We start from the raw sequence: 72,089 nt of genomic DNA, 5'->3' as shown, positions 1-72,089 counted from the left end.
TCAAAACCAGCTGGTCAAAATGGAGAGAGATAACACAGCTGCCATTTTTAGCTACACTTACAACAAAGCTATTTGTGTGGACAGCTGCTTAAAAAGATAATCTAGTAATTAAGCTCTGTTACTACAAACAATTAAATGGAGTTTTTTGAATTGGCATCTGGAAGTGGCATTTGGGAGGGATCTGAAGGGGAGATGTTACAAACAGGGACAATCCTCATTAGCAGGTCGCAAGGGATACACACAGCATCGAGTGTGCAGCTTACTGCAGCAACGCCAGTAACAGGGAGACAGAAAGGCCTGTCTATATTTATTTAACACACGTAGCCCTGCCGGGGCTTTTCAGGTCTCCGAGTCTATAATTCAGGTTCTATTTTGCACAGCAGTTCCGCAAGAGCTCAGTTTGTTTGTACTCTGTCTGCTACCTGATGGGACAACCCTGAAAGTAAACAAGTAGTAAATATTGGACCAGCCCTCAGCCACAATGAGTCACTTTTTCATAGCAAGTCACAGAGCCACCGCTGGCGAATCTCAACCGGCAGAACACTGCGTGTTGGTATGTATCTTGATAAGAAAATATGCATCCTTTGAGTAGGGAGGGAATGAAATTCAGGCAATCAAACACATGGGCTACATTGCCCCTGATACAGGCACAAGTCTGCCACACGTGGTCAATCACTGGAAGACGGACCCAGAATACAGGATCTGGAAAAACTGCAGGGACAGGCAGCATCTAGCAGGCTGCTTTGAATCCATGCTGAGTGCTGGTAGGTGGCTTCACCACTAGGCAAGAAAGTGTTATGGGAGGTATAATTGAAAACAACTGAAAATTGCATTAGTTTCTATCATTTTCCCAACAGCAAACGTACACAGTTTGAATTTTGTCACACATCTGAAGGGCTCAGCATTTTATTTTTTTCTCTTTCCACTCTTCTTTCCTCTTTCATTTTGAGTTTTTTGATTACCAAATCACTTGGGGATGTAACATGTTTCTGTTACCATATACCTTATATTAGCTTCTTTTTGCTTTGAAAATTATTAAAAGTTAAGGAGGAAGTCTTCATGGGAGGCAAGAGTTTAAGACCCTTATGATGATTCTCTCTTCTCTCTTAAGTGCCTACCTGAGCTAGTTAAAGCTAGAGTAGAAACATGAAGTAATAAGTGACTAGATGCTAATCCAACCAGAGTGGTGTTGAGGTAGGTCAAGGAAATAATTCACTATGCTGTATCCTCTTAGCTAGCAATTACATTTAAGCCAGAGTCAAGCCTCTCAGCTTCACTGTCACACATTTTGTCTCTGATTTCTCTCAAGCATGTTTTGCTTTCAGAGTCTCCTTCTCTGTGTATACCCAGAAGTGCAAAGGACATACAGCATCTTTAAAGGTGCCACAAATGGCCAAAGGAAACTTCTCTTGGGAGTGTTTTTGAACTGAGGAAAATAATGTCTCATCTCTCCTCTAAGGTCCACAGGAAGGGTAAGCTTCAAGTATAATACACAGGACTAATATTTATTACAAACGGTTTGATAAATTTTGCCTCAGCTTCTGTTTCTGAATCAATCCCTAAAAGACTGATTTTTTTCCCACCTAATTTATTTGTCATGTAGAATTCTAGGTAATTTGCTGGGTAATTTCCTCCAGCAATTATATGAGCAGTTCATTATCAGTGATATTATTATTAATATCACTGATAATTATTATTAATATAAATATTTCAAAAAGTGGATCATTTGCAGTTGGGCTCAGAAGTTGTATGGTAGATTTCATTTCCCCCCAGCAAATGCTTGGACCAAGATTCCAGTGACTCACTCACAGCAGCTCTGATGCCACAAGCCATCAGGATGCTTGAATTCAATGAGCAAATAGAAAATGTATTTTCTTTAGTCAGATCAATATGCAAGGCACTAATATTCACCATGCTTACTGCCATGATCCTGCAAACTTAGTCATACTTCTATCTGCTTTTGGGTGCCCCATACTGATTAAATGAAAAAAATTCTTACATGTTTAAGTCAGTCATGAAGGCTCAGATTCACAAAGGAGAGGTCTACAAATACAGGTGCCTATTGGGCTCAGTGAAGCCATTTGCACACCTTATAATCATTAGGTGTACAGGAAATGCCATTCAAAGTGTACCTGAAACTCAGGAGCTGGATGTACTGAGCTGTTGCTTAGTCACTCAGGGCCGAAGTACCTGTCTCAGGACCTCTTCACTTAGTGTGTCTCACAGCTCAGTAGTGCCAGCCCACTGCAGAGCTGGTTCATACGAAAGGTTCCTAAGGGAGCAGTGTGCTCCAGTTTTGGCATTAGTTTTGGATCTGGGGTTTGTTTGGTTGGCTTTCATTCATTCATTTATTCATTTTTTGCTCCACCCTGTGATCTGGAAAGGGCTGGTGCACAGCATGCAAACTTGCACTGTTTCCTGCATCTCTAGCTAGCACTAGTAATTAACATTTACACAGTGCTTTACATCTTCAAAGACCTTCAGAAATATTGATGAATTGAGGGTCTTCTGTGAAAGAGAAATGTGGGAAACACAACAAACAGAGGATCTCAGGACCTAAACATGGCTGGCTGACTTCATACAGTCACCAAGCAAATTAGCTCCTGCACTGTATTATGCCAGAAGCACAGAACTGTCTTTAAGGTGCTGTTAACGAGAAGTTCTTCACAGCTTGGTTTCCTCAGTTCAGGTCAGGGACTGTGGAGTTAAGGGGAGGTTAATCAGCTTTGCTCCAGGTTGTCTGAGGCAGTGTGAGCCAAGTTAGTGCTGATGACCTAAAAATTTGCATGTGCTCAGGTCTGAAAAGCAGGGCAGTATTTGGCCTTTCACAAAAGTACGATCACTTCTGCAAGAGATAATCAAGTGACCTAATGCCTTCTCTTACTCCCCTTCCCTTTTATCCCCAGAGCATGAGCAGCGGATATGGAAAAGACTTTCTATGAGCCACCACTGCTATAATATACTTTGACCAAGTAGGTCCAGTTCAGCAGGAACTGCTAAGTACACTGGGCAGAGCAACCTCCTTCCAGCCTCCTCCCAAGCATACCTCTGACAGTAGCCCCGTTTTGCTTCCTCTTTGGAGCACCTTTACCTAAGTAAGTTTCTCACCTATTATCAAGGGCGGGATGTGTATTGCAGGCGTATCTTTTCTCCTGGGCTTTTTCTGCTCCAGTTCGGTGATCTGAGAGCCTGGACTCACTCTCTCCCTCTGTGCCTTCTCTGTGATGCCATACCTTTTCAGCAGGTTATCAGAAAAGTCTGAGAGTATGCCTGAAGGCAAGAAAAAAAGAAAATGCCGCTTCAGCCTTGTTCACATTGAAGAAATTTGTACCTGTGTAACTTTCCCAATGACTACTCTGAAGTAAGGCTGCACGAGTGCATGATCTGCTCTGCATGTTGTACCTACTTTTCAGGTTTTGCAACGGTATACATTTCCTTCTAGTCAATTATATCCCATGGACTACAGACACTGATGCTATCAGGCCAGATGGCTTCTGGTTATACTCAGTGGACTAAACTGCAGCCCATCAGAAATGATGGTAAAGATGAGTGCAATCTTTTGTTCCAGAAGCTTAGACATCTTATCAAAGTAGCTTAATCATATGGATACTCAAGCCTCTGCTTGGGAGCAATGTGACCACACAGAAATGGCCTGTTTTAACTAGTGAAACAATATTTTCTTTATGATATGGCTACTGTGGGCACAAAATGCAGCTCTCCAGCCTCTGAGCCACTCTTCCTTAAGAGAGAATCATTGAGGGGAAGACACATGCAAAAGCTGAACAGAGTCAAGTTCGGTATCTGGATTACAAAGACTGGAAAATCCCAGCTGCTTGTTTTTGACTTGGTGAATTGTTGTGGGTACGCAGGGGACCACGCAAGTAGTTACTGGCTAACTCCTCTGTGTATGTGCAGCATGGGAAGAAATCAGTGCAGCTGATACAAGAGCACAACTCTCTCCACAGAGAGCACAACAAGGAGTGCTTGTTAGCAGAGAGAAGCAACAAACATTTATTCCCACTGCTGATCTTGGAAGATCATCAGGTTTCGGTAGCAGTCTCCTGATCATTCTTCCCTTGCCCAGGTTGGTGGCATTTGGCTCTCAAACTTCAGATGTCTGTAGATTCACAGTAGCATGAAGCCTCCTAAAAGGAGCCCCTTTGTTGCTGTGATGGTTTCTGGCTTCCTGAAACACCCGCCCTTTGCCAGAGTCCCCATAAGCACAAGAGCCCTGTGATTTCCAGGAAGAGCAACCTGCAGCCGGCTTGTGTGCTTCTCCGGTCTCCTCCCAGCCTTATCCCAGTTCAGCCTCCCCCTGAGCACATTGGGTACGAGTTTTGCAACAAAGTGCAGGGGCTGAACTGGATCCTTTTTGATTTTGGACCAGATCAAATTGGGACATCTGGCATAACTCAGCAGCTAGAGATAAATACACATCATTTATCACGTAAAGGCAAGACTGTGAGCTCCAAGGGAGTAGGTTTTCCAGAGCACACACCCACTCACCTTGGTATTCCTAGACCCTGTGAGAAAACCCCTCGTCTAACAGGGAATTCCTTTGAGAAAGTCAGCCTGTCTGCTTGCCTACCTTCCCAGGTGCACATGGCATGGAGCTGTGTTCCTGCCCACATCCGAGGGGACATAAGTGAATGAGGTGTCTCCACACCTTTGCCCAGATTCAGTTCCCTCAGCTGAATTGGGATTTCGGAGTCAAGAGATGTATTGCTCACCTGTTAGAGGTGGTGGGGTATGTAAAGCCGGTGTATCCTTTCTCCTTGGCTTTTTTTGCTCCTGTTCAGTGCTTTGGGAAGCTGGGATGGTTTTACTTTTTCTTGGTTTCTTTTTGAGGTCACAGCTCTTAATCAGCTGCTCTGAAAGATCTTCTGCTGGGAAAAAAAAAAAAGATTAATAGAAATTGAAACTGAGGGGAAATAATAAACCAGATGGTGAAAAGAAGAACTTTAATAATACTGCTTTCATCCAAATAAATTAAAATGCCTGTGGAGAAACTTCTCTTAAATAGAAAGTCAGCACAAAGGGCCTCTGTGCCGTACTATGTGGGAGTCAAGGGATTTAGGTGGTCCTTCTGCCTTGTAGGTGGTAGACATAAAGCAGAGGGAGAGAGTTGTGGGCAGCTGTGTGTTACATGGCAGAGGGAAGGCTGCACCATCATGTGCAGAGGTCCCATGGCCATCCCTGTTTCGTTCAGCACTAACTGTGCGGGCTGTGTCTTCAAGAGTTACAAGGGCACTTTGTGAAGGAAAGATTTATGTGTGTGGGATCAGCCTGAGGTATTGGTAAACCGAGCTATATATTGTTCCCTTCAAGAGTTGGCTTTATTTCCAGAGCCACTGAGCAGTTGGTATTCGCTTTTGATTTACATAACATTACACTGGATTTTTGGTTTTCCCTTAAAACAAGCCTTGACTCAGATGTCTCAAATGGTCAGCATGGCTTTTCTGCAAGGATCTGCATTTCTGAGTGCTTACGCGAGCTGAAAATATCGAATTTAGCCTGTTATTAGTATCACCACACAAACCAATGCTTTGATTGCTTAAAAATTGCTTGTTTGGCTTCAGCAGGGCCCTCTACCCCCACCCAACCCCTCACTGCAGACTTGGGTGCAACAGGACTTCATTCCAGGCTCTCTCACACTATTTGAAGTAGCCGTATGTCTGCGAGCCTGCAGGTAGACGTGGGCAGGATGACCTCCGGGTGAAGTCCCTGAAAGATGTGGGATCTTTTTCTGGCCCTCACAGGCTTCCTGCATGGTCCTAATGAGCTCATTTAAACCTCCTGCTGCCTCAGTTTCCTGACTGTACAATAAGACTCGGTCTGTACTTATTTAAATAATTTTATGGAACAATTATGTTTGGTATACCAGCAGTTGTAAAAGTGGTGCCTGTGGCTAGAAATGCCATGTGGCAGAGGCAGAACCAGGATACCTTCCTTGCAGGCCAGATAAACAAAGTTTATAAAATTGTGTTTGCCTGCAGTAAGACACTTTTTTTGACAAGCAAGTGAAATTGCATTTTTGTTTCATTATTCTCATCACAAGGGTAACAACGAGCAAATAGATTTTGTTTCTGGGTTGCTAAATCTTCATGACAATTTTGCAAGACGGGAGTGAAGTAATAGCATCTGAAGCAGAGGCAAAGACCATGAATATGCAAAAAGCACATCTATCAAGTATGAAGTCTGGTATTTAGGAGTGTGGCGGAGCAAAGATGCCTCTGGTACTCTCAGTGCAAAAGTTATGCATGAAATAGGTTCAAGAGAGGAAACAGATTGATGATGAAGGAGAAAAAGTATTTAGAAAGCCACACCAGTGGAGGCAAAGGGGGTATTTGAAATCTTTTACTGAAATTGCTTATGGAAAATGTGTTGAGGGAAGGCTCAGCTATATCCTAGCTTTCAGTTTATTGTGGTATAAATGAAGAAACTGCTTTACTTTTTATACCGGGGAAAAGAATAATGACTCTTTTTCCTTTCTCCTCTTTAATTAACTTTGCTCTAGAGCTTCAGCTAATATTTATATGCAGGCAAAATTCTCTTTGCCTTTCCATCTGGCATCAGAAGTCTCAGCAGAAGGTGTAATCTATCAGGTTTCATGAGGGCTCAGTTGTGTTGCTGGAGGGGGAAAAAGGACACTGGACAGGACCTAATGATGTGAAGACAACACCTCTCTAATTACTGCAATGACATCATCTAATAACACTTACCTAAATGGTTACAGTGTGAATCTCGCTTGTCCAGTCTGTCTTCTGGGATATCAAGTGGCTGAACACATTCTGTTGACATCATTGAAATGGGCTTTTCTCTCCCTTTGAAGCTACTACACAAAAAAAAAAAAAAAAAAAAAAAAAAAAAGGGCAGCATGACATAAAACAGATGTATTGGTGCTATGCCTCCACTTGCTAGCCAGATCATGAGAAGTTCTCTTCCAGCTGCTCTCTGTCATGCAGTCTGCTGGCCTGATTTTGCTCACACATGCTAAAGAGATGCATGTATTCACTGCCTTGGTTACACACACAATATCCCTTTTTTCCACCTACCTTGCTGTAAGCAACCCACACTAGCATGGGAAATACATTGGCTCTACAGAAGAATACTGGATTTGATCATACAGAAAGTGCTATCACAGACACAAAGTAAATGCTAGGAAATAGGATGTTTTGTCCCAGTTTTCTTCTCCATTTTTTCCCAACTGTAAACTAAGAATCGTATTTGGTGTTTCTCTTACAATCTAACTGCAATTGTGAATGCTGCTGAGTTAGTCTTAGAAGTCCAGTTCCTCTGAGAGAGGTTGAATACCCCTGAAGACCCAGCTGTGAGTGCTGCCTCTGAAAGCTGGCCAGTGCCCACAGACCCCAAAGCCAGCATGAAGTAGACTCATTCATCACCTTGGTAAGAGCATAGGAACCCATTTCACAGTGCTGTTTAAGTGCCCATGCTCTGTAGGTCTCACTGGATTGCTGGTTTGGCTGTTTTATCCCCCTTTACTCACAACTGCAGGGGGTCCTGGAGCCCAGCCGCCCACCTGAGCTCCCCCAGCATCCCCCAAGCTATTTGACCCTGGACTCGCTCACTCTGGGGCCGTCCCAGATGCCATCCCAGAAAGGAGGAAATTCGACCGTTTTTTACTGCTGATCATTTCTATGGTTTCTTAGCAGAAACACGTCAGAATAACAGAGCAACATTAACGTAAAAAACCTTCAATCTGAAGGTGCAGTCTGAGTGGTCTGGGTATCTCCCTTTAGCCAGCAACAGCTGTGGTAGTTTCTTACAACCTCTGTTCTGCATTTTCGGGGAGTAAAAGCAGACTGTGACTTCCTTTTAGGGAGGAGGAAGGCAATGAGGAGGACTAAAAAACTGGAGACAACATGAATAGTAGAAAAAAGACAGAAGGAATTGGGAAAAAACAGAGGAAAGGGTGGAGAAGGAAAGGTTAAAGAAAAGACGGTTGGAGAAAAACAGTGAAAAGAAGGATGGGAAAATAGGAGACTGTACTGTGGGAGTTTGTTTTTATCTTGCTGGAGGTAAAGAAACTGCCTATATTATTTCTCTGTAAATTGCCGTGGCTGTTTGTCAACAAGAAACAGAACAGTAGGGGGGTTAACCTCATTTCTATGACTAAACTTGTGTCTATATAAAGAACAATTAATCCTCAAGCAAAATCCAGTCACATAAATATTTGCCAAACAAAATATGAAAGGTCGCACTCATAATCATGCACCGAGCTAATTCTTCAGGGGATGGAAAAACATGTCCTAAACTCCAGTGACTTCAAAGTAAATGGAGCAACACTGGCTGACAGTAATAAAGGTCAGGAACATTGACTCATAATGTATGTATGGGATTAACTCCCATACCCTTCAGTACTCAAAATTCACAAAAGTTTGTAAAATTCTATAAATTCTTAAATGCCTTACTGATTTAGGCCTGGATATGGGGTTTGACCTCCAGCTGTTCACTGCAGAACTGTCCCAGTCCAACCTGAAATCTGTAATAAGGGATTACACTGCCTGGAGACTTCATTTGCATTTACAGAAAAAATAATCTTCCACTTGGAAAGATCTTGCATAAAGAAATCCTTGAATGCAGCTTGCGGTGGTATGGCTGTGCTGTTTATCCACTGTATAAATAAGCTATAGCTATGGCTTAAAAGGAAGCAGTCATAATTTTATTTAAAACAAAAAATTATTATCTGGCCATATGAAGGCTCACACTGCATTTTGTAATTTGAGGGAGACTTTTTTCTTCAGCACCATTTGATTTTATCAGATTTGATTAGGGCATGCTGATTAAATATTATGATATATTTTCTGAAGGGTACTCTGTTTAGAAAGTTTTCAGTAAAATCAGGGATACCATTTCAGACACTATGGACTTTTCTGAACAGGTCTTGAGGCAAAAAAGCTGAGGATAGATAGTAAAATTTAAATGTAAAATTAATGGTAAATTATACTAACTGGAAGTGCCTTAAAAATATGATTAACTTTGGTTTGATTTTACCAAGTTGTTTCATTGACTTATCTCACCTAACAAAAATTAAGCATTGTAAAGAGGCTTAATGTAGGATTGGTATATGCAGATTATGAGAGACAGCAGTTTGAAAAATAGTATTCTAAAATAAATCTCTTAGATCTGTCTTCACATTTTCATAGTCACAGATGCCAAGCCCTTGAGAGCCTAACATGACACCCCACTTCTTTTTTTTAAAAAAAGTTGACCCTGCAGCCAGCATTGCCTTGCTTACAAAAGTGTTTCCACACTGCACATTGTGACACTCTGTGTGACAAAAGACTAAAAAGAGAAAGATTGCCAAAATGTATCATGAGTTTTGGTATCTTGGGTGTATATATATTGCATACAATGTGTGAACCTGTGAGTGTTGTTACATCCTGTCGCTGTGCATTACACACAGAGCTCTTGTTCAAAGGAGAGGTGATATATGGGAGCACTGTAATGGTGCTTTCCCAAACCACTAAAATCAATTCCCACCACTAAAGAAACAGATTCCCCAGTAACGTTTCACATGGGGAGGAAGACTGCTATGGGGACTGTATGAAGTCATTAATACGCTTTTACAAATGGAATTTGTCCTTGGATTTTTGTGTGTTAACTGTAGGTGATGCTTGCTATTTAGTGATGGACTAAGGTGGTTTTTCTCTTGCACTCTGTTATATCTCTTGACATAATGATCCACATTCATCCTTTGTGCAACTGTAATGGTTACAGTGGAGCTCTAAATCACACTCGGCAGGAGACACTTCCTGAAATGCATATAGATTTTCCCATATGAATTAGGATTCAATAGTCATTTAGCCTGAGACTTTGGTAGGATGCAGTTAGGCTGTACACTACTTCCTACCACCCTGCCCCACCTCACCCATAGAGATATTTGCTTAAATGAGTCACCTCCAGACTGTGACTTCTAGGAAAAGACAGACCTGATAGAGACACTTCAAATGCTTCCCTAAAGACTGAGACAAGTTCTAGCTTTGACTACAGAGTTTTGCATTTGCTCCTTGTAAAAGCATTCAGCATTCAATAGGATTGGCTCTACTTACAGAGAAGAGCAAGAAATGATAAGGCAGACTGAAAAGTACTGGTATGAGTAAAAGCCACTTCAGCCTCAGGTGGACCAGCTCTCCTGCCGAGTCATTGTCATATAACAGCAGGAGTCCTTTGGGCAAACATACTTGTAAGAGATGGTGATTCAGATAACAAACAGCTGAATTTATCAGCTTTGGATTTCTAGGTAGCTTAAAGTACACTCTAATTTTTTTTTTTCCTAATTCTCCGTTGCTGTATATGCTTGATTAAAGGGCCCAAATAAAGCTATCCAGAGAAAGGAGATGTACAGCTCCTACCACTCACTAACAGTCTTAAAACACACAAATGCATGCAAATAATAGGATTCCTTTCTTTGCTTAAGTTGTAGGTCTCCATCAAAAAGTCCACCAATGCAACCAGTTCCAGGCCTCAATTAGGTAAAAATATTTTACCTGGAGATGGACAAAGAAAGCAGTTTTGGTTTACTATTTTAATGCGTTTTTGGTTTAACGCAGATATTTGTCACAAGTAATCACGCTAGAGGTTAGGGAATACTCAGCAAAGCTACTCTCACATGTTTCTACCAAAATGATGTAAATCTTCTGAGGCCATCTGATCATGTGGCATTTAAACCAACTTGAAATGAAATCTCATGAGAAAAGCTTACTGTGTAAGATAGAAAACTAAAGCTTTGAGAACAAAACTAAAGAGCTGGACTTTTTTTTTTCATTTGATCCCGAACTAGGCACAGAAATAACATTGGATAGGGGAAAGTTAAATCTCCATTTCTTGTCTTCTCATAGGACATGAATGGTTGCAGGTGCTATGCAGCTACAGGGAAATTAGGTATCTATGGCTATTTGTATCCTGTCTCAAGGGACAACGCTGTGCTCAAATGAGTCATCAGCAGGCGATCCTTCTTAACTATAAGCTGGAGAAATGGATTTCTCATATGCAATTCTTATCAGTTTACAGAGGCTAAGTGGGCACTGATGTCAATAGTCCTCACCATTGTACATTAAGGGCAAGACTTGTTACACCTACATGTCATTTCCTTGTATGTTGAATACTTAGAATTTGTGAACTGACCCTTTGTAAGGTCTCCACAAACTGTGCTTCTGAGGACTTCAGTAGACTATGTGGTATTGTCCCCAAGTATGTGGATTTTTCTTTTCTTTTTTTTCATTTTTTTTTGTTCAGAGGAGTGGGTTTTTTTTCCACAGTTGACAAAATCACCAAGAAAAAACATGCACTAGTTTGCAGGACATTCATAATCATTAAAGAAACTATTGGCATGTTGACAAGGATACTACATAAATAAAAGTACTCTTGAGAGCATCCTTGCTGGGTGGCAGCAGGCAATCTGAATTTAATAAGTATTTATTTTGGTAGATTGATAATCATGTTGCCACAGAAGCCTGTATGACACTATGTACCTATCTTCTCCTGGACCCAGAGCACTTTGTAAGAACATATTTTTGCCATGTCCTGGCAAAACATGCCAGAGAGAGAAGGAGAGTTCAAGAGCAGAAACGGAGGCAACTGGGGCCCTGGGGTGGGAGAGCACACACGCGTGTTTGTCCATATTCCCGTAATCAGGGCCTAGCCTTGCTGCCACTGATGCACTTGACAGTTGGAAATGGCCACAAGTGGGGATATCTTACAGTATGCTGCCCCATGCAGACAGGAGGCAGCGGTCGGACTGCAACAGCTACAGTCCAGCCTGCACCGAGGGCAGCGCTTCGCTACCCAGTCCAAAGAGCAGCTCAGGCACCAGGGTTTGCCCCTTAAGACTGGTGCGTCTCCTCCCACCACGCACACACTTAGGGTCTCCTGACAGGTTTGGATTACTAAATTATTTTATTTGCTTTGCCCCTCTCTGTCTGGCTGCAATGAACATGTGAGCAAGGAGGGCAAGGCAGGCTCCCAGAATCCCTACCAGCTCTTCTCTTCCCTCCCTGAACCTACGGGGAGGCAATGACAGGCCTGTCACATGTCCTCTGCAGGGTCCTATAGTGTGAGTAGGCCCCTTATTTGCATTAAGTCATTTACAAGTGTGTAAAGAAGAAATGAGGTACTATCATCTGGATGGAGTCATCTTGCACCCACCTTTCCCAACACAGAGGTCACCTGAAACAGCTCAGGAGCCAAGGGGGATGGTACCTGGCTGCATTTGGCTCTTTCCACCTGCACTCAGCAGGCAGCCTCGGCGAATTTACTAGCAAATACGCATCTTCACCCACACCCCGGTCCTATCCTTGCCCTGTTACAACTGCTTCCTGGGCAAATCTTGTGAGTAAAGCAACCCACCCGTCTATTGCAGTCCGAGTAGAAAATAGATGCCCTAGAAGTCGAAAGTCTGGGTGTTCCTGCTTGGCATTCCAGACTTTTCATTACAAGTTTTACTATATGTTTAACACTACTCCGTTGGGAGTGATGTCTTTGCGGACACAAAGACAGCCTCATGCTACTGCACAGAGTTTCTTCTTTGGTTACTTAGGCACTAGGCTCCTCTCTCCAGGCGTTCTTGTCAGATTAGCCTGATTTTTATTTTTCTAAAGCATATTTGAAACTTCTTAGGAAACACTTAGGTATTTGAAAGCCTGATCCAGGTGCCTCCCTCCACCTAAAACTTGCTCCTAATAATTGCACGGATGCAGAAATCCCACAGAATGGCCTGGGAGAGGTTTCCTCTCAGGGTCAGCGCGCTGCTGGGGGGGTCTAGTTCAAAACCCTGGGTGGGCTGTGGACTGACTCCCACTACCTCCCATGAACTTGTAAAAGAAAGAAAAAGTGCCAACAGTTAAACTTTGATTGATAGGGGGAAAAAAAAGCAAGATGCATTTGCGCAGGTTGTGGTCACAAAGTTTTTGTCTTTGGCGATAATAAAAAATACAAAGCCTTCCTTAATTCTTCCTGAGGCACAGAGTTAACCCTTGCATGTGCCAGGTTTATCCCCCTTTGGAGCAGGGTAAGGAGCCCGGAGGGCAGTTCCCACGCTGCTGGCTGCCCCCCCTGCTCGTGAGCCGGCCCAGCAGCTCCAGGGCGGTGAAGGGGTTGTGGCTAAAGCCCCCTCCTCCCCAGGGCCCCATCCCTGCATGCCAGCCTCGCCGGGTCGCACCCCAACTCTCCCCCCACCCCGCTGAGTGGGGACCCCGCGCTTTTCCTGCCGGCCCCCGCGGGTGACACGGGCGATGTGGCTGCTAAAGGGAGAAAAATTTAAAAAAAACCAAAAACGAACAGAAAAGAGCGAAGCAAGAAGCCCTCCAGGAGGCGGGAGGGACGCGTGCGGCTGCGGTACTTACGGAGCGGTGCGAGGGTTGGCGGCGGAGCGGCGCGGGCCGGGCCGCGGCGGGGCCTTATCTAGGGAGCGGGGCCGTCGCTATGGCAACGCGGCGCTCAGGCGGCCTGCGGGGGGCTGCGGGCCAGCATCGGCGCTCGCCGGCCCCTTCCTCCCCCGCCAGCTGCCGAGGCCGAAGGAGAGAGGCGGCAGGATTGGGGGGGGGGCAGCGCCTCAAGGCGAGAGCATCTTTCCCGCCGGCGGACGAGCGAGAGCGCCAAAAGGCGAGCGGCAGCCGCCTTGTCCAGGGGAGCACAGAAAATGGCGAGGGGAGGGAGCGAGGCTGATGCCGTCTGGGACCCAGGGGAGAGCTGAGGATAAAAGTGGAGCAAGGAGGCAGGGCACGTGTCTGGGAGCAGCACCAGAAGCACTAAAAGTGATGGACACCGTCTGCGGCGCTGAGGTTCAGCGTGACTGCGGTGTTTGTGTGTGGATCTGGCCACAACTACTTACACAAACGTGGTCTTTCTGGGGCCAGGCAGGGAGTCTTCTGTGGCGGCCAGTTGTTTGCCAGTAGAGACCAGTCTCTCCTATTTTAGCCCGTGCCTTTGGATGGAGCTGTTATTTCAACTGAGGGAAAAATATACAAACATGCCTGACATTGGAAAAGCGCTGGGAGAAGCACTACTCAGGGTGGAACTGCGAACTGCCCCTCTCTCAGTATCCATTTGGAACAAAAATGCCTCTGTCTATGCTCTTTTATTAAAACATCTTTAAAAACTGTGGCTGCTCACAGTGGCAGTTATCTCCTCCTTCTCTTTTCCCCCACTCAGCAATTCAACAGCACCAGCCTGCACTGCATCCTGTAAATCAGTCAAGGTTTCCTTCATAAATAATATATTGCAGAGAAGGCCCAAAGGGGCAAAGTGCTAATTGCCAGCCCTGCAAACTGGGCAGCACCCTCGGATCCTGTATGTCTCTGGTGCGGTTCTGCAAAGTGCCAAGCACCTTAAATGCTCTAAAGGCCCCACCTGGAAGAACCGTGACGAGCACATTCACTACCTGGCAGAGGGGTAAGTCGTGTGTGTTTAGGTGTCTCAAAGACCCATTTTTAAAAGCAAGCCCATAAATGCTTAAATCACTCCTGAAAAAATGGACCATAGGCTCCAAAGTAAAGTACACTAAGAATTTTTTGGCAAGATTAAGATTTCTAACTGAAAAGAAAAAAAAAGAACCCAAACTCCTCCAAACCACACAAGCCCCAAACTGCTCATAAAAAATTCTTTTTTGAGTTGCCCATTTCCATATAACTTTGATTTTATTTTCAACATTGTCAAGACCTCTCTGTTGCAGTGAATTTTAAATAAAAACCCCTCTATTTTTACACTGAAATGCCTTTTACTTAGAGACACAAGTTATTTCATATTTTCCTATGCACAGATCACTGAAAATTAGGCTCATGAAACAAAACGCTCAAACCAGAAATATATTTTGAAACTCAGCTCAAGATTGCCTTTTTACATTCTCATTGTCCTGATTGAAAAAGTCAAGTCAGTAATTTATAGCACTGGAAAAATTCCCTGAGGATGAGAAAATCATTTCCTGTTCTAGCCACCAGATCCCAAGGATGCTTTGGGAATATTACAGGATAGCTTTACTCACGAGGAAAATGGCCTATCAGACCCAGCAAGATCACACATCCAGTCCTAGTCACTTCTTACATTTGCAGATCTGCACGATGCCGTGAAGCATTTCACTGCAGCAGGAGATTTATCCCAGTCTTTCCAGAGGGGCTGTCACATTACCAGTGTGATGGAGGGTTTACTCCCAAATCTGATCTTTTAAATGTTTACAGTTGTTGTCCTGCTTGTAAGAGGGTTGGGACTCCTTCCAGCTTTCTAATCCTTCTTGCTCAGTTATTTCACAAACACAGCCTGGAAGTAGCCTGTAATAAATCTGCACTTTAACCCTCCTGCCTCAAACGCGAGTATTCCCATCAGCACTTGGGGAACTACTCCTGTAATTAACAATAAGCACATGTCTAAAACTTTCCAGGCTAGTGCTTGAGAAGACAGGCAATGCAGCTTTGACAGATGGGAAAGGAGGAGACGATCTAATAGAAACCAGATAAATACACATATATATACACACACATACATATATACATACATATATGTCTATATAACTATTGCCTACCTATGCATTTGTTATTTTTATATTTGTTTCTGCGTTGGTTTGTAATTCATGGGTCAAATTTTCAAATGTCCGAAGGGCAGTGAGAATTTGGCCTTCCTTGGATACTTTTTCCTCTTAGAAATTTCCTTTTCTATCTATATAAATTTGGCTTACTGAAGCTTTTCAGCACAGCATAAGAGAGTGATTTCTTAAAAGATGCATGGTGCCCCTTGATGTTATGCTTGCTGGTCAACAGTAGGTCTACAGTTGGTTTTGCTATGCAAGCACAGCTGGCTTTTCAACACTGTGGTAACTGGTAAAGATTATTTTCCAGCTGCAATCTTGCTCGCAGTAAACTCACTTTGAATCTGGCCAAATTGAAGACCAAATTCAGATCTCACTCATGGCAGTGCCAGTCCAGTATGAACCAGTTAAAACACTGGATTTATAGAAGGGGAAGCCAGATAAGCTCTGTTCCTCAGATTACTGATGCCATGCTCATTCTGGCATGAATGAGCCTACAGTTTGGGCCAGATCATATGTGATAAATGAAACAGGATTGGTGTGATGGCTTTGGAGGGTTGGGTTTTGAGGAAAACCCAGCAGAACAAGACTATTATTATGCCTTGATTCATAACACATGATGCGCACGCGTGTGTGTGTGGTGTTATTTTTTTGTTTAAAAGTCTTATATTAAATAAAAATCCCACTTTTGGGATGGGAGGGGAATTACTCAAAGTAGATTGCTCAGCTTGGCCAAGTGCTGAGGCTAGCAAACCTCAGGCTCCATGGGGCATTTAAAATGCCTGTGCTTTCTCCTTTTCTGCTCTCCTCTGTACCATCATTAAAATAGTTCTACTGTGATGGATTTCTATGCTGGTCCTCTTTAAAAACCACTGTCTTTTTACTAAACGTTATGGTCTGGAAAAAATGTCAAATACGCAAAGGAGGCTGCCTACAGGACACGGATGTGGAGCAGAGCAGCTGATGCTGCCCGAAGAGGCAAGGATGAGTCTGCTGGGACGGAGGGGAGACTGAACTGCATGGGAGGGAAACAAGACACTGCAGACCATCAGGTGAGTCATGTCACAGTATGTTCCCATGCAAAACCCTCTCTCTAAAGATGTAGGAGTGAGCATGGAGTACCAGGAGGCCCGTTGTCCTAAAGACAGTGTAGTTGTCACCTCTGCATATTCCATATTTACTGCAGAAGACTATGAAAGGCATTAAAAACTACTATACAATCAAAGGTATACATGGAGATGTTTCACTGTGGTTCTGTGGGGTTTACATTACGGTTTGTTCACATTTGACTTTCAACCCCTGGCACTATTTTCAGATGAAATAAGAAGTGCTGGTAAGGTGGAAGGGAAGTATGATTTCATTTTAACAGCTCTTAGGCATCTGAAAACTGTTAATGATCCAGCCTCAAGCAGCTTGTCTATGTAGTAACATGTGGCTATATCCAAGGTAATATTCCCTCCAGATAAACTAACTCAGGGCTCACACTATCCTGATGTGCTTAAGTCCAGCTTCAGCCTGTGCTGCTTACTTCTGTGAGAAAGTGTACTGCATGGTACAGAAAGTTTGATCCAGGTTTATGCTCACTCCTCAGCTGCTCCATGCATGTGCACGCCCAAAGTAAATTTATACGTAGAGAATTAAGGAACTGTATCTTGTAAGGACCAATATATTCAGTCACTTTATAAATGTTGCCATAGGTATAAAACAGACTATGGTTTATTATATAAGTTACTTTGCAGCCAGGGCAGTTTGGTCAATAAATCAATGTGCAGTGTTGTTTTTTTATCAAACAGATTGCTTGATGTACAGTTAACACTTGTCTTTGGTGGTTTCCTTTTAAGTTGTGGAGGTTAAAAGTGCGATAGATTGAAACCTGCACTCCATGCGCCTCACTTTTCAGACGAAGTATTATAAACATTTACATTTTTCCTTATATATAAAAGAATATAGGGACATATGTTGCATTTATCACAGACCCAAATATATAGATAGCTCACCTTTTTTAAACAGAAGGCTTACTTGAGGAAAATCATTGCCACATCCTGAAAGGCAGCACGTTTGTCCCGGGTCCAAGAGGGAAACCATCTGTGCTTGTTGTACTGCTGAGTGAAGCCTTCAAGGCTGGAGCAGTCTCTAAGGCCCAGAGGAACCTGGGATTTGTATCTACCCTGGCAGATGGCTCTCATGCAAACGTCCTTTCTGCTGCCCCTGCAAAGGTTAGAGGGACTACGAAGGAGACCTAAAAGGCTGGAAGAGAATCACCCCATTTAGAGTGGCAAAGGGAGTTTCTATGTCAAGAGTCAGAGCGTCATGCCAAGGCTCCTTGTGCAAAGCCAAGGGAAAAAAGTATCACACTAAGTTGACATGAAAATGATTGCAGATTAACCTGTGCTTTTGCATTTAGATAGATAATTTAACATTTTCTGATGTATCTAGACTATAACCAAATCTTCCTGCTTACTTCAGGAGGAGTAAGCCAGGAGAAAACAAGGAAAGAAAGACGTGGCTTTTGAATGAGGGAGAAAAGTTTTCAAATTTGGTGCTCCTAAAGACTCCAGTCTACAGTTTTCATCGACCCTTATGTCAAAGGGCTTTGGGGGGGGGGTACTTTTAGGGAAAGACAGATGTAAAAATTCAGCAAATGACAGATGGTAGTGGAAAACTATATTCCAGGGAGACCTGGGACAAAGCAGTAGCAGATGACCTCTGGCCCACATAACTTGTGCTTCTCCTTAAATGCATTGCTCTTACACAGCATGGAGCAAGGTGGGAGCTGGGCTGGGATGAAAGCTGCTCTTTGGAGAAGTCTCTCTCCTTCCCTTTCCAGGGCATTAGATCCGTCATGCTGCTCCTTTTCCTGGAGCACCCGCTGCCGTTCCTCACCCTACCCTCTAACTTATCGCTCTAGTTAATTAGGTGCTGAGCCCATGTCTTCCCATGCATTGGCACACAGGGCCTTTCTGCTAAAACACGACGGACTTGACAAGATTACAGCATTTCTAACTATGCATCTGAGCATTGTACGTTCAAATATCATCACAGCCCTCCTGCATTTATAGCTTAAAATATTAAACAGCTTCTGAAACACCGCTGTGTTTGCTCTAACATCCTCCATGCTGGCTGCTTTGTTTTACTAGATTGCAAACCCGGGAAGAAAACAACTCCTCTGACTGAAAATTACAAGCATGGGTGTGAGAAATGCCACTGCCTACAACATGCGCTTATCTCTCAGACTAGAGACAGAGACTCATTAGCAAGCTCTAGCTGTCCCTGGCCTGTCTGTGCCTCGCAGCAGGATGGCAAAGAGATGTAGACATCTGAGACGATGTCTGTGAACTTTCCTGACAGAGGACATCTCAGCATGTGTTATCCAGTAAACATTTTATTAGAAGAGGAATAAACTAGGCTTGATTGAAACCAGACCAAAAGTCTTTCAACCCAGGGCGTGAAACAAAGAAGCAAGGAGCAGAGCAATTTGCATGGGAGGGTTTTCAGAGAAATTCAGGGAAGGTGAATACTGCCTCCTCTCAACTTCTCCGGGAATTTCCAGTTTGTTACAAGCATCTTGAAAAATCCTACTCACCCTTTATTCTTCACATTATAGTAGCACCACAGCTTTTTGCTAGTCACTGCCCTACAGTGCAATGAGAGTGCTGTGCTGACAAACTTCTCGTTTGTGGCTGGCTCAGGTCACGAGGGGGGACCTGGGCAGAGCTGCTGACTTGTCCAGCATTGCTCAGTCAGTGGCAAGCTATGAGCTGCATCTCTGGCATTTCTCAGCACCTCCCCTCTGTAGGAAGAGGTAAGAACATATCTTTCCATACCCTGAGGTTGGTTTTTTTCTTTTGACTTTACAAAGGAAAATAAACCTAATTTTTAGTACTTACAGTCCTGAAAAAATCAGTAGATGAGAAACTGTAATAGATTAACTGATGCTGGCTAGAGAACACAGAGGGTGAGAGTTCAAGGAAGCAGACTTCTACATGCCACATCTTTGCTACTTTATTCTGGGTGTCACTGACTGATTTCTAATGTAAGTCCTTACCTGGTCAACTGTCTGTCCCAGTTAGAGCCCTGATGGCCATCATATGATGATGGCAGGCTGAGGACTGCAGTTTTCTTATCAGGATATGCCTTTGAGGAAAGCAGTTGTTTTTGTGGTTATGTTTATATATACTCTGTATATATATACATGCTGTGAATATTATAATGTGTAATTCTGGGGATTTTGAGAAGACGTTTTTACTTACACAAGGCACTATAATAAAGATACTAAAGAGCCCCATATTGTGTTGGCCAATGAAGTAAATCAAAACATCTCCCAGTCCACTTATAGGCAGCTTACCTGAATGCCTCTGTCCTTAACACCTTGCTCAAAAAATCCCTACAAAGCATTTCTGTGCTGTGTTGCTGAGAAGGTGTCAGAGCAAGAGCACTCCAGCTTCCTGCAGTGTACAAGGAATTTTTGCAGCCCGCTGACAGCTGCCTGGTTTGTAGCCCTGTCTCCTGAGGTGTGTAGCTGTGCTAAGGGCTAAGGGGGAAACAAGGCGATGTTGCATCCCGTGGTGAATCCTGAGAAATCCCAGATTCCCCAGAGGATAGCAGTGATGCTGCACCAGTGTCAGCAGTCAGGTTGCAGGGCTTTCACCATTATCTTCATCCCACATCCCTCAATTTTCAGATTACCAATCCAGCCCATACAGCAAAATGAAGGGAAGGAGGGAGGAAGTCTGCTAATGGTCCTTGTTTAGTTCCTATTGCTAAACAGATTACTACCTGCTATTCAGAGCAGGATGGTGTCCTCTGTCTGGGACAATCTCTTCTGTTGGAGGTGATGGTACAAAGGCGATAGCACAAAATATTTCAAAGGGAGAAGAGAAACACCCCACCTGCCAGTGCTGGATGGAATTTGTAGAAGCAGCTCAGCTCCTATTGAAACGAAGTCTTAAATTCCCCTTAATTTCAGTGCCTGAATTTCAACCTTGCAATTCTAATATCAAAAAGGTGTGTTAGTCATTAGCATTTTATCCATTCTTCCCGTAACGTCAACAGAGCTGAGCCCAGCTGAAGGTTTGGCAGCAAGCTGCTGAACACTGAGCCCAGCATGGGTACATTACATTTCATTCATTAGAGACATATAAGCTTTGCTGCGTGTGGGATTTGTGTAAACACTTGCACAGATTCCTTATCTGCAGAAGCTTGCTCCTAGCAAGTTGTTAAGCTCATTAATAGGGCAGAAGGAAGATTGTGCTTCTATAATTTCCAGTTCAATTATTATAGAGTGCACAACATCCTAATTCTACTGCAGTCTGAGGCAAAACTCCCACTGGTTTAATGGGGCCAAGATGGCACAAAGTTAATTTCCCAACACAACATAAAAACTGGAAACTCTCCCAGAAGAGTGACTTCAATGGAGTCTGGACCTCAGGAGATGAAACTCTCCACTGTCTCAGAAAGGCAGATTTTGTACCTTACCAGAAAGATGTTTCTAATGAGGCAGCCATTAGAATGAGGAGCATTGCCACGACACACAAAAAATGTGCTTGATTCATCAGCTAATGCAATACAGCTTCTGTTGTGCACATAGAGTTTTGACATCACCAGAATGAACTGGGCAACTTTTCTTCTCCTGAGGGTAATCACGCACATATTTACTTTCAGCACTGCTATTTTGGTCCACAAAGCATTGGGGAAATGTCTTTTCTGAAGTAGTATCATAGAGAAAAGAGACCATTTAGGTTATGTGAAGAGAACAATGCCAGGGTAACGTCATAGAGAGGAACGTTTGTGAAGCTGCTCTGCAGTGGTCAGTATCTATTTCAGTCACATTAATAAAGACTGCTTCAATTTGTGTCCAACTATCAAGTGCCTCTTTGCCTGTAGTTCAATTAAATACCCATTCTTTGGTAGGTTTCCTACTTATCAGTGATGAAACATCAGAACAATAATTGTTAATATCAAGAAATTTTGCAGAGGCAGGTGAAAGCTGCCTCTCTTTTTTAATGGTCCAATGAGACCACAGAGGATTTATTTTTGTTCCACAGGGCAAGGAAATTATTAACATAAAACATGACAGAAAAGGTGGACAGATCTTCCAGCAAGTAGGTTTTGAAAACAAGTTGAACTGAACCCTCTTTTCATTACGTAAACTCATCCACCAAAGGTATGACACACGTTTAAACCAAACACTATGAGTTTCCAGCCGCAAGCAAACCTCCATGAGGATCTGATGGAAGACTAATAGCGGGGTGCCCACTTTCTACAGCCACTGTCACAAATGCTCCTGTTCATGCAGAAGGAGGACCAAACAGAGACCTTGTGAAAGCAGCAGTGTGGGTCCCTGCTGAAGGTGCTCTGGTGATAGTAAATCCAGCCTTCCGCTTAAACCGCTGGATGGGCTTACAACCCAAAATAAAAGCTGCAGATGCATACCTGTAAAGCCAGCAGAGAGGAGAAGACCTTCCTCTCCTTCCTGCTCCTTCTGCTGCCCCTCCGCATCACCATCCTCAGGAACAGTGTTTTTATGGCTTCCCTGTTAGAGCAGCAGGGAGAGGAGATGATGGCAGTAGGAAGATGCAGGGAGGGAAGGGTGGGCACAGTCCAGTCTGTGTTCCAATTAATTCCTAGTTATTTATGTCAAGTGGAACAGCTCCATCCATCCAGACAGCTTGCATCCATCCAGACCCTGTGACATACCACACTCCTGTCCATAAAATCTAGCCAGACTTGGTTCAGTATTAGCTGGAGATGGTGTGCATGGGATGGAGATTGAACCCGTTTCACTCATCTTTCCTGGGGCCCCCAGGGAAAAAAAGAGATGACTGCAACTCTCACTTCTCCACACACATACTTTTTTTTTTTAATTATTATTTTTAATGATCTACCACAGACCTCAGGGCCAGGCTTTGTGAATGCAAATGCTAAGCAGGCAGGCAGGGCTGGCCACCTGTTTCTGAGCAGCAGGACCTGTTCCCCCTCCTCAGGCAGCACAAGCATTGCTCCACTGGGTACAGGGAAACCCCTTCCTTAACCAGCATGGGGAGACCTGAGAAATCATCACCATGAGGCAAGTTGTCTGCTGTGGATCCTCTGTGCCTTCAGCATTGGCCTGTTGTTGCCTGTTGTGGGCCGGCACTCAGGTAGCTGCTAGGAGCTGTGTACATAGCAGGATTGCACAAAGCAGGCTGGAAAGTAGCTTCTTACTCTAATTTAGCTGTGTTGACTTCTGCTAGCAGTAGTAGAAAAAGCCATTAAACTGATTTTAGTTGCAAAAGCCAAGAGCCTTTCTATTGACTAAGAAGGTCAATGCTAACGGGGACTCTCTAAGAGCAGAAATGAATACTGAGGCCTGTGGAGAATTTTGCAAATCCATTTCTCTCCTAAGTCTTTTTTATTCATATATACACAAAATTTACAGTAGTCTTGCATGGTAATTCAGCACTGGAAAGATACTAGCCATCCCTTATTTTATATAAAAGGACTTAATTTTAGCCAGAAGGGGAATGGAGGATTATTTTTGATAATTAGTTCTGAAAATGATTCACTTTAGACAAGTCACTCTCTCTTTTGGGAATCAATAGCGAGAAAGTCGTGCTACATCATGCTTCTTGGGCCTCTACAGGATTCGGAAGGGCCCAGATAAGAAGATTCGTCTGACTGCATCCTTGTCATGGCGAGCTTGGTTATGGGCACCTCTTATTTATACCTCAGTAAGGTATAAATAACAATATCATGATTGAAAACATCAGGGCTTCTTCCATCTCATAAAATTGGGAAGAGGGAATAGTTTTGTGTAGTTATTGATTTCCAGCTGCTTAATTAATGTTTACAATATCTCTCCTCGAAAATAGCCATGTTTGTTTTCATTCCCTACTTGCTTGTTTAATTTAATTTAATCAATTGTTACACACCTGTTTCCACTTACTTAAAACAAGCATTTATCTGCAGCATAACAAATATGAAGCAACATTAAAAGTAATTAATCTTTATCCTTGAAATGTTTCTCTTGGAGTGGTATAATTAAGAACCTAAGCTATAAAAATAATCAGATATCGAGTTTATAACTTAAAACACCAATAGACATATAACCTTCTTTTGAACAGTACAAGCAGATTTTAACATGGGTGCACAGAAAGAAGGAGTAAGAAAGCTCCTAGAATATTTCATAGGAGACTGCAAAAACCCGTTTTATTTCGCTGAAAGGTGATACTCTGTTAATGAATGCTGGGAAGAGACAGCTTCAGAGGACAGCAAGGAGGTATTTCTTAAGCTATACCAAAGAGGGATGGATAGGTTCCTCTTTGATTTTACCATGGACTTTATGCCCAAGCACATATAATACTGTATGCCACTTACTTTCCTAATAAGCTACAGAGTGACACATCCAGCTAAGTTCCTAGATCTCCTGCTTAGAGGGAAAATCTTGAACGAGGCTCAAAACCATAAGGCAATTAAAAAAACCCCACACAAATCACACCCCCCCCCCCTTTTTTTTTTTTTTTCCATGTAATGATTTCTGAGCTCTTGCTGGTGCCAAGCATGCCATCCAAAAGTCAAGCAGAGCCAAGGTGCTGGCCCCAACCACCATCTGCCTTCTGCTGCCCTGGGCTGTGGCACGGCTCTCCCACAACCCCCCCAGAGGGGATGGCAGGCTCATCCCAGGGCATCTTTCAAAACCAGCTTATAGACTCTCCTTTCCCCTCTGGAAACATAACTGCTAACAAACATTAAGAAGCAACATTAGCCAAAGTTTCACATACGTGCTGCTAGCTAATAAACTAAATCAGCAGCATGGGATTAATGCCCGAGAAGCCCTGCATTTTCATAGCCTCTGAGTCTCTCCAGCTGTCTTTCTGAGACTTTTGGGGTTCCTACCTGTCTTCCTCTGAGACCTTTATCCTCTTCCCTTGTATGATCTAAAGAGAGTAATTAATTTATTCCTCCAAAGGGCTTCAATGACTGTGACAGGAACTTCACACAGTTCATATGAGTACCCTGCTGGATCGTCACTTCCCCCTGTGGACCCAGAGAACAAAAGGATAAAGTCTTAAAGACCCCAAATTAAGGTGAGGATTTAAAACAAACAAAAAAATAATCTATTTTTCTTCCAAATTTGCTTTCCTTATTTCTTTCTTTCAATGTCTGGAAATCCCCAGTGAGTCTGACATAAGTCCCTAACTCATCTGGTTTCTGCAGAACAGAGCATTGCCAGATGATGGCTCACGCTTCAGTGACGATGTGCTGTCATCTATCGGTGCTAACTATGGATCAGTGTCTGTCTCTACAGCCTTTTTAATAGGTACTTTATTATTTTGACACATTTCCTTCCCTCTTGTTAATCTAGGGATTAGCAGTGACATGTCTAAATTCATGCTTAACTGTGTTAACATTATCCCTCTTGTATTGAATTTGCTGCAATCTCACAGTGCTAGCTGCCTAGCAGAAGACCAGCACATCCTCTTGCTTAAATATTCCCACCGAGACTCTTTGAGGTTGTCTTTGTGGACTGTAAAGCTTTACCTGACAGGTTGGCTACAATACAGAGCACAAAAAAAGACTGAATCTGAGAGGATGTGATATAAAAAAAAAAAATCAGTGGAGCTCCCACAGCAGAAGTAAAGAATAAAAGAGTAAAGAAGGAGTAAAACCGTAAACTAAGGGGAAAACATTTAAAAGCAAAATGTCTGCACAGTCATACAGCACATGGAGAAAATCATTTATCCATCTGCCAGTCCTAGCCAGGATCTGCAAACTCATTCTGACTGGATGCTGATGTCTGTCCCCGGCTTTTCTTCACCATGGATAGGTGCCCACTGTCCAGAAGCTGCATTAGGTGGGCAAGTAGTGTCTGTGACCTTCCCTGCCTTCCTTGTGGCTTCCCAGGAAAGGCAGAATATCCTTTCCCAATAGCCATTCTGGCACATAAGCACATAAACACAGGGACCCAGGCTTCCTGGTTTTCCTGTTTACAGCCACCTCTACTTCTGACTCTGTATTCCTCTTCCTGCTTTTCTCCTCAGTCCTCTTTCTCGCTGTGCTTCTCTCTCTTCCTCCTGTCTTCATTCTAGTTCCATATCTTTTGTCAACCCTCTGTCTTCTCCTTCCATGTATTTATTTTTTGACTTTGATAAGGAGAAGAGACTGTACATTTTCCATAACACTTCCAGTGATGATTGATAGAGGAATATTTATAATTGAGTAAAGATTTGGCAAGAATTGAACTTTAAGAAAAGACTCAGAAGAAAGAAAAGCACTTGAGGCAGCACATTTGTTTGCGGGCTATGATGATTCTGCTCAAAATTCATAAGGACTCTTGGCTCTCTTCTAGGATGTTTCTGATAGAAGAGGACAACAGCTTCAGACTCAGCTCTTTCCAGAGACGTTGGAGAATGACAGCAAAAATAAGTAGCTATAATAAAGCTGACTTGTAAGTTGGACCAGAGGAGAAAATTCCCTGGAATTTCTAACATCTTCGAAAAGAAATGTACAAAGTTGAAAATCTGGAAAACTTTTGTTGTCATGCAGCTATATTTGGGTGGAAAAGATCAAGGGGATGGAGGAACTGTCTGGAGAGAAAAGACTAAGGGGCTGGGTCTCCTTGTTTTGGAGATGCTATGCTCCTCAGGGTTATAGAATCAGGAAAGTGGTGTAGAAGGTGAATGCAGACTGCTTTTGCACCAAATCCTGCAGTTCTAGAGCTAGAGGCCATTCATCAAAAGTAGGAGATCAATTTCAAACTGATAAAACAAGAATTCACATAGCAAGTAGCAAATTTCTGGACTTTGTTTCTACAGGAAATAGTGGAGCTCATGGTGGGAGGGTACTAAAAGGATTAGACGTGTTAAACGGAGAAGGAGGCAGGCTAGTGCCTCTTTGAGTGGGATGTTGGATTAGATGATCTCAAGCGGTCCTTCTCAACCTGTCTTCCTGTGATTCTGTAACATTGGCAGATGCTAATGGAGACAGGCAGAAACATATACTCTAATGCCCCTTATCCAACCGTTGTGGCTGCTGGGGACATAGGAGGAGAGCAGCCCATAGAAAAGTTGCCAGGCTCTCCCTGAAAAACATTTCCTAGTTTATCTGTCAAAGATACAGTCGTTGTTGCAGGTGGTCTGGCCCTGTAGCCCATTTCTTATGTTCTTAACCACTGGCTACTACATTGAGGACTAGATAGCCTTAAACTGACTGTTCTTCTGTGCTTTGTCTTAATCTGACCATGGTCCTTAACCCCTTTGCTCCTGGGCTAAGTCAGTTTACTTATTTCATTGAAGGAACTCTATGTATTGGACTAATACATTAGGGCTACCTTTAAACAGGTGAATCTACACATAGATGAACTTGTGCTTCATCCCTCCTTTGTCTAGTTTCAGGTCTCTCATTTTACCAGTTTAACTACTGTTCTTTCTCCTTTTCTTTCTAGGCCTGTAGGTTGTTTTCAGATTCCCCTGTCCCATCCACAGCTACAACATTTCCCCTGTGCTACTCACAAGCCCCTTCGTTCACCTCCCGCCTGGGTGGTGGTCAGCCCAGCTGCTGTGTGCTTTGGCAGCAATTGCTTCCCAGTGCCTGTGTCTGAGGATGGGCTTGCTAGGCAACAGCTGGATACAACCTGGTGATGCCACAAGACTATTGCATCAGCTCCCAGAATGAGATTTCTTTGGCACCAGCTGCTCCAAATTTCCCTGAACCTTGGCTCCCCTTCACCCTCGGACATGGACACGGACACACGGACACTCTCCCACTCCTCTGTGGGTTAGCTCAGCAGGAAAGCCAAGCCTGAGAAAAGTGCCTCTCATGCTTGCCTGGCCTGGTTTGGGATGACTCAGGTGCCCTTGCTTCCACTTCTCTATTTGTTAAATGGGACAAGGGTGTAAGGAGCACAGGCTGTCTGGACTCCAACGTGTTCTGCTCTGATTAGAGCAACCCTAGATCTGGAACAGCTCTCCTGATGTAACAAGAGGAACATTTTCTTATTATTGCTATTCCTTGTAGATCAAAAATTAAGGGCAGTGGAGTCCTTATGCAGGACATCACAGAAATGTTACTGATACAGTAGACCCTAGTCTTCAAGTAATTAGGTTTGTTGTTTTTTTTTTTTTTTTCCTAAGTGACTATAACTATTTCTACTCCCCATAATTTCTCTCTCTGTCAGTAGCTTAGAAAAACCTCTGGAAAGTCCAGGCAACCTTTAAAAAGCTAGTTTACCAGCAAGATAAAACTTAACTACAGACTTTTCTCCCCCTACACACACTTTATTTCACAGTAGGACTACAATAGCTTGAGTTGACTGTTGGAAAGGAAGCTCTACTTGTGAAAGGTGCACCTTACAGACTGGGAGCTGACCTAAAGCAATTTTCCAAAAATTACTACAGTGAAATTGAAATGGGATGGAGTATGGGAATGTTAAGGTGAGTACCAGTTTTCTTCACCACCCAGAACCTTCATCCTGCTCCTTTTTGGGACACCTGGCAGTCTGTAACCCTTGGCAGATGCTTGCTTTACCTAAAGTCCCTCTAATAAATACTTACTGCAGCCATTCCTGGAGGCAGCTGGCTAAGCAGAGAGCACATAAGAGCAGAAATATTTTACCTGTCTGTGTATTTGCAGAAGCCTTTTGAGGGTCATAAGGCCAGTGACATGCGGAGGATACATGTGTCAACAACTTCAGGTGAGGAGGCCCCAGGGAGCCCTCACACTCGATTAGGTTAAGAGGTGGGGAAGAAAAAAGCAACCCTCTTAACTCCTGACTTTTGATCTCTCCTGCTTCTTGCCTCCTCACTACTTCTGTTACTATCATTAATTCTAAGCTCTAATGTCCTAACAGGTTTTTGTATTTTAATGGAGGGGGGTAAAAATCAGGAAAAGGCTGCCTGTGTTCTGTATTATTTGTCATGGTAATAAATGTTTCCCATATTAAGGTTGAATAGCCTCAATGGGACACACCTGTGTCCCTCATACTAGCTGTGCTCTGTGCTAATTGAGTGAGTGATGTGCCCATTGAAAGACAATGGAAGAGAACGAAATGAAGATGGATGAATTCAAATGCACCTCTCCAGTGAGGTGAGAACACTGTGGTTTCAAATTGTTTTAATTCCTGGAAGTTTCAGGTGCTCTGATTCTGAATTTTCCCATTTGATAGCAAAATTGCTTTTTTGTTCATGCTTCAGCCTCTCTTACCCATATCCATTTCTACAGGGAAGATCATAACCTTGTTTCTGGAGCAGAGGGAGTTAAAACAGTCAACGGTCTTATAAAGTGACACTGCAGCTGTTTCTTAAGTAGCAATGGATCTTAATGAAAGGCTGCTCATAAAATTATTATCGCAGCAGCAAGTAGAGGTCCCAACTGATATTAGGCCCCTATTATGCCAGGCACCGTATGAACACATTAGGAGAGAATAACTTCTCTGCGAGGAATTTAAAACCTCATTAGATAAGACAGAAAGAAGCTGTGCCAGGAATAAGGGTCCCCATGGGGTAAAGGAAAAGGCCCTGGTCACAGGGAAAACACATGGTAGAGCCCAGTAAGGCCCTGGGTTCTTGTCACCCAGGCTCACTGGTAGCCCTAGAGAAGAAAGTCGTTCATATCTGGCAGGTTTATTCCTATTGCTTGAGGCTGAGATTTGAGACTTTTTTTTCTCCCAAATACAAATTCCGATCCTGCACAGGGAAAGCCCTGGGCCTGACCTGGGGCACCTTATCACCCTGCACTGGGGTGCAATGGGGAGGCAGCATGCCCAGATGGTGAAGAGCTGGGCTGTGCACCCAGCAGGTCAGCACCACGTTTAAAGCAGCCATGCCCATGTTATTTGGCTGTCACACACCCTCTCCTGAGCCCTGCCTTCTTCTAAGCCAATGTCAAATCTTCTTTGGACTTGAAGTTGGAAGGGGCTGAACTCCCAAGATAGTACTTTTCTTGGAGTCTGTTGGCAGCATTGACAATTAGGCAGCTGATGCATTAACATGCCAGAGAGGCTCTGATGTTTATTCATGTGCTGCTCTCGAGGGTTTATTGAATTGATGCCTGGTAAAGCAACTAATGGGAGCCCTTGGCAGGGTACCTTAGATGGATTTCCTTATTATCTCTCTAGATTTTATACTCTCTAGCAAAATCAATATTCAAGCTGGTGCACAATGCAGCCTCTTTTAGCTTCAGGGTTTAAAGATTTATGGGGCATCAGGGAAAACCAATGAAGGCAAAAGGCAATGACAAAAGAAGTAAAATCCAAGTGACAAAAATTGCTACTGAACTAGGGTGGGCAGAAGCAATCGTTAGGTTTTGAATTTTCTATCTTTGTCAGGGAACCATTTTTTAATTGACTTCCCCCTGCCCGCCTCCCTCCTTTCCTCTCTCCTGCTTTGGTGAGGCTGCATGTTGTCCTCGCACTCCAGAAACTGTGATCAGGGCAAAGGAAATGCTGAGCCTTTAACAGGGAGTTACAAGGATTTCGGGTGGCAGGGTTTTAGGTTTTCGGTTTTAGGCTTCTGCGTGCAAGAGATGCCGAAAGAGCACTAGAGAGCCAGGAGAAGAACCGCCACTGTAACATACCTACTCCCTATGCATCTTACCCTTTTCCGTAGCAGGTCTGACCTATATTGCACGGACCTCTGTGGGCCTCAACAGTCCTGTGAAACAGATCCAATGGTTCTACCTATTTCAGTTTTGGAGAGGTGGAATAGAGAGGAAAGCAGCCTTTTGCCCAAATACTTCCTTTTTTTTTGGTCAGAAGTCCTGCAGTGTCACAGGGTCATTTTTTTTTTTTTTTTTCATATTTCAAACTTGCAAACTGCCTAGTGCTAATACTTTTCACAAGTAATGTAGCCCCCCACCCCAAGACATGACCCATTGCCTTGTAAACCAGAAAGCTAATTTGTACGGTTCTAGCTAGCTAAAGCAATTGTGATACTCAATCAGATATGTTATTATTTCATTAATTCTGTGGAGTTATCATTAAGATTCCCACCATGTTTGCTTATGACTGCCCTAAAGGGAAATAAATGATACAATTTAAAACGTTGGTAACACCGTGAGATTAAGTGGGTACACGGCTGGCTGTCACACTCACCAGTGCTACCCCCAGACTTTCCTGATCACAAAATTACTGCGTATTTTCTTTTCTCTCCCATCTCCAACAGCAGAATTATAAGGCTTGGAAGAGTTATGAAGTGAAATGTCACTCATTGTGCTCTAGGATAAGTCAGAAGATTTTTCCCTTTCCAGTTGCTTAGTATGTTTTTTATTGCTACAAGGTTACAGCTTAATTGTTAAAACAACATTGAGGGCTTGAAATATTATCTAGCTATAAATGCAAACAAGGTCATGGTAACAGTATTTGTGGGTGTCTAAGTGTTGCACATGGGGGAAGCCTATCCTGTCCATGGCTTAAATTGAAATGAGGAACTGGACTACACATACCAATCTAGAGACCATTCAGACAGGAACTTTTGTTAGCAGGAGTCAGATTCAGTCCTGGTGGAGAATACAAATGGTAGAATTCAAATGGCACCAGAGGTCCTGCGTGATCTTCCTAATCAAGAACGGCTGCCACCTGCCAATACCATCTTCTGTACACATGGACATAAGACAGGCAGACACTGGTTGCAGCATCACATGCCCACAGAGCTTTTATGCATTGTGCTGCAGTGGCAATCGCAAAAAACATCTTGTTTCATGGGACAAATCACAGCTCTGGTGTGGCTGAGGCAAGGGAGCTTCTTAGCCATCCTTTCTTCCAGGAGACCTTCAGCACTCGCATCATTGTATGTCCTTCATCGTGCTCTTATTTGCCTTCCTCCGCAAACTGAGGTACAACATCTGCAAGTGCAGTTCATAAGCCAGTGGAGAGATTAAAATACTAAGTGAAATTATTGCTTGTTCCACCAAAACTTAGGTGAAGGATGTTTTGGACCTGTTTGCATGCTACCTGAAGATACTGTCACAATCACAAATCTTGACATGTAAACTTTTAAACACTTGATAGTGTGGAAGTAGTGTACAAATCCCATGCGGGGTCTCAAGAAAGGGGCAAATTTCAACCAGTAAAATTCATGGCCCAGCAGGCTGTGGAGGATCTTGTCAGTTCCTGTGTTGTGTACCTCTCTCCCCCAATCATTTTATTACCCTGAACATCTGTGGAAACGTGGAGGTGCAGGGAGCCTCGAGGCTGCTCAGCATGTTTGACTCCATTTTCTCCTTAAACATGTGCAAATGCTACTTCTATTTGCACCTTTGCAGAGCTGTGATTTGCAACACCAAAGCCTAAATGACACCTAAGATCCCTCCAGAGCATTAAACAAACAAGCCAGTAGGACATCTCACAGTCTGGGAAGTGCTAAATTGAAAGCAGTAGTACAAACTGCACTGCTTTGAAAAAGAACCAGTTGAATTTCTTTGCTGTGATCCAAACCTGGGAGGTCTTTTCTCATGGCTGTTTCTGCATGAATCCAGGCTCTGTGCATTGCCCAGAAAACTGAACCAGGAATCTGATTCAAGGCTTATAATGTAGAAATCCTATGTTTCTCATCTCATTTTGGTTTTAATTGGATTTATATGAAGCAAATATGAAAAGAAAGAGGACAGCCAGGACACTATCCACAGTAATTGTTTGACAGAGTGGGTGTTTAACATTTTATGCACTGTCAGTGAGCTTCAGATTTGAATCTGACAGTAGATACCAGCCTCACAAAATTAGTCAGGGGCAAGTTAGTAGCCAGTTAAAAGCTAGAATATGGCTAGGACTATACAAGGTAGTTTGGGCTTGAGAATTAATATTGGTTGAAGGACTGTGTTAAAATAACTGGCTATAAGGAGAATACCTTCTAGTGGTATCTCCTGGACCATCTGCAAGTTCTTAAGTTTCTTCTCAAAAATAAACCCTCTCCTCTGCCTTTTAAAGGACCTTGTAAAGAACCCCCCCCCATCCCATACGATTGCCAATAGGAGCGTAGCAAGTTTTGCAATCACAGAATAGCAAAATACACAGCACCTCTCTTCAAAACATCCTTTAAAAATGCCTGCTTTTCTGGCCAGTCATCTCACTGCAAATGAAACTGCTGTGATCAGAACTTTCTGTAATGCAGTGTTTTGTTCATTTGTTTCTGTGATATACCGTGCATTTCAGGAAAAAGGCCACAATTATTTAAAAAAAAAAAAAATCCGCAAGTCTGTCCTCCATCAGTCTTTTCCTTCTGCTGAATCATTACTTAAAGAATTTTGGAAAGATTTCTTCAACTGGAAAAAAAAAAGAAAAAAGTGTTATTTTATTTGTATGTTGAGGAAATGACCAAGACTAGTCTCAAGAGGAAATGGGTGCAAAAGATGACAAAACACAATCTCAAATATTTAAATTCCTTGTTCTTCACTGTCTATGGTTCTCATTCTTCGAATTGTGTGCTAAGGAACCTGATTCTCCTTGGTAATGTCAGTGGTAATATCAATGTAAATCAAGAAAGTAGTGTAAGACTACGATAGAGAGCTTTCCCTCCCATGGTATTTACATGAAGTTTATGCAGAATTTAACCCTAATTTTCATTTAAAAGAATCGTCAATCCTTTAAAAATTGGGACACATGCTTAGGTAGAAGAGACCATTAAATGATAAGGCAGCTAAGAGATTTCCTAGACTATTTTATATTAAAAAAGGCAGACAAACAATCTTTTACGGTTACATTGTGAGATCAGATCAGTCAGAAATGCTGACTTTGAATTTCTTCAGAAAAACAACAAACCTTCCAGTTCACTGCCTTTACTGCCCTTGTAAAAGTGGATAATTGTCTCTGCAAATTGAAGCCATAAATTACTAATTTCACACGGTGGGAGAGGGTTGAATATACTAATTAGTCAAACAGTTGCATTCAAAGTTCAAGCAAGACAGATACCATCCACATATTTTCCTGTTCTCTCTGGAGCATCTAGATCATTGCCACAGCTTACTGAGGAATATCAAGGTGGGTCCAGTCCCACGTCTGCCTGTGTTGCCTGCGCAGACTGAAAGTGCCCTGAAACACAGGCTCCATCCCTACGGATGAAAGCACAGCTTAACAGGAAAGGGTCCTGATCTAGGTTGTGGCAATGAGACACAGAATAGTAAAACTGCATTGCAGGTCAGTGATCCCTTCCACTTAAAACCTTGAGGGTGAGGCTGAAACATCTCCTTACATTGTGTATAAATGTCTTAAAGTCCAGTTTTGCTTGGGGAGGTCCTTTTATTTCCTTTTTACTGGTGGAGAGCTCCTGTGGGGCAGACTCAGCTGAATTTGACTCAGGTGTTGTCCCAGTAGGAAACTGCACTGAGGGTGCCCCCGGCTGTGGGGCAGAGAGTGAGCCTGTTGCTGTTGTGTTTTTGCTAGGAGCTCTTTGCAGCACCACATTTGAGCACCCACTTTGCGGATGCATAGTGTCAGCAGCATCTGGAAACGCTTGTTTACTCTGGGCTTTTCTTTCGCCCTTCCAATCAGAGAGTCCAAGCTCGGAAGACAGATGGGATTGTTCTGCTAGTAATTGGTCCAGCTGCTGCAGAGAAAATAGAACAAAAACCATATTGCAGTAATAAAAATATAATAAAAGGAATCAAGCAGGATACACAAGAGTATATGAAGCATGCCTGCTTCTTCTGCTTGGTCCGAAGAAGACATGCGATGTCTGGCAAATGAGGGGTTGCCGTAAAAAGGAGGAGAAAAGCCTAAGAGACATTTTATTCCAACAGATAGATCTAATTGCCTAATGGAAAATCTGCAAATGGACTTCAATCTGGGGCCATTGCGATCTTGACCCTCTAACCCAAGCTTGTCAGGGAAGAATCAAAGACAAGTCCCCTGACCATCATTTCTTTACCTTTCCTTAGCAAACAGAGACCTGGTCCAGAAAAAGACTAGACCAGTAACCATTTTCAATAATTATGTAGGTTGACTGCCTGTCACTTTATTCTGGAAACCAAGACCAGAGTAGGATACAGACAGTTTTATAAATATTGTCACTTTTCCTGGGTAGTTTGAGCTCAAGCAGCATAGCCAAGGAGAAAGAGGGTCAAAGATGCAAACTGTAAGTCTGTTATTGGAAATCCTCCTCTTCTTGGCACTGAAAGGATTGTTCAGATGTACCTCAGAGTTAGCACTTTGAACACTGAATAGCAGGACATACTTTAAAGTCTCCCACATTACCCAGAACAGTGGCTTGTGCAATGTACCATAAGGATGCTCTCCCTGATCTGGCAAGATTGATCGTTCAGCTGAAATTCCAGCTCTGCGACCTCCTGACGAACGGCTCGTCGTAAGAGTTGAAGGTGTCTGCCTTCCTCCCTGTAGGGACATCAGCAAAAACACACTCAAGTGAGCGGTGAACACCCTCCTATTCCTCAACCCCAGCATAGCACCTGTATCTTTCTCTGTTGCAGTCCTGTTCTTACCCATGGTCACAGGACACCTTACAAAATAATAAATAACAGCCCTTGTCTGCTTGACTCATTTCTTTGATTATCCCAGTTCCAAGATTAAACATGTTGTAGTTGCAGAGCCAGCTTGAATCTGGGCAGGTTTATAACTTGTGATTTATCTCCAGCACAAAGACTGCATAAAGGCCCTACTTTCGGGCAGCTCAAGACTTGAAGCCCCTAGTAACTTTTTGTGAACCTGAGGCTTCTTGGTAATCACTGTGAACTTGGGCTGAATCCATGAAGAGCTAGTTCAAATTTTCCTGTGTTGCTCCTGCATTGATCATGACCACTAAGTACGTGGCCTAAAGGGACTGGTTTGTCAGAGATCACTCCCACCTCCTTCCCTGAACCCAGCAGTGACCTGGAACACTGAGCTCCAGCTGACTGAGATCTGTTCCTGTGTTCCTATTGCTATTAAATCATAGTATTTCCATGCTAAAAATCTAGTCTGTATCTGTGGAGCAATTAAAAATGGTCACGTTTAAGAACCTTAAACAGTGTGCAGAGAAGCTAGACTTTCCTCTCAGCAAAAAACACATCACAATACATTTCTCTTCCACTTGCGGGATGCCCACAGCTGCACTTCACTGACCAGAAGTGCTGTAGCAACACGAGTGACCAGACACATTGCATATGTCCACAGGCTCTTGCCGAGGATAGTTTTGGATTTAGGTAGGTTTGTTGGGCTGCCATTACCTTCCTTCATCCTGCATAGGGTCAGAAAACAGGGCCTGCTGTTCGGTCAGGTGCTGTTCAATCTCATCCAGCTTCTCCTGGAAGCGCTGGCAGGAGCTCTTCATCGCTTCTATTTCATGGAGGGTACACTACACAGAAAAGCAAGAAGACACCTCACTTTACTACTTTTCTTTGAGCACTTCCATGTCGAGTGCATTTGAAGCTGACAGCCTGAATGGTACAAGTCCTCCTCTAACCTGCACAACAGGGATTCTGTGAGCAGTGAAAGTCCAGATGGCACTTCAAGTGAGTTTGCTCTGGGTGCATCACTCACATCCCAGTCACCACCTTTTCTCCTAAAACATGTAGGATTAAGCCCTGGCACTACTTGACCCAATGAGGATTTCATTTTTGCCATTGAAAGGGAAAAGGACTTTGATCAAAGATCTGACGCAATGTGCCAAATTCTGATGTTACTGCACTGTTGTCAGACATTATATTTGAGCAGGATGAGTTGCTATGGATTAATGATAGGTTAAATTATTGGCCACTGGATGTTAGAAACTGTTTTTAAAAAGAGAAGAAGGGAGAGGGGGAGAGAGGGAAGATAAATAAGAACTATGAGAAGGAAAAGCGTTTTTCATGATGGGTGCTGCTAAGCATTACACTGGTAATTTCTTATCTATTACCAGTTAGAAACCTAGAATTGGATTTATCTAACTAAGTGCAGACATTTACTGCCACAGATGTACGTGCAAGTACTGCATCAGAGCAATTGTTCCAATCTAAAAGTAGACATCCATAATAGGTCAGAGGATCTATGCTATAAATGTAACAATTACTCTTCATTGAGAGAAAGTATCTAGTATGATTGATCATCTACATCTGCCCTGATTTCTACAGGAATGTCTCAAGGCAGGGGAGATGAATGAGCAGGAATGGCACATGAAAAAGTATAGGCAGATTTACAAGTTACTACTTTGTAGCACGGGACTAACACAATGGCAGCCCTCTAGTGACATCTAAATAAATCCTGTAACTGGAGTCCATCAATGTCTGAGTTTCTAGACACATTAAAGACTTTTCCTTGACTTTTCACATCTTGTCCAGGGCAGTAATGGAGACAGCATCATCCAAATAATTTTGGAGACAATACCATCTGCCTTCTGAAAGCATGCCCCCCTATTATGCTGAAACTGCTCCAAGTGCAAGAAGGTGTTTGGCACGTTCCCATCTTAGCAAATTTTGGTTTCTTGTAAGCCATAGGAAGACAGTGTACAAACCTGCACTCCATTGCTAACCACTGTAACTGATAGAGAACAAGAGGTGTGTTTGCAAAGCATAGAAATGCCCAGACTCTTTGGGTTTCTGCAATCATGTCCTTTGATGATCTCTTCGTGTTTGTGTGCTTGAATGTGTTCCTCAGTCCCATCAAGGCCTGAAACATGATGAAGACCTCCCTGCTAGAGGATCCACTTCAACTAGAGGGCAAAAGATGCTCCCCATGCATTTGAGAAACCTCATTCTCAATCTTCATTTCAATGCAACTGCATTAACCCAGGGATAAACCATCCCATAGCAGTAAATCAAAAAAATCTAGCCCCAACAGCCATGGAACTGCATCAGAAAGGGCTAATTAGAGTCTAATAGTAGTTTGATAAGGCCAGTCCTGTGACCGCAGCGGAGGTGAGCTCTCCTAGCTGTCTGCTTCCTGTGGAGCACAACTGGTGCTTTTAATGCTGTGGGTCAGGGCAGCAATCACACACCACTGAGGCAGTCAGATGTGTTATGAGCACCTTCAGATTGAGTGTTGCCTGATTTCCCATTTGCCCCCCACCCCAAACTTTAATCTTGATTCTCAGGCAGTTTTCTTGTTCCTAGATGGGAGTGTGTGGGGTGCAAGTGAGAAGTGACCACATAGTAATCATGATTTCTTCTACCCACTGCCAAATCGGAGCAGAGTGAGGATTTATAGCCATCAAAAAAAGTGTACTTGAATGATCTTGAAGAGCTCCTGTCCTTCAGGTCACTAGGAAGAAGTCGATGGGCCACAGACAAATTTCTAGGTGGTTTGTCAAGGCTAACAGAAATCTGGAAAGCACCATGCAAAAGACTGAAAAGACACAATGTGGATAGGTTTGGTAAAACGTCGTGACAGTCCTTATAGATGAGGTACAGGCAGCTCCCCTGGCACTGGCATGTCTCAGAGCACAGGTTCACATAGATTAATTCAGAGTTCACACTCAGCAGGGGTGGAGAGGGGACTAACTGTTCCAGGACTACTCTCATGCAAGACCTTGTTTAAGGTAAGGTGCGTGTGAACGGGGCAGATTTACTAACAGTTGCTCCATGGTGATTGCATTCCCCCTGCACGCCCTTGATAAATGGGATGTGACCTGAGCGAGCTTCTCTCAGTAGAAGATGTGGAAACTACCTCACCTGTAACACAAAGTACAAAGTAGGCATGGGTGTAATCTCTGCAGAGTGACTAATAACTCACTAAATTCACTCACTTACTGCACAATGACTTGAATGTGGAGCCATATCCCTAAAACCAGATCTTGGATAACAGTACAGTGCAAAGGCTGTTCCTGCCGCATTCCTTGTCCACAGACTAGAGAAGACAAATCACCACTAGCCCCCGTTAGAAGAGTGGTAAAATAGTAGTGAATCAATGAGAAAAGGCTTCCCAGTCCAGCATAAGGTACTGACTCACTGCCATCTTGTGGCAACAGCAAGATAGCCAACAAAAGGCATATTTTCCAATATACTGTTCAAAGACATTGCAGACTTATATATTCAGTGATGGAGCAGGATAAAATTCACCAGTTTCACTTTCTGGAACTTTTATCTAATAACTTCCTCCCCCAATTTGTACAATAGTTCAAGTTTCATTTCCTTACGAAGAGCAAATAGAAGAGAAAAACCAGAAACGCTTGCAAACTAGCAGGAAGTATGCTGCTCCTTCCACATTTTTCTCAGTATGCCAAAGCTTCCTTGCTTTCTTCCCCAACACACCCTGAGTCTTTCACAACTTTTGGGACCTCTCAGCAATTCTGAACAAAGAAATAAAAATCTGGTAACCTTTTAATGTCGGTATTTTTATTGCAAATATTCATCTTAGTGGGACTTTAGATTTAGTGCAAGCTTCTTATTCTACCTCAGTAAAATGGCTTGAGGCTCTGAGAAGTCGCAATTCACTTTGATTTAGAGTAGTTTGGCTTATGGTATGTGTCTGGGTGTTCACACTTAGTCTTTAATAAACACTAAGTGATACAACCTAAATGAGTTCTCTGGTACTAAGGGGATTAGACTGAATCATGGAACCCTGCATTTTCTGCTGTCCAGTAAGTTACTGTAACTCAGCTGATTCACAGGAACTCACTGAAACTCATTCTCATCTCTCAGCTTTTCATTTGACCTGTAAACTTCATCACCCAGTTTGCAGTAACCATTTTAAGATCGAACTGATGTACATAAGTTACTAAAAAAAGCAGCCCAACAAAACTATAGGTACACAGATACATTTGCCATTTTTGTCCAGAGGGAATGTTCCTTTCCTCATCCATTTTCTCAGTTGCATTCCCAAGATATGTCTCACTGAAGAAGCAAGCATGGCAGGAGAGGAAAGGAAAAGGCAGCTTGTACATTTAACTCGTAAATGTGTCAGCTGTCCACGTCTATGAAGAAATACACTCACCGGAGCAAGATTACGCCTTGCAGTGTCCTGTAGGAGCATCAGGGTTTTCAAGAGCTGCAGCTCAGCGGTGGCACGGTTTGAGCAGCAGCCTGCAGGGCGTTGGAGAGAGGCAGCCACGGGGAAGGTCCACGGGCAGCAGCCGTGGCAGCAGCAGCAGTGACAGCAGTGACTGCCCGGCGCACCCTTGGCACCAGGGCCTTCACCCCAGCAGCCTGACCTGTGTTTGCCACAAAGCATGCTGTCAAGAGAGGCTGATTTTGTCAGGTGAGTACGGGGCGGAGAAAGCAGTGGTGGCCACCTGGGTTTCCTGGTGGGGATGTCAGTTTGGCTGGAGGCTTCAGCAGTCTGCTTCACTCCATCCTTCAAAGCCCCTGGGTCTGACTGTATAAGAGGACCACCCTCAGAACAGTGCACTAAAATGTCAGAGAAGTCTACAGGATCTTTCCTAGCAAGGCTCTCACTGAGAGGAGCATTCTGCCCTGTGCCCTTCGTTCTTGAAGTAAACTCCAGCCCTGAAGACATCTGAACGGTAACAGATTTCAGAGGAGCAAAACCCATTTCACCATTTTGGACAGTGTCTCCCTGTTCTGATTTGTTAGCTCCTAATATCTCCCCTATGCTACCAGTCTCTTGATCTGAAGATGAACATAATCCAGGCCCTCCTGCTAGGCCAGAGGGGTGCTGACGAGATACTTGCAGAGAACAGCTTGAAGATGTCCTGCTCCCAATTTGTGCTGCTGAGCCCCACTGCAGAGTTTCTGGGAGCCCCATTTTGGGGGAGCATTTTGTATTTTTTGAATCACCATCCATTTTGCAGAACTTCTGCCCATTTGTCACCTCATTCACTGCAAGGGGGGTACCATCTTCACTGACCACTCCCACACCCCACCATGGTCCTTTAACACATCCTGTATGACCTCCATGGGCATTTTCATGACATGCAACTCCAATGTCCTTTTCAGTGCAGCACTTCTCATCTTCAACTCTGATCTTGCTCTTGCTGATGACTGCAGAGTTTATATCACTCAGTTCAGTGAAGGTTGCATTCACCTCTTTGTGTCCGCTACTAAAATATAAATGACAATCAAATTTGGAGGAGCTAGGATCCCCTTCATCCTGAATATCACCCTGAAAACAAGGACTATGCTCTTTTATGCACCTCTCTTTTTCCAGTTGCTTGCTTTTAGTTTTATCCTCTTTCTTGTCCGTGTCACATAACATTTCTTGGACAAAACTGTGTGGCTCAGCATTACATGCCTGATTCTTGCCATTTTCTGCAGTCAGCAGCAGAGTCTCTTCTCCCCGGTCACTGCATGCTTTTGTTGATGTAGGTATTGTTAAAATGCTGTCGCAAGCTGTGATGAAGACCTTAGCAACAAAATCATCCGGCTTTTCTTGTAAATCTTGATTTAACACAGGAAGAACTGTGCTATGTGACAGACCTGTTTCTTGATTGTGGATATCAGAAATAAAATTAATCCTTCCTGACAAAGGTGCATGCTGAAGTGGGTAAGAAAAAAGATAAGAATAATTGAAATACTACATTTGTTCTATCACACTGTTTCACCCACCACTGTTTTGCCCTGGGCACCCCCAGCAGGTCTTTAAATACATCTTTAAATACCCAGTGAACCAAAGAATCAAAGATTCTTGTAATATTTCTTCTCTAATGCCCGTAATCTTGCACAAACCTTGCATTAGTGTGGTGGAAGAGTTGCACAAAGTTCTGAGAAAGCTTCTCACCTTCTGAAGTTTTCTAGGAGGATTAATCTGTTTTCATGCAGCTTTCACAACTCCGTGGGTTTTTTTATGCTACTTTTGCCAGGGTTACAGAGTTTTCACAGACCTACCAATAACTATTGCTCATTTCTTACTTGCAAAACTACAGGTTCTGGCAGCTCCTCCATGAACCCACTGCTGTCTGACTGGCAGCTGCTTGTTCTTGTCATCACCACCTCTGCTAGGGAAAACAAAAGGATAAGAAAAATTAGAAAGAAAGACAGAAAGCGGTACCAGGCCAAAATGGGTATAGAAATAAGCAGGGGCAATTTAAATGTGCATTTCTGGAAATATTCTTGATCCTGGACAGAAATCTGCAATATTGCTACAACCAGAAAAAAATAACAAAAGATACTCAGGATAGCTATTGCTGATCTTACTAAGCTTTGACTTACTCACCAGTGTAATCATTAACTGCAGATTTCAGGTTTTTATATATTCACATAATATACACAGTGTAAATAACCTATAAAACAGCCAACCAGTTTTCTGTTGGCTAAAAGCAGCACAGTTTTCCTGTGCTAAAAGTGTTGACTTTTGATTGTCAGAACTGGCTCAGTCCAAGTCTCATTCATAACTACGTGGTTTCAATGGCTTCAACCAGGTGACTCCTGCAGGAAAAGGGAGCTGCCCTAGCCTCTCCCTAGACCAGTCTGTCTCTACTTTGAGGCACTCTGTATCATGTCTGTTGTTTTTTGGTCTGAGGACAAGAAATCAGAGTAACCAGCAGAGATGATGTAGGGTTGCATGGCAAGACATAAAGGCAAGAGGAAGATATTCTAGATTTAATCCTGAGAAGGTTTCTAATCTAGCAGCCACATCATCTGGCTAAGCCAATTATTACTCCAACTTTTGCAATTAAATAAATTATACACCAGTAACTACCGGATTTAATGAATAAAAGCCAACCATCTTTAAAAGTACAAGTGCTTGAAAGTAAATCCTCAGTTATCCTGTACATCCCAGTACCTCTCAGCCCTTGGATAACTTGCACTTTCAGATAACCTTCATCCTCAGATAATGCCCTTATTCTCAGATAGCTGGCACAAAACCAGAGGTAGAGTTGAGGGAGCAGGCTGAGGGAGTCTGCTGGGGAAGGGAAGGGATCACTTCCTCTCTTGTTCCTTGCATACTGGATCCTCTACTGGATCCTAGGGCTTTTTGTCTTCTGGTTGTATCCACAAAAATATGACAATTCACCTAGCAGTTCTGAGACCTGAGTTATTAATTCTCATTTGTGTGAATCAGAAAATGCAAAAAAAGAGTCTACAAATTATGTTTTCACACATTAACAGACTATGGGCTTTATTAAATGTACCTTGGGCATCAATTAATGAAAATCACACAATCTAGTAGGCAGCAACGGTAAAATCAAAACCAGATATCATTTTATGGTTTTAAAATTAATTACTTGCATTGTCAGTCCTGGTATCATCAGCAGCACAGCAGTCAGTCAGTCACTTTCCTATTTCGGATGAGAAATATGTGGTTCCCATCTCACACATTACAAGATATGCAGTGATGTTGCTGAAAATTGCCTGTTTTGTGGGTGGTCTCAAGACTCATGCTTACAGTTTCCCACAAACGACATCATGGTTCAGCTTCTCCCCCAGGGAGACTGCTCTACAGATTCTCTAAACTTTTTTAAAAGCTGTTTCAATTACCCTTTGCATCTTTGCCAGCTGTTGCTTCCACAGTGTCAGTCTGGCCTATAGTTTTCCATACATAAAAATGAAGAAAGAAAAGCTTTGGAAAAATTTTGAAAACATCAAATGTTTCAGCTGCTGTAGTTCCAATCAATTTGAGTTTCCAATACGCAATTGTATCCTACAGTCATAACAACTGACCTTCAGGCTTTAAAGTTTGAAGAGTTAGAAGACCACATTATCTGCTTACCTAGTGTTTTAAGGTGCCTGTTTTTCTCCTGAGACATGCAGGATACCGAAGTAGCTGGCATGCTACTAGAAATTACATGTAGGGAAAAAAATCTGTAACTTTTAATGGAAGAGTAAGTGTGGTTAGAATTCATCTTCCGACCTGGTCAAAACCAGGTGGCTGTAGCCAGGTTTGACCCATTTATTAAGATAAATGTGATGCATCTGTTTCAACAACAGTCAACTGAGTTTTTCTATTGCAACCACGCAGCCTTTCCACCCACATTTACATCCATGCACTAGCTAGAGAAATACTCAAAACATGTGACACTGGACTCTGGGCTTATCTTTAGGCACAAAGTGAGACATTAAAGATTGGATGAAGTGTCTGCAGACCAAGTTAGTATCTCTACAGTTAGGCTACAGCAAGACCTCCATGTGTCTCCCCGGACTTGTGCTGGAAGGAGGTGTGGTGTGTGCTCTGCTATCATGGCTCTCATTGATTAAACGTGCAAGGTATGCAGATAAATCAAGGCTCAAAACACTCTGAAAGGCTCTCTGTGTATGTATTTTAAAATGGTAATATCATAGGACCTAATGAATATTCTGAGCATAAATCCAGTTTCTACAATTTTTATGTTAGCAAAATAGAAACTTATAAAAGAGAAGTAAAGTAGAAGGAGAACCATGTTAAGCACAGTTCACCTGTGCTTATTACTGTGATTTCTTGTCCTCAGACTAGGTAACCACCTTCATCTGAGTTAGGCATCTAATTTGCACCTACCTACATATTAGTTGTGTAATGAACTAACTCTCCTAAAGGCTTAATTTCCCTCTATAATCAGTGCAAAGTGATGTCTCCGAGGGTCTGAGCTGCAGTTCTTTTCCAACTACATTCCGATGCCGAATTTAATCATTACATCCCACATTGACTTGCAAGATTTTACCCAGTATGCCAAGCCCTGTTGAAGGTAGGCAGGTGAAGATATGGGAGTTTTAAAAGATGAGTTGTTTCTCTGACTCTAACACTTTATTCAAAGCCAGTCAAAATTCCCTCCACTTCAATGGAAGTCTGAATTTAAAAAAAGACTTAGTAAAAATGAATATGGGCCTTCAATTCAAGGTGGTGTAAAAAGCTATGAAGAGATTGCCAAAATACTCCCACAAGGACTTAAAGCTGAACAACACGCTCCCGGGAGAAACGCAGAGCAGGGCTGTATTGGGAAGGCAGGTCACACTGCAAGCTGGAGCTGTGCTGCAACTAGATTAAACATGATAGCCTTTTCAATTTGAGGCAGCCCACTTTCAACCTATGTAAATGTAGTTTGGTTTAATGTCTGTATACCAGAGCCAAGTACTGTTTGCATAATGGCGGGCAGCATTTGCACATTGAGGAAACTGTGTTTTGGGTGAGGAGCGGGCCAATCTATCACTTTACTTCCTCTTAGTGTCCCAAATAGCAGTTAAGTGAGACTGCAAATTAGGCCATGCCTGATGCTGTCCTCAGGAGGAATAGAGTTTCCCTCTTTGTGAAATCTTCAGCAATGTTAATAGCTTGTCAGTGGTAACAGTTCGGTTTTTCTTGGCAGGCTCTAATACCCAGTGAGGATACCCATAGCCTGAATTTCTACTAGGAGACTGACTCTTTGCAGGGGTCCAAAGTGGGTCTTTGCTAGGTATCCTAGGACAATTCCTGTATCTACCAGGTATCTGATAATGTCCAGACTGGATGCTGGTGGTGGTTTGTCCCAGAATGGACTAGCACCTAAAGCCCTTTCAGCTGTGGCCAGGGTCACCTTTGAGGACACCACTTCTTCACAGAAACAATTCCTCATGTTTAAATGAACTAAAGCCTTTTAGCAGCTGGAATATTGTCTTTAGGAGGGATACAAGTTGGCCAAAAAGATGAGGGGGAAGGTCAGCAAAAGTTACATATTTTGTTTTGACGTTTTTAAATGCTCCCATCTTTCTCTTTCAGATGAGGTGTGGTGTTTTTTTTCTTGAAAGCAACATAATTTTTTAATTTGAAGAATGGTGCAAAAAATGGGTTAAATCAATCACCTGAACATTAAGCAAAACATGTTTCCATTCCTAGTCTACCCAAACCGCATTTTTCCCCCAATCATTTGGTTCAACCACTGAACCAAAGTATCCATTATTCATGTAGCTCTGCTCAGTTCTCCTAGTGTGTGGAGACACCCAAACCTGTAGAGATTCTGCAAATACATGCAGAGCATCACACCAAGGAAAGATAAAGTATGTTTGGAGAAGAAGTAGAGACGCAGACCAGTATTCAACTATGAACTAAAAATTACAACTCTGGGCCCTGTGCGGAGAATACATCTGGCTATGCTGGAAAGAGGAAGCCTGAGAATCGCCCCTGAAGATCTTGGTGAGGAAAACCTTGGCTCTTCGCCTTTCTGTGCTAATTGAACTGGGATAGTTTAGCTCCTGCATCCCATTTCTGTTCTGCCTGAATTTTAAATAAAAATAGGTTAGAGGAACTTACTAATCAGGTTTCTGCTTCATTTTGTATTGTATAAGAAAGTACATGCCTTCCAAACCCCAAAGGTCCCACAGCTTTCCAGCCCTTTACTTGATCAATCCAATTTCATTAAGAGACTTTTTCTCTCCCCTTATTTGCATGCAGATACAGTAGCTCCCATTTTCAGCAGCCTTCAGTGCAGGAACTTTCTGAAACTATTGGGCTCCTAGGTTCACCGTTAATGAAACAATATTCCCTAATTAGTAAAAAAAAATAAGTGCTGGTGTACAATTCTGCATTCCTCTGAAGACTCCACAGCTGGTTTTCTGTGGACTTGGCTGCAAACAACACAACCTCTTTCTAGTTTCCAACCTGGAGAATACTTGCAAACTGCAAAAGATGCCATGAGAGCTACTACACTGCTTGTAAATAATAGCACATTTTTTGTATGTCTTTTGAAACACATTAACATTGATGAATGCACTTCAATATTTGTTTTCTACATCATTTAAGTATGTGGGGAAGCATAAGCACAAAAACTTCAAATGTGAGAGCATTTGTGCAAATTCGAACTTTAAATTCACAAATTAAAATCTGGACTGCTCATCGTGTCATAAGGAAAAGCAGAATGGCCAATTGCAACCTAGCAATGCTGTTCAAATTTTAGATATTTTTGTTGCTGTTTGAATGCTGTTGGACATTGATGTGGATAAATACTTCTAAAACTGTCTGCTACATACATGGGACTAAATAACGCACAGATGCCACAATTTAGTCAGATATTTTGTAAAAGAAAAAGAAGCCTGAAGGACTTAGAGTAAGACTTTTCCACTTCACTCTATAAGCAAAAGCATTTTGCAGCCTCTCTCACACAAAATTCTCAAGGCATTAACTTCATTACAGCTTAAACGCTCGGGCTAAAATCAGCAGGGAAACTAGATTGAGGCTTAAATCTATGCATAATATTCCCACACCCAGAGTTAAGTGGACACACAAATATCTCACTGATTGAGCCTTAAGAATCGCATCTGTTCAACAATTGTTGAATTCAATAGTAGCTGAATGCAGTAAGAGATGGGACGAATGAAGATCACACCATGTTCACAGAAGTGCCAGAACTGAATAGATATTTTATTACATTTTGGATGTTTTGTTTTTTTTCTTCTCAAACACAGTCATCAAATACTAAAAGTGCTTGGTCCACACGCAGCTCTAGCTGCAGCGTGTGGAAGATGTGGCTCTGATTCTCCAACACAAGGCAAAAAGAATCAAGAATTTCTATCTTACGTGACAAAAAAAGGACTTTCAAAAATACATTTTCAGATAGTACTTTCAAAATAGAAATGGGTTCATTTTGAGTAGTTAACTGGATCCTTCCCATTTAGACGTTTCACTCTATCTCTTCCTGCTCTGCAAATTGATAAATCCATATGTTAGCCTTAACAACTCTGCCCTGCCTATGCCGTCACAGAAAATAATGTTGCAGGATGAGCTGGCTATGTGCTAGAGGAATATGTCAGCTGCATGGCACAGTTACAGATGGTCCAGTCTTGCGATGGGAAAGCTGCTGCAACTGTCTCCCCTCTCCTGCTACTCAGAGAATAGGCATCGCCAATTTTTGACTATCTCGCTCCACGATATGGCCATTAAGAGCTAATAAAACTCCACTGAAAATATGTATTCTGCATAAACCACAAAGAACCCTCTTTTTAGTGCTGTTATCCAGAGCAGTGGACTCTGGAGCTCACCCAACCTTGGCGCACCAGAAGAAATTATTTTGTACAACTTTCAGCATTTTGGGAAAAGAAACATTGTTATTCATAATCAGTTCCCATGTATGTGGAAAAACTTGACCCTTTCTAAATGTTCCATAAAATCTGTTCATTCCCAGCATTCCATGCTGTCTTTCCTTAATCCAAGAAGTAGCACCCCCATAGCTAACTGCACCAGTAACTGACTGTTGACTATGAACGTAAACATTTCATTTAGTGCCACTGAAATTTCAAAGGAAAAGTCTATTCTTAGTCTTTTTTTTTTTTTTTAATATCCGTGTACGACTTCTGTAACACCCATTCACTTTCCACATTGCAGAAATGGTGATGAACAAGCAAACTGAGATGAGAAAGAGCCAGTTTATTTTCTAGCCAAAGGCAATACACAGTTCTACAACTTGCCCCTAAGAGACATCAGTCCAGAGCTGCTCGTCACTGGAGCAGGGCTGCAGCACTGACCCCTTTCTGTACAGCTACAGCTGTTCTGTGCTGCATTTCAGGGGTACAGTCACCAGATGGCAGCAGCACATAAACCACAAATTGTGTTTCCAAAAGCCAGTACAAACTGGAGTTTTTATCCATATCCTTCTGCAAATTTTATTTTTCAATGACATTATAGAAAAAAATAGATAAACCATCTTATTAGAATAGTCATATTATTTGAAAGCAAATAATGCACCCCAAAATGCACCAGATGCAGCAAAACCTCCTGTTCTTATTCAAAACCAAGTGTAGCTGTGAAATTTGTCTGTCCCCGGCTCCCTTTGAATTGAAGGGGAATTTCATGTCCATCATCTTACACAGTGTGACTGAGTGAAAATATATTTTTAAAAAGCTCTACATAAAGCTATTTCTATTATTAATTGCGCCCCACCATGCTGGTAGGTGCTGGATAAATGGAACAAAAGAACGGTCTATGCCCAGAAGAGCAAAACCTGGCTCCTCCAAGGTATTTCCTTCTGCTTGTCAAAGCCCAGTTCCCCCAGTTCTCACCCAGCCTGCAAAGTTCTTCTCCCCATCACTTTGGGTACCACTGGCATATGGAGGACTTCAGCTACACTTTTCTTTTTGTGGGGATGAAGACAGACTCAAGGGGGGGTGAACAAGGCTGGGAAAGCCCTGCAGTCCCCGTGACTGCAGCTGCCTCAGGTGGGACAGGACTGCCTGCATGCTGCACCCCGAGGAGGCGAGACAGGGCCAGGAGGGATGAAAGGTGGCGGGCACATATGTCATATGACAGCTACTGATATTTTGCTTCATCTCCATGTTCAGCCTGCAGCTCTTTGCACGGTTATCATTGAGGCAGTCACAGCCATCATTAGCAGGAGACACACGCATAGCTCCACGGGCACTGGGAGCGCACACACTGTGCTTCCCACCCTCCTGAGCAGCCTCCCGCTCCTCACCCAGGGCCCGGCTCCCTGCAGAGTTTTGGGTGCCCACGTTCCCCTGGGAGAACATTGGACTAGATGGTCTCCATGTATCAGCCATAAACACTTAAGGGAACCAGGTCATGGAGCATTAAAGACACAGTCTGCGCTGGCATGGCAGAAATATCTAGGTAGAAAATCCACATCTATCATCAGAGCATTCAGCTTGAGTCCTCCTCCAGAACACCCGAGGAAAAAAGCAGTTTTGCACCAAGTTCCAGCCAAGTTTTTGGCTTAAGATTCAGTGTATGTATGGTTATGTCTAGCATGCTCATGGCACAGCACAGCCGGCAGGCAGAGCACAGCAGCCTGGAGCGCTGCCCAGGTTGCAAAACCTGTCTGAAAAGCAGGGTGCGAGGGTGCACTGTCAGCTCCCCGATGCCGTGGCTAGACAGCCGCTGGTACCTGCGCTATATGCTAGTATGCTTTAAAGCTGGTGCACATATTTACTGATTTAAAACTAGCTTCAGTACATCTGCTGCACACTACAGTCAGCGCCGTGACAGCAGGTATAAATATACTCCTTTGTGAAATGCCTGGGGCTGGTGGGTGGGTTGGCTGGCTCTCTCTTTCTCTCTCTCGCATTACAGGTTGTCCTGAGCTCATGTGTAGAAGGCAGCTTTGGAGGAGAATTGAATTAGCTGATAATATCCTGTAGAGCTACTCATTAAAGAAAAATGAAACCATTTTAATTTTTTTTTTTAATGTTCACTTCCCCTCCTCCCTACCCAAATCAGAGATGAATATGGGCAAGGGAAGAAGCATGTTTTCTGCCTCGTACGTCATTGAAAAGGATGTAATTTCCTGCATTAGTGAACCACCCTGTGCCTCTCTAGAGAGGGTCAGAACTGACGTCTGTAGGCATTGGCAGCAGAGGTTCACCATCCAGAAGTCTCCACCTTTGCCCCTTTCAAGAATATCCCCAGTACAATTTGGTCCACAATTCTGGAAGCCTTCTTAAAGAGGTTGGCTGGAGCTACAGGAAGTATTTGAAGTAGCTGGGGACAGAGGTCATGTCAGGCTTGGTAATTCAGATCCACATTGTGAATCTCCCACTCCGTTGCTGAGAGGAGCAGCCGCACCCTTGCAAACTGCCATGCTCAGGAGCAAGGCGGCTGCCTTCCCCGCGAGCCAGAGCTTCCTGTCGTCTCCTGCCTGTCCTACACAAGAACATACTGCCCTAGAAATGGTAAAAGTATAAATGAGTAATCCAAGAGCTGAATTTGACAGGAAAAGAGAGAACACTGTAGGCAGTTCTTTGTGATAAATGATGTTTCTGCAGTCTGGGAGGTTAGGAGTAGTGATGAATCTAGTCAAAACCTGAAATTGCAGTCGCTTTGACAATGGTCTTTTATCTTCCCTCAGCTGATGAAACAGCTTCAAACTTTGCCAGGTCCTCCTCCTACTTTTCCTTGAGAGTCAGTATCACTTCCATCTTATTTCAACTGAGCTTCAGCCAACTGTCATTAATTCAGATTCGTGCTGCTGCCAAATGTCGGGAGAGACGGGTGATGGTTGTGTCTGCTTCTGATGAAAATGAGAGGTAGAGCTGAATGTCATCAGCCTACACTGTAGATCACGTTACATCACAACTTCTCCCAGTAGCAGCTGCACAGAGATAATGAATAAAAAATAAGCAATTGCAGGGAGCCTCATAGGGCTCTCTGCAACTGAGAGCACCTCACAAAAGGGAGGATGGCTTCCAGCAACCCTCACAGAGACCTTTGAGAAAAATAAGTGAAAAGCCCCTATGTTTTGCAACTTCTGCCTGGTCAGCAGTGCCCAAAGCAATTGGGAGGCCAGAACATGTATCTGACTTTCAGGTGTTACTTTGTAGAGACCAACAGTCTATTACCATAGCTCTATTTCCATGGTAATAGCCATTAAACTGTGTTCAGAGGGTCCAAGAGTGTCAGGCTTAGTAAGCTTGCCTCTCTCTGTCAGTGATATTTTCCTGAGGAGGAATGCTAAGTATCAGCCAGTAGTTGACATGTATGTAGAAGAACTATGGAATATGAATCATATTTCTCATCCCTAAAGAAATCAGTGTTCTCTAGAGCATAAAAATACACCCAGAATAACACCGAAAGTCCCCTTTTCACAGGTGTCACCCAAAATCAACTCTCTCATAGCAGCCATGGCAAAGCAATGTGGTGCCATCAGAAAAGGGGTGCATGTTCTCACAAATCTACCTCGAAGCCCGAGCTGGACATGGGGTTGGGATTTTGAATTTTTCATCAAGGTTCAAAGGGTCAGGCTGTCAACTGGCACAGTTAGCATAGCAACATGGAGGTCCATCACTGTACGGGCAAGGCTCTGATCCTGCTATGCACTTTTGAGGCCATGGGAAGAAAAGGCAGAGGAGGAAATATTAGAAAAGACCTTTCAAGGTCTCAGCAAAACTTTAGCACAACTTGATTTCATTTCAGAAGTTTTCTTGTTTAAAAGGCTATCACTGTTAATCAAACCCAATATCTCTTAAGTATTTGGTTGTCAAAGTATTTCATTGTCCTCCTGGATACCTAAGGTATTTTATGATTTTTTCCCCATAAGATTTAAGCAACAGCAGGTTGTATAACTTTCACTGGGCCATCTGCCTGTGGTGTGTGCATATCCTTTCCCACTAGGATGAATCAGCTTGCTGCAGTAGGACCTAAAATATGACACATACGTGCAACAAAATGTTATAAATGTGCAATGACTTTAGGAATGTGCTCGCTGAAAATCATACAACCCCTCAAAGCTCTTGGGATGGCTGCTTAGACCTGAGGACTGCAGGCAGGATGTCCTGACACCACAGGCAGGTGGCACGACCTCCCAGAAGCCATTTCAAAAGTTTGCCAGACCTCCTTTCTTTGCTGCCCATCTAGTTTCTGTACTGATGAACATGGCATCACCACCTCCTGGGTCTCCAACTTTATATCCATTGCTGAACTCAGGCATATGCATGTGCGCAAGATACATCAAGGAGGACTGTGGCAAAGCAAAGCAGCCAGGGTATTCTCAAGAGCTGCAGAAGGAAATTGTCTTTCTAGGAAGACTACTCTGAGGGAACCAGACAACTCAGGTTGTTTCTGGACAGGGAAAAGATGCAGGAAGGTTTGAAGACTCATCGTTTCACAACTTTGCTTTTCAGTTTACTCTTTTCTCTCACTCTCTGCTTCTTTCTGGGACCACAGGACTTTCCCTCCAGAGTTCTTCAGGCTACAAAATGCATTAAAATGATACAGCTTCCTCTTATTCTCACTTACAGATCCCTTATGTAAGAAACAGGAAAGAATAAGAAGGTCTTTACGTGGCCCATGTGCAGAAGATGGGAAGAATATGGGCTGCGGCATCATAAAACAAACAGAGGCAACCCAAAACAGTTAAAGAAGGGGGATGTCTTCTTTGTGCCAGGTCACCTGCAGAAGATAGAACTGTTGCAAAGAGGGATCTATCTATTATGGATCTACTATTCATCATGTGTTATGAAGGGAGAACTCATATTTGGAGACTGTATGTGATCATTAACCAGTGCCAAAGTTTAATGTAAATATCAGGCAGTATCAACACAAGAGTAGTTGTAGGACATTTTTAAGTTCAGCTCCTGATTTTGATTGCAGCTTTAGCAAGTCTTCCCTTTGGCCTTCTTTTTGCCTTTCCCTTTTCTTTTAGTCTGTACTTAAAACTAAAAGTCACTGTGTTATACATGAAGAAAAACAGTGTTACGTAGGCACTACAGCAAATAAGAAATATGAAATAGCTGTTCACTTCTTAATACTGAAACTAGAAAAATGAACATGGAAAATCCTGTACTCTTTGAAGCATAGGAAATATACGTGCCTTTTCTTCTTGCACTTTTGAAGACATTACTCCTTCAATTGCAGGCAGACGTTACAATGGATAATAGATAATAAAGAGGATTCATATTCTTGGCACTCAGTCAATTAAAAGAAATACCAATTGCATTCTGCGAATATTCCCATGGTGCCAAACCATCAGAGGAGTTGGTGAGTAGGAGGAGTGAAGGTGTGATAACTGAAAGAATTGCTACTTGATAAGTCACAGGAGCTAATGTGTTAGCTCAGCATGCGGGGAAGCTAGGACGTTCCCAGCTGCTGCAAAAACTGGGTGTATGCGATCTCTGGCACCACTCGTTGGGACAAGATGAATCACAAGCGCTTCGGTAGCGAGCTACCATGTCACAGTGAGCCAGATGGAGGTGGTTACTTCTCTGATTGATTGCCTCTTGGGCTACCAAGGGCTTTTCCAGCAGGCTAATGCCTTTCTGTTGGCACTCGAGTGCCAGGGAGCAGTGAGTCCGCTTGGGTCAGCATCATGCAGGAATTCCTGCCTTTGGGGTGCATGGCCACCCCGCGGGGGGAGAGGGAAGTAAATAAGGAGCGAGGGGGAGCGAGTGACTACAGCGTGCACCAAAATAACACTGACTTCTGATGCCTCCCTAATAGACCTTGCTGCTAATGAATTTTCAGGCACGTGCTGAGTTAACGGGGGTGAGCAACATTGAAACATCCCTTAGTTAAACCCAGTGCTTTACAAAGGCTAATTGAAAAAGGAAGGAGCAGCAGGGGTGGGGTGGGGGGAGAACAAGTGGGGAGAGGGGGTGGAGGGGGAGAACAGCTCTATTTTTCACGTGCTGAATATGAAATCCCTGCAACAGATGAGTTTACATGCAAGCCTGCACCTCATCAGGGCAAAGATACAGTGAGTGGAGTCAAGTAATTTTCCTCTGCACACAGCATCCCCAGCCCCTTACCCTGCCCAGCCAGCTTTCTCAACTGTGAGCTTTAGAATATAAACAGCCAATAAGTAAGGACAATAACTGTAGTTCCTGCTGAGAGCTAACTCTGCCTGTCATGCATTTGCTGGGTCCTAATACAGGACAGTGAATAAAGCTTCATTACAGAACAATGGAGTTAGCTGCCAGAGCCTACAGATTTGAATAAACAACAAATAAGCAACATCTGCTCCAGCATATGTGTATGGTAAAAAAAAAGTCACAAAATAAAAGAATTTGTAAATGCCAAAAGCAACACTAAACTGCCAGTGCTACTGTAGAGTGAATTTTTAATTGCACATGCATACAGGCAGGCTGTGGGTATTAGTCTCACATATGTCTGGTTGCTGCCAACCTGGGAGTATAGATGAATTTAATTAAATAAGGATTATCCCTTCTCCCCAGTACAATTACTTATTTATAACAATGATAAAATTGCCTAATAAAAAAGATTGTAATATTTTTTAAAACAGAGCTAGAAAACACTCTGCTTTTCCTGTAAGTCATTCAGAGATGTTTGGGGGATTTGAGCGTCTTTTAAAATTAAGTCTCAGCATTCTGCCAAGAGAGAGGGAAAAAAAGCCTTATCATAAAGCCTACTGCAGTTAAACAGCCAGAATCTACATTATGGAGAAATATAAAGAAGACACACAGCAGCCAGGGAATTGGCTTTCATGGGGAGTGTAGAAAATTAAGCAATTGGACTAAAATTGAGGCCAGGCTACAGAGCCAAGGGACAATACCACTGGGACAAGTACTTCCATAAGTCACCCGTCTCTAATATGCTCCATCTAGGCAAAGCAGTCTGTTCCTATCTATCTCTATTTCTTCTCATAGTGGGCAACACACACTTTCCTGCTCAGGTGAGCTCCCATTTCAGCAGGGTCGTGTCAGGCTCTCACGTCTTCGTCATCACTCACACCCTTTCCAACAGAGCCCACGACCAAATAAGAATGGGACCTTACAGTATCAGGCACTGCATGAACCTTGAAAAATAGGCAGCCTGTGCCTCCGGGAATTTGGAGGCCAAATCTGAATGCTGGCATGCTCTCCTGGGAGCTGAGGTTTTCCTTGTGTCCATCTCCTGATGGACTCTATTTCCCACTCATTCCTATTTTGAGGACCCCTGCTTATGGGTCTGAACCACATTCTGCTGAATTTGGTAGGAACCTTCTTAAGAGCTAGGTATCATTCACTACTAACAATATTACATTCACAACTGGCAATTTTTAGACTGTTTCCATGATGCACAGCAAGTTGAATTCACAAGAAAACTCCCATGGCTATGGAGGGGTATTGCATTTAAAAGCAGTGGGAAAAAGAGAAAGAATATGAAAAGCCTGTAAAAAAAAGCCAGAAATCTCCACTTTAACTTTAGGCCATCAGTGACACTAAAACAACAAAGAAAGAGAGAGAGAGATATTCCAGTGTTCAAACAAAACTCTAAAACAGTATTATGGTTCCACAAAGGCATAAATCTTATATAATTTCAGTTTACTTGTATGATTTTGATTGATCGCTTAACTGGATGACAGTCTTACCTGAATTAAAAACAAATAATTACTTTCTGCGTTTTCTGTCATGAAATTGCTACTAAATACATGCTTATTCCTATGTCTTAAAAGAGTATTCAGGGCATACAATTGTTTTTTTCCCCTTACATTTTGATTGATACACCTATACAATCTGCTAAATCCTTTAACTAATGCCCATCATCATTAAATAGCACAGTCATTTTTTAGAGCTGAACAAAGAAAGGAAAAAACTGTGGGTAAGTTTGAATTTTTTCCCCACTGGGCTATGTCCACATCCTCTTTTTTTAATTTCTCACTGAATGTTTGTCCAAATGGTGTTTTTCACTGCACCAGTCCTGGGGAATTGCTGTTCTTTGTATAGATACTGCTATGAGCAAGACTACTGTTATGGAGGCTCGTCTTTGTTCATGCAGATCAAGACATCCATGAGAAAACACATCAAAGTAACCTAATTCAGGTGACAAATCATACAGTCTGAATAGCAACAAGGACCTGACATTAAGCCCCAAAAGTCACTGGAGCCACACGTTGACAGACTGGACACATACAACCCTGCCCGAAGATGAGGCAACAACAGTTGAATGCCATAGGTGTGCAATCTATTTACAGTTAAAAAAAACCCTAACAAAGCAACAAAGGTATGCTTACAGGTAATTTGAAAACAAGAATAAACCCACCAAAATGGAGGAATCAATGCTATATTCCATTGCCTTTACTCAGCTCTAGTATTTACCAAGAAAACCCCACATACTTTGATGAAAATCCTGGCCTCACCGAAGTCAGTGGTACTTCTGTCACTGCCTTCAACAGGCTCATCATTTCACTCCTGCAAATCCACCTGTCACTCCAGCCAATGGCATCTGTGCATCACCAGCACCAGTGGATAGCTGAATTTTATTTTTAGATACCTGCATATGAACTTAGGTTGCTTAATTATTTGTGCTGGCTCCCCAAAAGTGATTTAAAGTAGTCCTCAAAAGATGAGGGTTTACCAAACTTTCACCTTTGTGCCTTGCTCTCTGCTTCTTGATAGTTATTAGTTCTTTCACATTAAATTTCCGTCCCATTTAAAAAAACCCCACAACTGCCAGTCCTGCTTGAAGCACTAGTTAGCAAGGATCCCTAGAGGGCAAGGTCAAGCGTTCCCTGCTCTGGAGGCTGAACAGCCATTTCCCCAATAGTGCCACCTCTGACAGAAACCACTTCTCAGGATCCAAAGTCTGATTGCCCCAAATGACAGTATAACATCTGGTCTAACAGCTTTGCTTTAAATCCTTTCATAGACTCCTCAAATAACTTATTTTCTAACACACGATTCAGTGTCATGTCAGTTCATGTGGTGATAGTCTATGTGATACAGGAAACTCAGATGATGGGATTGAGGCCATGCTGCCACTAGAATGTCCTGGTTGAGCTGGGGACAGAGTGGCTGCAGAGCCACTATCTCCAGTCTTCTGGTTGACTTATCTCCTAGGGATCTGAGAGCTGGAAGATAAGGGGTCATCTGAGTCTGGCAAATAATTCACTGAGCAGGAGCAAAGTTTTGGTATCTCTTGGAAGACTAGAGAGGTCTGCTCAAAGCATTGGATGGGGACCCCACAGAAAGCTGTGCATGTGAGGTACCCTTTTCATGTGCGCTCAGTGTGTCTCCTTGACAAGCTGAGTCATATCAAGTCATATCATCTAGGCTGCCATATCTAGAATAATGCATCCAAATGCCAGAAGTGATGGGAGCATAGAGGGAAAATATATTGTAGGATAAGCTTTAGAAGCAACTACACAAGAACAGTGTTCTAAAACCAAAACTGGCCCAATTGTCTGTTTCGTGACACTCACCTGAAGTGGTGTCAGGAGCATTTCCACATAGAGTTTCATCCTCAAAACTCTGAATCTGAAACGAAAAGGAAGAGAGGAGGAAAAATTCTTATTGATGGTAATGATTATGAGTGTACATCTTATTATGAGGGGGGTTAGGAGTAAAAAAAAAAAAATTCTGAATATTTCAAAGCGAAAACATAAAATCATTCAGATGGTTTCTTTTTGGTTGTCTCCTCTTTAAAATATTTGATCTTGTCATAAACAAGGCTCTAGTCTCAGAACCTTTCCAATCCTTGCTTAAAGTAATCAATACATAAAAGTTCCTAACATGTAAATACACCAACAATCTTGTTTGAACAGCCACAGAGAAATGTCCCTAGGAAAAAAGAAAATGACTTAGTAGAAGAAACCCAAGGAAATGTAACCATATGGAGGCAAATTCTTGCCAAACAGTGTATGTAAGGTCAGAATTTTTTTTCCTATAGGAATGAAGATCTATTTGACTTTTTCACAGTATCAAGTGGAGCATCATGTCATGGTGCTGCACAGACTCCTTCAGAGAAATGCCTAAGAGAAAAGGGTATCTATTAGAAACAAGTAACACATGAATATGCGTGTTGGCTGTGTCCTCCATGCAGTCTGTGGCTCAAGAGATCTTTAAGTCCTTCATCGTCAAAGGCTAGAAGAATACAAGAGAAGGATCGCTCTATACGCGCCTGTTATTCTGTTCCCCATACATCTGCTACCGGCCATTACCAGACTAACAATTTAGGTGGCCTGATGGTTTCAGCCAGTACACGGTTCTTACAGCCTTAATTTAATGATGTGGCAGAGAATACTCAGAAGTTAAACAATATATACCCTGTCTAATTTGAGCATACAGTATTTACCAAATTGTCTTAGACATCAAACTGGGGAGTTTACGATCATCTGCATTTACTGCTCTGTCAATGTCCTCACTTTTGTGTGAGCCTCTAGTCACAGAGCTGCAAGTCCAGCATGCTAAGTGCTTTACAAAGACATATGAGCTGCTTTGGGGCTATAAATTTCCTGTGCTGGAGATCTCCGAAAGACACCCTCTTCCCCACTGAGGCTGATAATCAGGCCCATGCTCTGATTCTTGAGTCAGCTCTGCCAACACGAAGGCTGCACCAAACCTTTCACAGAAAAATACACCTTTGGAAGGACTTGAAAATGTAAGTATCCTTTCCTCAAGAGGAGTGCCACCACCTTGACCTGACCTCTTCCAATGCTTTAGAAATGGAAAACTTTTTTAAGCCTCCCACCTTTTCCAGCCACTTACGGCTCCCTCCCTTCCTTCTCTTCCTTCCTTCCCTCCCTTCCTCCCTCCCTCCCATGCTCCATATGTTTTCAGGGGGCTGCCAACCATCACATTTCTCCTCCTTTCTTTGATTCTTACAGTAGAGCCTAATTTTTGGACTCCTTCCTTTTCCTCATGCTTGAAGGATGGCTGGGAAGGCAAAAGTATTCCTATCGACATCCCAGTGGAGTCTGTATGATTGGAGAGTATCCTACCATAGCCCTTTTTCTGCAGTAGTACGTCCAGAAAAACTGGTGCTCACAAAACAACGCTAGATATAAGAAAGGAACTGGCAAGTATCCTGGTCTCTGCTACTTCATGTTGAACCCCCACTGACAACCCACTGTTGCTAAAACATACAGAGAGCTGAGTATCATGGACTTCACAGACTGGATATGAGAACAAGCTGCTGTTCTGAGTTATTCTGGTTTTAGGATGCTCAGCTTACAGAGCGATAAAATATTTCAAACACTGCTATAAAACCAAGGCTAATTTTGTGATGCAACTTTCTGAAAGAGCACACCAGAAAATGAGCTTGGGGGGGGGGGGGGGGAACTCAACCCTGGTTAATGACTGGATCTGTAAAAATATCCTTTACCATATGTATTAGTGTTCTTGCAACTTCCTTCTACAAAAAAAACCCCAAAAACCTCTAGCACTGCATAAAACATATTGGCATCTTACACTATCATACTGGTTGAATGAATCCTACCTCAGTAACTTCAGTGCCAACTTCTTTGACAGTATCCTAACACAAAGACAATTTAAAATAATCAAAACCCCAATGAGTAGTGTAAATCCTACTGTTTTTCCCCATAATGCTGCTGCATGGTGTTTGTTGAAATAATTTACTCTAGCTTCCATCCTGCAAAAGAGAATCCAAACTTATACCATAAATATGGGTGGAGATACATTGCTAGCACAATACACGAAAATCAACCTCACCTCTTCCATTTCAAATGAGTCTGGCAGCCTGCAGTTTAGGTCAGCCACTTTTCTGAGTGTGTGGGCCACCAGCAAATGGGTCTCCTTTCTTGGCCTGTCTTTGGCACGCACCTCACACGCAGGAGAAAGGTGGGGCTGTTTTGCAACTGGGTGCGATGAAGCCCAGGCTTTCCCCGATGGAGTTGGTGGACGCTGGGACATGGGATACGTTGAGGCACCCTTGTCTCCGGGGGTTTCCTCCTGGCTCAGACAGCCCAGTGTAACACGTGCAGAAAACCTCACCTGGACTGTTCCGCTCTCAGCAATATCTGCACAAGAACAGGGTTGCTCTTTCCTGCTGGGCAAGTTGGCTTCCCTGGGTGACAGCAAGCTCTGTTTCAGCAGCATTGTCTGCCAAGAAGCCCTTTTCAGGAGCTGACCTATTGTTCTCTGCTTCGCTCGTGTGACCACAGGTTTGCTCTTTACAGCATCCAGTAGACCGGGCTCATCCCTGCCTGTGTCCTGAGCTTTGGTCTGTTGGGTGTTGATGTCAGTCAGCAAAGACGAGAGGGCACTGGTTACGTGGTCAAGTACTTCCAGCTGTCGAAAACGTTCTTAAGTTTGGCAGAATGGAAGGCAACATGGTTATTCAAAAATATAATTTGAAATAATCAGGTACAATGATTACTCAAGACTTGTCATTGCCAAGAAACATACTAAGTACCTCATACAAAAGTGGCTAAATTTTTCCATTCACTTCCAGAGGATCTATTCAGGCTACATACAGACGTCATTGCATAGTTCTTTATATTAGACAAACACTTACGCAACGTTGAATTTGTTGGGTCAAGTGCAACTGACCCAACTGCTCTGTGTGAATAAAGGTTACAGAATCCAGCCTGAAATTCTCCGGTTGGCTGGGCCAGACTTGGATGCCATTTTTGAGGACTTATTAAAATTCATGTGTATAAAGTTATTAAAATCTGATCTCCAATGTTTACAGCTGGCAGCTGGCCAGGATAACTGGAAAATGCATATAGCCATTAACTGATAAAAATTGACCACAAAAGCTATGTTCTCGTTTTCATAGCAGCACAAAGCAAAACACTTATCCCCCAGAAACTCATAGCTGATGTTGTATAAAGGTTCCCAGATTTTTTTCATTGTATTAACCTTCTGTAATTTCTGGGTCATTTTTTTCCATGGCATAACATCTAAAGAGAAGCAAATAATGTTTGTCTAAGGGATCCTGGAGATTTCCATCACTACAACACTATGAAGTTATTTATACAAAGAAACGTAACACATTTACTTGCACATTGTGTCTGTACCTATCCTGAGGCAACGAATATGTCACCAGGACTCCTCCTTTCTTGAGAGATTCATTGAGGATAGTAGATGGCAAAATGTTAACTTTCTTGGCTGCCATTTCTCTTAGAGGGCAGCCAAATTTACTGCATGCAGTCTGCATGCAGGCTGTTGGTAATGCTGCTTCACTGACAATTAGACAACAAGAGGGTATTTAACATGGATCTGAGTTGGTCCTTTGCATCGGGGACCAATACTGTAACATATAATTCCTGATAGCTACTATATCTCAAGAATACTCTTTTTTTTTTTTTTTTTCTTTGCCCCAGACATTGCTTGATTTTTAACACTGGAGGAATATGTTGCCATTGCTGCCACTTTTTCAGACATGGTCAAAAGTTTCACCTGATGTTGTTTAAAGGAGTTACCTGATCTATCAGTGCACACAGTGTTGTATAGTTTCCATTTGTATAAGTTTGGGTGTCAGAGCAAATAATTTTTGGTTTGTACATCCATTGTGCTACCACATGCTCTCCATGTAAAGCACATTTTATCCTCAGTACTTCATCTGGCTCCCACTACGTCAGGTCATAAAAATGCCAAGTGCTAATCTCCTTTGACTGACAGTGACACAGCAGTCCAGTCCTTTTGATTTGAACCAGAACCAAACTTGCTGCAATTCAAAATAGTTTTTACACACTGCTTAGCTTTTGTAAATTATTTCAAAGAGCTAGGGACACCTAAAGAACAAATCAAAACCCAAGAAAAATAATAAATGAACAACATAAAAAAATCCCCTTACTCATGTGCAATGTAATAAATGTACAGGTCGTGAAGAAATTATGTCAGGGACAGCCTTGCTTCATGGACTATTTCTCTCCAGGCAAGCAGTCCCTTCAGTTTCTAGGTGTGCTCCCCAGGGATCACACCTTAAATAGGCAAGAGGCTTATATGATCTTTAGTCCCTGCAGCCTGCTGCAAAATAGTCTTTTTAGCACAGATGATATATTAAAGGACATAAAGGCAGATTGATTTTAACTAGAAACTTCAGCTGAAACAGCAAATGGCTGTGCTGTAAACAAGATCAATGTATCTTCAATAGAATCTGTATCTTTTATAGGGTTTCTAATCACTTTATGATCAACTGTCTTATAATTTAGGAGGGAAGATCACAGTTTTGTTCCTCCTTCCCTAAATCTGGTATTACATAGGCTGACATAGTTACCTACAGGAAAGATTTGGAAAGTCTTCAGTAGGCCCACAGTGGAATGAAGAACATCAAACATTTCCAGAGACAGCAAGAAATTTTCAATCAGCATCTTTTTTCACAGCAAATGACAGAATTTGGAAAAAAAAAAATCAGTGGGAAAATCAAGATGTCTGAAATTGCTCAGTTTTCCTCAGAAAAATTAAAAATGAATTTTCAGCATTGTCTACTTTGTTGTATATTAAAATATTTTCCTTTTTTTAGATTGTTTCAACTCGAATCTTGGCAATACTGCCTTAGATTGAATCAAAGTTGTACTTCAGAGAACGCATTTAGCAATTTACATTTAATTTCTCTTCTAGGGGACTTACTGGCTGACATATAATCCCTCTCTCCTAGCTAACCTGTGGTGGTCACAGGACAGCCATGTATCAAGGGAATTGGTGCCTACCTAATACACTTATCTCACAGGGCAGAACGAGAATTGAACTACAGGTCCAGTGAGAGACTTGCAGTGGCGGAGACAAACAGAAATGAGTGTGAAATATCCACAGAAACAAGATACCAAACTCCAAGTAGATTTACATGACAGTACAAAAAGGTGGTACTGAAATGCGGTGGGGTTTTTTTATTATCAAGCATCAGATTGAAACATTTCAACATTTCTTAACTGTGCTCAGAAACTTGAAGTTTTCAAAGAATTTGGTGATCAACATATTCATAAATACAATTTCTTTTCACTTAATGTCATGAAGTTCAACAAGGCCAAGTGCAAGGTCCTGCACACTTAGGTGTGAATCCCAAGCACAAATACGGGCTGGGCGATGAGTGGATTGAGAGCAGCCCTGCGGAGAAGGACTTGGGCGTATTAGTGGATGGAAAACTGACTGTAAGCCAGCAATGTGTGCTCGCAGCCCAGAAAGCCAACTGTGTCCTGGGCTGCATCAAGAGAAGCGTGGCCAGCAGGTCAAGGGAAGGGATTCTCCCCCTCTACTCTGCTCTTCTGAGATCCCCCTGCAGTGCTGGGTCCAGCTCTGGGGGCACCAACATCAGAAGGACATGGACCTGCTCGAGTGGGTCCAGAGGAGGCCACAAAGATGATCAGGGGCTGGAGCACCCCACTGTGAGGACAGGCTGAGAGAGTTGGGGTTGTTCAGCCTGGAGAAGAGAATGTTCCGGGGAGACCTTAATAGCGGCCTTCCAGTACTTAAAGGGGCTACAGGAAAGGTGGGGAGGGACTCTTGATCAGGGAGTGTAGGGATAGGATGAGGGGTGATGGTTTTAAACTAAAAGAGGGAAGATTTAGATTATATATTGGGAAGAAATTCTTCACTATGAGGGTGGTGAGGCCCTGGCACAGGTTGCCCAGAGAAGCTGTGGCTGCCCCCTCCCTGGAAGGGTTCAAGGCCAGGTTGGACGGGGCTTTGAGCAACCTGGTCTAGTGGAAGGTGTCCCTGGCCATGGCAGGGGTGTTGGAACTGGATGATCTTTAAGGTCCCTTCCAATCCAAACCATTCTGTGATTCCATGATTAAGATAACTTCTGATTGTCAAGTGACTTTATCTCTTCAGTTAGGAAGTCAAATATCGCTTCTAATGAGGTCAGTAAAATTTTCACCACTGGTGAATGATGGGGATAAGCTTTTCTTTTGGATCAGGCTGAGAAGCTGAAAGGGTTACCAGCATTTTTGAAAATACACCTTATTTTTGTGAACTGAAACTTTTGAAAACTCTCTCTGACAATGCTGAGGAAACAGCACCAAGTGAGGGCACAATTAGTAAATATAACAATCCATATGTATTTTAAAAGGTCTAATCAGCAGTGAAGGAGGCCTAGAAAATTATATTCATCACAAGCAGAGAAGAGCCAGACAGAAACAGAAAAGGACTGCACTAGGAAATGAATGAAAAATGAAAGTGGAGAGGGATCAGTCTACTATGGAAGTCCTTGGTCTCTCTCAACTCCCTCCCCTTTTTTTCCTCCAGGTTTCTTGTCTTCCATATTGTACTTATGATCTTTCTCCTTATCTCTCACTTTCTCAGAGTAACATGTACTAAATCAATTAACTTTCTCTGATTATTCAAAGAATAGGTGAAAGTAAACCGAAAATGAGATAACCTCTCAGACATTCACTAGCTCAGATTAAAAGATTTCTCCTTTTCCATGGCTAGAGACAAATGAGAGGGATTTAGACTGTATTTACATTGAAATGGTTCACTGGTAATAAACCAAACAGTGTGACAATAATTGAATTTATCTAGCACGTATCTGGGAACCGAGGTTTAATACAGTCTTGAAATCTCTAGAGGTGGCACATGGTCTGCCTTCATTTTGGCACTTTCATTTCAATGCCCTGGTGAAGCAGTCCTCTGACAGTGAGGAGTCTGGAGTTCCCTAAATTGTTCATGGAGAGGTAAATGCCATGGAACATCTCTAGACCTGAACCTTCTACTGAATTTACATAAAAGGGTCTTTTTCTGGGTCTTCTTCTGGAGGCCTTCAAAAGCACCTATTCTCCTCATTGCCATTACAGGGGATGTAGGCTTCTGCTTTAGAAGAGCTGGCTCATTAGATACCTGAAAATTTAGGTGCAGTATTAGTAGTGAAGGCAGATAGCTTAGGTCCCACTCTGGAGATGCAATCCATTTTTAAATCTAATAAACATGAGTTTGCCACTCGTTCTTCTTGCTATACCTCACTGCAAAATCATTAGACAACCTAAGGTTGGCAAGATTGGATAAAACAGAGTTTACAAACAAATTCCATCTGTAAATATTCCTCAGGCTAAACCTGGTACATCCCTTTTTAGCTGCAAGTCCTCTGCTGGAGTACCAGCTGTAGGAAGGTACTTGTGCAAGATTATCTACATGGTCACTGAGACAGACTGGCTTCTTCTGAGAGGTGTTTTAAGTGGTGGCTGGATGACCACCCACAGGAGTTGCCTGACTCTCCATTTGCTATGGAGATAAAAAGACTCTACAGTGATCAAGCTCCTTGAGATGATGCTTCAGCTAAATGCCTGTAATTTGGTGCAGTGAACCAGGCTGAGGTTAATCACCACGTATATAGAAACACATAGTCAATGAGGTAAGTAAGAGGTAAGCATCTCTGAAGGATGAATCCCACCTCTCTCGATTAAATGTTCCCAGCACATACTTAGGAGGCCTAAGCAGATGGTGTGAAAACCCCCTCCCAAACTGTCAAAATCAAGATAATATGTTTTGATGGACATCACACCCACCAAAACAGAAATTCAAATCTTATCTTACTTCACAGCAACTCCCCCATACAGTTAAACCATTAACATGTATTAAGAGTGTTCCCATTGAGGACAACTGCAGGACCAAGCATTAAATTCACACCTTGGCTTACCACTACCTGCCCTCACTGTGCAAACTCCTTCCCTCAGAGGCTCTTTCTCTGCTCTCTTTCCCTTCTAGTTCTCTACCTTCTTCCCTGAGGTCTCCATCCACCATCCACTCATACTGATTATCTCTGATCCCTCTCTCCCTCTCTCTCCGAGGAATTACAGAGAGAGAAGGAAAGTGAGAACTGAGAAACCTGTTTGATGTGTCAGTTTGCTGTAAATATTGAAATATGTGCACGGGGCTTGCTATAAAAAAAGAGAGAGAGAGAGAAAAACACATTTTCCACAATGCTCTGACATTTCTGTTTCAATTCTCATTCCATCCCTACTGCTTCCTTGGTGTAATTCTAAATGGGAATGCACGGGCTATGTGAGAGATCCTGCTTTGCTGAGCATCTTAAGTAAACAGAAGATTTCAGAAGCCATCTGGCTATCCTGTGCAGCAAACATGAGGGGAAATGATGTCAAAATTGGACTTTTCAGATGGGACTTTTACCAGCAAATTAACAATGTTATTTTAATGCAGATATATCTTTAGGGTGAGGACCTTGTATTCATTTCTCAACTGCAAAATACACAAAACGAGAATGAAAACCATCTAAATGAATAAAAATCAATACCGTGTGCTTTAAATGGTGCAATTTTATTGTACTTAAAATATGATTCTCATCTACATCTTAGGGCATATTTGAACCACAAAATTGTAATGTTCTAATTAGGGATTTGTGGGTCTGAGGCACGAACTCTGTTTCTAGTCATGGGAAGTTAAGATATTGTCATCTACTCTGCACATTCCCCTAAGAGAGGGGTCCTGCGCTCACCAAAGGGAGAAGGGAATGTGAGTCCACATCTGGCCTGCCTGAATTCAAAATCCTCTATATTGGCTTACACCGCCAGCGATGGTGGGTAAATACTAATGTGCTGCTGGTGAAGTGGCTGAGGCAAGGGACCCATGTTCCTGTTCAATCCTGCAGCCTCTGCGACACCAATGACAATCTCTGGTAGTGGGGTAGGTCTTACAGGGGATGGGCAGTTATGTTTTAAAATGCCAGAAGTTGGTAGTTTCAGCACATAAATCAGAGTCCACAGCTGAGGAGAGCTATAAAGTATTTCAGCCACATTAGGAAGTATCATTGCCACAAAGGGGTACGCGAGGATCCTCAATATCTCCTGAATACATGTCCCTTTTTTCATGATTTTTCTTTCATAAGCTGCTTCTTCCCTACCCTCTCAGTCTCCATGTTATTTATGGCTAAAACTTCTCCTTTTGCCAAAATATCTCTCCTTACCATATAGTTTTGGCCTCTCAACGTCCATCCGCTGCTTCTGAGCTTCCAAAAAGACTCGGATGTTGATCCCTTTTGCTACAGAAACACCGCTGAGGAACCGAGGAGGGATTTTAGTGCAGACATCGGGTTCTTCTGTACCAAATCCCAAATCAAGCAGAATCTCCACTGGATCCTTTTCCCAGAGTGCCAGCCATTCAGTGATGCTGTGGTGAAAACATCGTGATTATTTACACCACTGTCTTGGTACCACTTTTCTCTTGCAGTAGCTATCACATGGTCTTGTTTTTATTAAATAATTCTCTTCCCTTCTTCTCCCCTCTTGTGGAGATTACTGCTTAAGTGAAAGTAGTCATTTTTGGTCACATTGCTCAGAGATTGATACACATTCCTCTCCCCAGAGGAATTTGGTGGCATTGGATCTAGATAGCTTAACCAGAAGAACATTAATAAAAGTTGTAGGTTTGCAGCTCTGCAGGCTCACTTCTCTCTGGACACAATACAAGATAAGGCATGCTGCAGCTGCTGGAAGACCCCGCAGCCTTTTACCTTCCAGTGGATTAAAAGCCCCCTACAGGTTCAGGTAGGTTGTTTTTTTTTTCTGGTACAAATGCATTTGAGATCAGACACCTTTCTTCAGAAGGTTGTTTTGATCTTGTTAAAATAAATGAGGACATGCCTTTTACAAACTAAGATCTTGACTGCATGTTCAAAATTTTACTCAAATTTGTTGATCCCTAGGTGGGATAATACCTTGTATTCCTAGCTGGAAATGCGTGGAAATAACTAACCTCTGTGGTGCACCAGTGAGCAAGTGGGAAGAGCTGAGACTCCTGCATCTTGACATAACCGGACTTTCTGAAAACTCTTGCAGGCACCTGGTTGGAAAAAAGCAACAATGAAATGTGTTTACTCATGTGCTCCTCTGGGATGTCATTATGATTTTTTCCTAGAGTAAACATTTGCATTTTGTCTTGGTTTCTAATGATACATAATAGCAATGCCTTAGAAGAGGAGTCGGCATGAGAGCGTGGCAATACACTTATTCTCCAGAACAGTATGTTACAGTAGGTGTGAGAACGTAGGTGTGAGGTACCAGTAAATGCTAATTATAAAGGTGGCAGAATGGCTCACTTTTGACAGATGGTGAATCTTTGGGGAACCTTTAGGGAGCACGGTTTCTCTAGCCTACTTCAAAAGATATAATTGCTCTTAACAAAGTTTTGGAGAGACAAGGCACAATGAGTTGCAGCAGCAGGAGTGGCACCTGAGAACAGTTCTGTGCTTCGCTTCTCATTGTGTTTGTATCTGCTCATCTGCAGAGAAATAACTGCTTTTCAGAGCCCACTCACTGCAAAAGGAATATCCTGCAGCATGGTAGTCTTTCTCAATAGGTAAGATGACATGGTTTTGTTACGCCCAAGCTTAACTTTACCTGTAAATACCTATCCAGATCAGTAGCAAATGTTTATATACAGTTGAAGCATTACATTGATCATTTATTTTATCACTGCAGGCTATCCACCAGCTCACATCTTAAACAGACGTAGAGGGATATGTAGATTTTTGAACTAACACTGTTGCTATCAGTTTGAGAGAAGGGGAAAAAAAAACCCCTAAAATTTCTCCTTTATCAAAAAGAAAAGGAATAAAAAATAATTTATAACAGATCTCTATGGTGTCTGACACCTACCTCCTGTAGCTTTGCACAATCATTTGTACCATTTCTGGTAGTGACAAGGAAACTGCAAATAAGAAATAAAAATAATTTATTTTCTTACCTTTTTTTCCCCTCAAACCAGAAATGTCCAAACTAAAGAAAAGACCAAAAGACTGATTGCATTATATAAGGAAACATTTTAGCCCGAGTGTCAAAGTTGCAGAGCAATACCATTGTGGGAAGCTCAACTCACAGTGTATGGTAGTCATAGGCAAGTGCAACACATGTCGATAAGAAAGGGAAAATAGGTGCCTTTCCATTTCATAAACCAGTAGCAGTACACTCTAAACCACTGCTATTTCAAAGTAAGCACTATGAATTGGGTTCCACTGTCTGCTGCAGAGCTGTTGAAGATACACATAGGGCAAATATGATGAAAATAACTTTTAATCCCTGAATTTTTAGTAAAAAAATACAATTAAAATATATTATTTAAAATTCTCATTCCAGCCCATGCTGGTACAACTTTTTTGTGTATGATAGTTTTTCAAGTATAATTCACTGAAATTTTGTGAATATTTGTGAATATTGATTTGTCTGGGCTTTGCATCATGCTCTAAATGTGTTTGGAAGGAATGAGATGGTTGCAGGACACTGGCGAGAGTTTCTGGAGGAGAAATTATTTGTCCAAAACCTGATAATATTGTTTACTGGACTCCAAGTGTGCTATACCTATGAGCTATAAGGTGCATATTTCAACTTTTCTTGATGATGAAATGGGAATAAATCAGATGCAAATATGCAGTGCCTGTAGTTGTTACTTCCCCTCCTAACACTGAATTAACACACTTGTTGATCCTCTGAAAGCTGGGGCAACGTTTGCCTAGGAGCAGCAGTAGATATCCTTCTGCACTCCACAAGATGAATATTTTTTGTCTAGCTTTTAAAGTTTTCTTTTCTATTTAACAAAATTGTGTCAATAAAGAAGGAGAAAACATCCTTTCACATTCTCTGCTGGATTATTCTTCCGCTCATAAATTCTAACATAAGTTCCTTCTGGCTTACTCAGTGCAAGGATATCCATTCAAATTGAGAACATAAAGGTTACTGACATCCTGTAATTTGCTGTGGTAACATAAACCAGACTTTCTAGCAGCAAACTGAGCATAATTTGAATAAGAATCAGCTACTTGTTGTATACCATTTCTTACTCACGTGTCAACAAAAGCTGTAGATACACTATAAAAATGCTTCAGAATGTAAAAAATAAGATCTGAAAGTGAGAGTTAATTCAATTTTTCCCTAGCAGCACGTAGGCACTCCTCTCTGTAACAGAACATTATACCACAAACTGGCTGCTGCTGTGATTTCCTCAATATCTCATATTGTCGGGACTGAATGAACACAAGTGCTGCCAAATTAAAAACCTAGCACTGTGCAATACAAATTATGAGAAACCTGATATTTGTAGGACATGTAGGAAGTAACAGGTCACCAAAAAAATCAAATGGGCAGAACCTGATAGGTTACTGCAGTTGTGTGAGAGGCAGTAGCTGGTGTGGCTGTACTCTCAAACCAGGCAAACACACCTTAACTGTCTTTTGTTGCAGGCTAGTAATTTGAACTGTCCTGTATTGCTATGGGTCAAGAACATGCCCATGTACTGCTGCCAAGGCTAAACCACCCAACCTGTTAAGTGGTAGTGAACTGCTCAGGAGCCGATGTCCACCTTGAGACTTGGACAAACTTTGCACCTTCAGGTAGTGCAACACGGGCCATTTCACTCATGGTTAGAGTGTCTACTTCTTTCTTTAATGGGAAGACTCTCATGAGAAGTTCCTCATTAGAAAGCTTGACATTTTGAAATATTAGAGTTTGTTTTCTCCCTGTTTAAGAAGTCACAGAAATAGGAACGGGGAGGGGTACATTATTTACATTTCCTGATCTGTATAAGTATTTTGTTCCTGACACAAGAAACACTGAATCTCATTATCAAACTGGAAGATACTTTGGGGGAAATAATGCCCTTTAGAAATCTGTCAGAAAACCTTATGAAAACAAACAAACAAACAAAAAATACTTTGTAAACCAACTGTGGTGCTAATTGGTGCTCTGTTTACTGCACATCTAAGTATATCTTTGCTTATGAATAATATATTTTGCTAAGCAAAATGTGGCCTCTGATACTTGAGGGAAGATAAGGCATTTTAGCCTCAGTAATCTCTGATTAACAGGAGACAAGATCGAATCACATATTGTTGAACTGCATCTTCTACTTGTGAACCCAATAAACAAAAAGTGTAGATATGAAAGCACTGATAAATAATATTTTGGGGTCCAAAACCACTAAAAATGTGAACATTTTCAGGAATATATGAGGAGCTGCGAGGTGATTTGGGCTTCTGGATCGTTTCCTAAAAAAAGTTGTCTCTGAATTCACTACATTCAACAAATCAGGAAAGTAGGTGAGGACAAACACAAAGTTCTGCATTCAGGTCAGGCAGAATTTCAGTCACGTGAAAATTTTGTACCATAACTTCCAATCCACTGTGCGCAAACCCATCCTAGAAACCTCCATTCCTTCAGAGTAGAAGAAAATCAAATCATGACAGTGGAGAAGGTGACCCTAAGGCATATCTGTTGAAGGCCTCGTGAGAGAATCTTCTCATTACGACTACAAATAGAGGAAATAACATACAGCTTCTCCATGAATATCACATTTTCCCAATATCCCCATCTCCCTGAGGTCTGTGGTGCTTGATATTTTATGGTTAAGCAGTCCTTATTAGAAATGGCGAATGATGTTCTGTCTTACCTGCCTCCTCTTGGCCTTGCAGCTTATGCCCACTTCTAGATAGACTGTAAGATAAAAACCATTAAGAAAGACAAAGAAATTAAATCCCCCAGAAGAATGGCTGCTCTTTCCTGGGAAGAGATGAGGTCAGGGAGGCAGTCCGATGGGCAGGCACAGCACAGGGCACTCAGGGCACGGATGAGCTGAGTGGGGATGGCTGGTAGAAAAACAGCCATAGGCTCATCTTCTTTCCTGGCAGTGAACATCACCTACTTTCCCCTCAACATACATTGGCCTCTGTTAAGTGTTGAGATTCAAATCCTGAGTTTAAGCTTAAGGCAAAGACCATGAAATTTTAGCATTCTGCGTGAGTAAAGTCTGTCACTTCTGGACTTAAATTTTGCTAAGATTCTAATTAAATCCGTTTATCTGGGGCAGGAGTGAGAAGAATGAAAGCAAAAGCCTTTCCAGTACATCACATAAGAGGCAGCTGTATGATACCTCTCAGCTGATCCATGTCTGCATGGTCACATGGTAATTATTAATGACACCAGTAATAATAGCCAGCCTTGCAATGCATGAATTTGTCTGACTTGGCCTTACCCTGCTACTGGAAAATGCTTCTACAACTGTTACATAAGATTAGTGCTTTTTTTTTTGCTCCTCACCGTACTTCCAAACATCATTCCTAAGGATGTCCTTTTTTTTGCTTCTCTGGCACAACCCTGCCTCTAACCAAATACACCTTAAGCAGTGAATACATGAAGTCGTACTGAAGAGTTCATGGCAAATACCAGTCTTTCAGAATTAATTTTTATCCTGAAGAAGGACAAAAAGTTAAAAAAACCAGAATTTTGGTGAACAAAATAAATTCAAATTTAAGTAAATTCAAGGTTAAACTGTATTTCCCTATAGAAGCACTTTGCCTCATGGAGTTATAGGCATGTGTAACCACAGTTTGTGCAATAAATCATGCTCGTGCGGCAGGCTACATGTCCCTTGGGGCACACAGCATTGTGAAATTCCCATGATGTAGGAGATAGCTCACTCAGAAAGCTATCTGACACACGATGGTAAATGCTACCCTTCAAAGAATATGCTGGAAATGAACAGAGTGCTGAGATGCATTTCTCATGAGGCACTGGGTCTTAAGCAAGACATGTCATTGCAGACTGAAGTTGTGAAAGAGTATTCTGATGTAGTTCAACAAAATAAAAAGCTCATTCTTTGGTTAAAATCAGCCAAAGCAGAGTATTCTGGTTTGAATTTTCAGGGGTCGCAATTTTCCTATTGAAAACTTCAATATTGCAGACATAATATTTCCTATTGGAGAAATCAGGCAATAAATAATTAAGGAATAATGTGACCCAAGCTTACAAAACACAAGATTTCAAACAGTGATGAA

At 42.5% G+C, this 72,089-nt stretch overlaps 2 protein-coding genes across 3 annotated transcripts in view; both read right to left on the bottom strand.

Annotated features, from left to right (window-relative positions):
* PPP1R17 (protein phosphatase 1 regulatory subunit 17) overlaps positions 1-13,661 on the bottom strand; it is a 21,030-nt gene extending 7,369 nt beyond the window's left edge. The window contains exons 1-4 of one of the 2 annotated variants that reach the window (XM_074844038.1): positions 13,365-13,661; positions 6,723-6,835; positions 4,731-4,886; positions 3,109-3,270 (exon numbers count right to left, since the gene is read on the bottom strand). In XM_074844038.1, the coding sequence (XP_074700139.1) occupies positions 3,109-3,270; positions 4,731-4,886; positions 6,723-6,804 (400 nt within the window). In that variant the 5' untranslated portion in view covers positions 6,805-6,835; positions 13,365-13,661. The remainder of the gene's footprint in view (positions 1-3,108; positions 3,271-4,730; positions 4,887-6,722; positions 6,836-13,364) is intronic. The other variant, XM_074844050.1, reaches the window with a different exon arrangement.
* A 19,998-nt stretch (positions 13,662-33,659) lies between these two features.
* On the bottom strand, positions 33,660-67,955 carry ITPRID1 (ITPR interacting domain containing 1). Its single transcript, XM_074850052.1, is given in 11 exon segments — positions 33,660-33,689; positions 33,691-34,050; positions 34,724-34,835; positions 35,666-35,793; positions 39,345-40,844; positions 41,219-41,304; positions 56,836-56,890; positions 59,084-59,676; positions 66,234-66,436; positions 67,022-67,108; positions 67,924-67,955. Coding segments are annotated over 11 exon segments (3,186 nt in total).
* Between the last annotated feature and the right edge of the window lie 4,134 nt (positions 67,956-72,089).

Source organism: Strix aluco, chromosome 1, assembly GCF_031877795.1.
Source record: "Strix aluco isolate bStrAlu1 chromosome 1, bStrAlu1.hap1, whole genome shotgun sequence".
Classification (NCBI taxonomy): Eukaryota; Metazoa; Chordata; class Aves; order Strigiformes; family Strigidae; genus Strix; species Strix aluco.
This window is presented reverse-complemented; position numbering and strand designations above follow the sequence as displayed.